At 36.6% G+C, this 72,089-nt stretch overlaps 1 protein-coding gene and 1 long non-coding RNA gene across 3 annotated transcripts; one reads left to right on the plus strand and one right to left on the minus strand.

Moving 5' to 3' along the window:
* Positions 1-18,173: 18,173 nt before the first annotated feature.
* Positions 18,174-19,137, plus strand: rpr (reaper). Its single transcript, XM_017084353.4, has one exon. The coding sequence runs from the start codon at positions 18,419-18,421 to the stop codon at positions 18,614-18,616; it is 198 nt and encodes a 65-aa protein (XP_016939842.3). The 5' UTR covers positions 18,174-18,418; the 3' UTR covers positions 18,617-19,137.
* A 24,343-nt stretch (positions 19,138-43,480) lies between these two features.
* On the minus strand, positions 43,481-45,462 carry LOC118877444 (uncharacterized). 2 transcript variants are annotated; one of them, XR_011604179.1, is made up of 4 exons: positions 45,333-45,462; positions 44,516-44,931; positions 43,882-44,456; positions 43,481-43,675 (listed from the first exon to the last, which is right to left on the minus strand). It is a non-coding gene; the product is annotated as an uncharacterized lncRNA (long non-coding RNA). The 2 variants fall into 2 exon arrangements; XR_010653991.2 differs by lacking the exon at positions 45,333-45,462 and having other exon boundaries at positions 44,516-45,220.
* Positions 45,463-72,089: the final 26,627 nt, after the last annotated feature.

Below are 72,089 nucleotides of genomic sequence, written 5' to 3' on the forward strand. Positions count from 1 at the left end.
TCCTGTCCATATTACAAAATTGTATTTCTTTTAATTGTATTTTCTAACAAGAAAAATTAAGTTTTAAAAACAACCTTATAATCTAAAATTGTCGATTATAATATTATTATTTATTTTAGACAGATTTATTACGTATATGTTCAGACGATTAAAGCCTAAAGGTTTTAAAAATGCGATTAAATATAAAAGTTTTCATCATATTCCCACAAAAATATATTTATATATTATATATTTATATATTGGTTTATAATTGATAACATTCTAAGGACTTTAACAAAATAAATAAATATTTTTTTGATTTATAAAAAGCTTAATTCGCTTAATTTTTTATATTAACATTAGCTGAAACTTAAAATTTATTTATATTATAATTGCTATCTATAAATATAAGAAAAGAGCACATCATATTCCCCTTAAACACATCGCCTTCCACATCTTTATCATTGTTTTTTTTTCATATTTTATATCAGTAACTTTTATGTTGATTCGGTTTCTGCAGCCAACCGGCGAGATTGTGTGAGTTCTGTTCGGTTATTATTGAAAATTGGCCAAATTGTATAAACGCACATATGCGTGAAATTCGATTCGGGAAAGTGTGAGAAAGTCTGGAGTGGTGTGAATGATGGGATGGGTTGGTGGTGGGTGAAAGGGTTGCAAGTTGCAGGCAAACTAATTCAATTTACAAGTGATTTGTCCTGCCACACAAAACCGATTTAGTTTTAGGCCTGGATCCTCAGGTCCTGCGTCCTGTCCTGTTTTGTGTGTGTCCTCCGTTACCCGGCTTGACCAATTGTCGTAAATTTATGCAAATCCCATTTAAATTGTTTGCATTGCAATTTCAATTTAGAAACAAAATAAAACGCAGCCCAATGATTGCTTCGAGGGAGGCAACTACCTACAAATGACAGCAATTTATTTAAATTTTCGCAACAAAACACTTCCATCCCTCACCCAGCGCTTTGAAGTAATTTTGGCATTTTTGCCAGGTCCATTAACAGGAATCCATCAACGAAATTGCCAGTGGAATCAGCGTCGACTCGTCATTTCAGCGACTCCAAAAAATGTTTGACGCCGTTTTCAATTTGCCCCGTGCTTATCAGCAACTGATAGAGAGCTCAGAGTTGTGAAAACTGTGGAATCGGATGGGGGATCCAACTTTATGTCCGTTCCCGTCTGGCTTACCTTCGCTTTCAATGGATGCCCCTGTTCCTGTGCTATCACTGGCCATAAAAACAGCTTTCCGGTCGTTACTCATTCATGGCAATCAAAATGGTGCCAAAATAGAAAAAAGTCCAGCCAAAAAGGGAGCACAAAACACAGGGCTGCAAAAAATGCGAGTGCCAGTGAAAATGCGAGTGAGAGGCGGCAATGCAGAAGCGTATTTGAAAATTTGCATATCAATGCGTTCAACAAAGCCGTACACTGTGAACAAATTTGGGAGCTAAAAACCAAAACTTTCAAATCATTTGAACATAACAAATCATGGAAAATATAAATAAAGAAATTTTGTAAAAAAAATATTTTAATCTTTTCTTGATAAAACTAAATTTTAAATACTTTTGTTCTATAAATTAAAAATGTTAGGTTTAACAAAAACATCATACAATATTCAGTTATTTTAGTTAACACAACAAGTAAAGAAATAAATAAGATACAATATATCTCATTCATCAAAATTATATTATATTAAATTAAGCTGTAAAATACTGGATATATATTCGAAGTCTAATATTTAAAGTCTAATTATTGTTAGATAGTCCAAGTCTAAAACTAAATAAATTTTATTAACCTGGTATTTACAACTTAAATCAATTTGTTATCCACCGGTTCATTAATATATTTTGCTAGCAGTGTCTTTTAACTCAACCCGGTATCGTCTAGGCCCTATTACTTATCAGGTTTTGTTTTGCTGCCATTCAGCAGCACCACAGCAAATTATCAGATAGCATTGCCCACAGAAGCCCCCCAACCATCACCACCACCTGCCGCTGCCAAAAAGACAACCAGCAAAAAACATTCGAGTAAAATATTCAAATGAAATGTGAAACGCAGCAATTTCGCAAGCTCGCAAAGACTGAGTGCGAGGGGAACCCCAAAATAGTCGGTAATCCGTCAACGGAAGTCAAACGTATTAGCATCCTGGCGATTTTTCATACAAATGGCGCCGTCGCACCCAAAGCGAAGGACCCGGCAACAAGGACTCCGGTCGACCTGAGCACCACAAGAACTCGAAGCTCCCACTCCCCTCGTGAGGAACTGCTGGGCATGATTGGTCTATCATGGCTGCCATCTAGTAACGGGCGCAAGGCGAGCCTGATGACATATTGCAACCATTTAACACTGTCGCTTGTAAGGCAGCCCGGGAACAATGCAGCCGTAGTATATATCCTGGCTGGGAGCTGGAACATCGGGGGACTGGCAGACAGGAAGCCTAAGCGAGTGGAGCTGAGCGGAGTCTGGCAAACAAACAAAAAACAATTTCGAAGGAAATTGACTGAAATTTTGCAGTGTTGCTTCATCATTCGCACACTGGGAAAAATTTTGTTCAATTAGAAGTTAAAATAAAACTGTAGTAATTAAAATTTATAAAAAATATGTTCTTTAATATAACACCACCGATTTAAATCTTTAAGTGCAGTTCTTTTTTATCATGCGGACAAAGTAAAAAAAAAAATTCTAACACTTACTCTTATTTTCACCTGAGGTAGGTAATATGGTCCTAAGTATATATTGTATATTTTTAAAAAACTTACGAAAATGTCATAAGGAATACAAACCATATAATAAACAAATGATTTTTTTTAATAAAATATTTTAATTTCTGTATATTGATAAAGAACTTTCTTTATTTATATTTATAGAAAAGTTATTATGATAAGTTTCAGATAAGTCATTTACGTGCTAGCAATATTCTTCATTTACTAAAGCTTTCGCCGTAGTTAAAACTATGTTTCTTCCAGTGCATGGGCCACATGGCTCCTTCCTGGTTGCCCTACAGTTTTCTCTATGGCTCACCCATCCTGATCCCATCCGTCCATCCCCATCGCTTCCTTTCAGGAAGTTTTGCCTTGCTAACCACATGCTGTGCTTTGATAATGAGAGCAGTTCGCCTTGGTTCGCCTGATTTGAAATATTATTCTGCGGCAGAGCGACAGGCATGGAGACGGAGCATCCACCGTGTCCTGTTATCCCGAAATCCCGGAATCCCGGCCATCCTGACCAGCGAGTATCATTCATGCAAATCTGATAATTGAGGGCTTGTCGCTTGGTCGAAACTCGGTTAAAGTGGTCGACCAGGCGGTCCTGTAACTGAGGAGCTCGTCCTGGGACACTTTGGTATACCTAGATTAGGACGGGGCGTTGCTGCTACCATCCAAATTGATGACCAAGGCAGGAAGGATGCTGCTGAAATTTTCCATATTTCTTGATATGAGTTATTGGCCGCTTGTTGAGAGGTTAATGGTGGGGCATAGTCTGCCTTTTCGGGTGTGAATCGACTGTTTTGAGGGATGACTCGATAGGGCTCAAGATTTATGAAACAATTACACAAATGGAAGTTCGGGAGGAAATTTAAGATTGAGTAGGAGCGACTTATGGAAGGGATAAAAGAACTTTCACGAAGCTTACTTAAATCTGAAATAAAATAATTTTGAAAAATATGATAGATAACTTTTATTCGGCACGATGTCTTAAACACTCCAATATTTACTTCTATAAAAATCCCTAAGCCCGCAATTCAACCCCATTTCCCTTAATTTTTTCATCGAAAAAAGTGTGACAATATCATAATTTGTCAACTTGCATTACAAAAATTAAAAAGAAGGACGCCTGGCGAAAAGCGCATTACATCCCGTGAGCTGACAAGCCTCGAAAAGATCAAAAGGATGACGAACAAATGATTGCGGGCGCAAGAAAAAATCCTTATAAAAGGAGCTGAAAATTGTGGAAAAAAACGAGCCAACTTCAGTTTCAATTACAAAATTACAAAAACAGGCGTCAATCAGCCTTAATAATGGGGCGTGGCCCAACCCCCGAAGCGGGAATCTCCGCCTGCTACTTAACCCTTTACGCAGCCGAGGGGTGGATAAATACGCTCTCGCTTGAGGTGAGGCCACAGTTCTTACTTTTCATTACTTTTTATTTTTCAAAAATATTTCCATCACAATGCTTTGGTTATTTATAATGCTCGGCACACACAGGAAGTTGATACTTGAGGATGAAAATGTTTATGCGGGCGCTGGACGACGACAGCCACGTGGCAATCAGTCAGCCTCATCAGAGGAGAGGTTCGGATCCAGCAGGACATGCTGAAGGACAACCCAGTCAAGGGAAATAATCAAGCATATTAATGACCATAAAGGCGGACTGAAAGAGTTAAATGCATTCAATGCAGGCGATTGTCGCTCTGTTGCTCTTGTTCCTGTTGAAAACCCAGACTGCAACTTGGACGTAAATTAGGGATAGGGTGGTCCAGAGTGGACCCTGGCCATGTGCTTAATTACGTGTAGCGGCCAAAGTTTGTTGACTTTTTTCTGTTCTGTTTTATTTTCCCATAATTAAATCTCAACCCCCGTGGAAGGGAGGTGAGTTGAAGTGTTTGATTGCAAAGTGCTCTGGGTACAGCTGTGCGGGGACTAAATAAGTTGTAGATTAATTAGTACTATTGTGAAAGTACAAATATTTCAATTAAAAAGGGCCCTGCTTATTATTAGATCCTCTAAATAAAAGTTAGTTTCAATTATAATAGAACTATACCATACCATAAACGGCCCATACTTTGTTTGATAAGTAAGGTACTCGAACTACATTTTATCGCAGGTACAGTTGTGCTTTTGACCGACTAAGTAACTGAAAACCGCAGAGGTATCGCAAATACCAACGAAAACTCCCCACACACATCAATCAACCATAATGATCTGGCACGAATAAAAGTCTGATATGTGTGCTGGGCGCTGAAAACTTTTGTGCGTGCTCGACTATTATCAACTGTAAAATATCAAATAACCATCAAGGATAACTGACAAAACCATGGCAAATAGCACCGAAATGAAAGCATATTTTTGCGGGCATAATGATTTGGCAAAAAGCTATCGTATCGTCCACATATGGACCTGGGGACACATGGACACAGGCATCAGATTACATTGTTGTGGTGGAAAGCTTCCCTTCCACACACGTGTTTCCCGGACGATATCAATAAAAAGAAGTCCTCGTCGCCGTTGCCTGGCAAAAAATAGAGAAAAGAAATAGCCGCAAAATATATGCGAAATTGACAAATTGACATACGTTTTGGCTTACCGAAAAAAGTACAGAGGCTCAATGGAGTGGGTGGGATAAGGTCCTGCCTTGCCATCATCTGTCCTGTCATTAGAAATAATTGTGTGGATGACGTTTCTGTCAGCGATGGAAAAAGAAAGCGAGGTGAGCAGCTTAGGGCCTTTTTCAATATTTCTATGGTCAGCTTTTGGTGCGTGATTTTAGAACTGATTGGTTGCCAAAACAGTGCGTTTCGAAAATATATTTAGTTTTTGGCACGGGATTTTATGGTATGACTTCCCATTTTATATATATGGCACACAAATCACTAGGGTTTTAAAATGACCTTAATACATATTTTTAGGTGTCTTAAAGTATGCAGTAAATAATGGATTGTCGTCCCTCAGAGTATAAAATATAGTGTTGCATACTTTTAGACACCTACAATTCAAGTTTACAGAGGTATAATAAAAAAAAGAGATAAGATAAATATTTTATATTTATAAAGACGACGTTTAAAAAAATCAGACTTATATTTCTGAAACGCGGTTTATCCACCCGTAAGAACCCCTTTGACCCATGAACTTATTTCAAATCCTAATTGCGTTCGAACTTTTTTTGTAGGTTAAACAGAGAGCAAATCTTTTTGTGTGTTTCCTTAAATTATGTGCGAAAAAGTTTTGATTTCGATTTAAGATAAAACCGTGCGTCATATGAAGGATGATGGGAGTGAGAACTGGCAGATTTATAAGCCAAGATTATGAGTGGAAGCTTCAATGGTCTCTCGCTCAGTTTACGATGCCTAAACATCCTTCAGAGCAAATATTTCCTCGGCAAGTCCCCAGACATTTACATTTACGATCGGCGCCATAAAAACCGAAGCGTTCCTTATAGTTTTGTGCTATCAGAGAGTAATTAAAGGAGGAACAAACACAGCTGCCGAGCAGTCCACTTCCTGTGGATGTTTTTAATCCTTTTCTGCGCTTTTTGCATAATTTTATTGGAGAATTTTTTACGACAACTTTTCCAAAGGGAATATGCCGCATAAATGAAATAAACGTTTTACGACCAGGGCAAAACAAAAGAAAATAAAAAGGAAAATCAACCAAAAAATGAGTGGCAAATGCGCGGAAAAGAAAACAAGACCAGAGGACAGAAAAGAGTACAGAAAGAAATTTTTTATGACATTTTTTGCTGACGATTCTTCTACGCCCTGTCTGCAATTGTTTATCTAAAAGGATAATTGTCGAAGGGGTTGGCGAAAATGAATTACATCTTCATAAGCAATAAAATCATTAAGTTTTCGCTTTTTTATTGTTATTATCAGAGGGCTCAGTGGGGGTTCTAAAAAAGATATAGCAGAGCGTCTCAAAAGCAGCTTAACTCTAGCCGGAGGCCAGCAGACAAACAGTCAACCCTTCAAGTCTATGGCCAGGACCTGTTGTCCTTCGAGTTGAAAATAGCCGTGGATGCTCTTCTAAAGCCAACTGGGTAAATTGAAATTTATCGGGTACATAATCGTTAAAATGTTCAGAATTTTGGAGTAGAAAATATTACACAAACACAATTTAATTCAATTTTAGGTCTCAAGAAGAAGGTATTTTAAATTCTTAAAGAACTAAAAGTCTAAAAAAAATATTTTAATCTTATATTAATTTCTTCAAAGTACCAAAATAAGAGTATTTAAGATTGACCTATAGTTTTAATTTTTGTAGCTGCACTTTTTTATATTTCTATATTTTACCAGCTGAACTGTGGAAATGTTGTTATTTATTTTTATAATGCCCATTTCTATTTGTTTATCAACTTTAGCAATGCCTTAATGCGCTTTTATGTTGAGGCCAAGCAAATTAACGATGGTCCATTAAGTGTCCTAAAAGGGGATGGGAAAAAAGTAAGGTGTACTTTTCGTCCTTCATCCAACACCCTCCGTTTTATTCCCACCCACTATTTGTAACAATTACGAAACAACTTAAATCCAAAGAAGTTATCTTCTCCCTTTTTGTCTTTTCTCATAGCAACTAACAAATTGAGTCGCATCAAGATTTAAAGCGTTGCTATTTTCTCCCCAGGAATTCTCTTTTTTTTCCTCCAAGTTCATCTGTCAAATGTCAAGCATCCTTCGAGACTCTGGATTGTCCTGCGTTTACATTAACTAAATTAAGTACTCGTCTTCTTTTTTTCTTTTTGATACTTAGCCTCCAGTTCCACCAATCTTTTTTCTGTTTCCCGCTTGGTTGATGCATAATTTGTTAATTTAGCAATGGTTCCTTGTCCCATTCCAATTTTTCGATGTCCTCGTTTGGGATGCCCGATTAATGAAATCTGGACAAGGGTGGTGTTTTGCCATGGTGAGTAAATTGGTTAATCGGATTGAACTGTTTTTTTTAGTTCGAGGAGGAGGATTTGGACAGTGGGTTTGATTAGGTGAGGTCTAAATTTGGGTGGAGTTTGTGTAACAGAAGTTTTCCAGGATGAGTGTAGTTAAAAGAAGATAGCAATTGTGGGTTAATTTAAAATATGTGATTACCATTTGTAAGATACTTTACTTGCTTAGGCTCAAAAAATAAAGCTTTCAATTTAAATAGTAGGTATTTATGTTGTATATATTATCTCTCCCCAGTACAACCATTTTGATCTTCCACTTGCCACCCCAAACACTCTCTGAACAAAATGCTAATTGCAAATTAATTGTGCGCTGCATCTAAAAACAACAAACTCGACTGAATGAATTGAAAAGGCTTTTCTAAATAACGAAAACAAAAAATGGTTGGAAAAACAAACAGAGTGGAAAGCCGGGGACAGAAAAGCTTCGCAAGCAAGGCCCAAATAAGCGTTAAATGTTGCAAAAATAACAACCCAAAAAAGGATATTCAGGGGAGGATATGAAGTCCCTGGCAAACACTTGTGGCCAGCAGCACACACACATGTTCCCCACTCAAATGAAATATTGGAAGGAGTTCCGGGGACTCTGGCAAAGCAAACAAATTAGTCATCATTAGCGTTTGGCCAGGATCAAGGCTCGAGGATTCCGGGCTGGCGACTCTTCGCTCAACTCGGCAGATTTGCGTTAAATAAGCGCACTTAATGCGATTACAAAAAAAATACATACACCGCACAACAAGAGCAGCCACAAATGTTGTACTTTGTAGTATGTATATTCCAAAAACTGAAATATCCAAAAAAAACTTTGCATCTAGGCAAATTGAAGTCAAAAGCGTAAAAGCGCATTTCAAACAGTTGTTCAGAACGTGCGGGTGACTATTTAATACTCTTCGAAGATAAAAAGGTTAATATTTTGTAAATAACTTAATCTACGTAATCTAATAAATCATATTTAGTGAGAATATGACTGCTTTAAAATATTTTTAAAATATGTTAAATTTGTTATGTAAAGTACATTTCTACATCTATTTTTATGTATCGGGGTATTGCATTTTACAATATGAAAATACCCTCTTAAAGAGTATTAAAAAAACACACATCCTGATTTGGGCAAAGGACAAACTGACAAATGCAGCCGGGAACGAATTTCACTTTGAACAATTTGTGCATGAATGAACCTGTCCAGCAACATGACCATGGCAATTACATCCGAAGAGAGGCAGGTGGATGTTGATTTTGGATTCCTTTCAAATAATGATGGCTTTTGAAATATACTACGGAAGTAGCACCTGATTGGGAGTCTTTTGAAATACAAACGTGAAAAGCAGTTACCAAAATGAATAAACGAATTAGGGCTATACTGACAATTGATAAAATAAAAGACAGAAAATTAAGGCTGAAGAACATGTAGCAACAGGTTAGAAATAATTTTGGTAAGTGGTAAGGCGATTACATAACTGTGCATATTCATGTATCTAGAAACATATGTTCTAAAAAAACTTAATATTACCTTTCCATTTAGCCAAATTATTATTAAAGTAGGATTATTCTCAACTCAAGCATTTAATAAAAAGGATAATGACACAAGACCCACTCTCCAAGCCCATTTAAATTAATATTTAACTCCACAGAGATTAGCAAATGTAAAAACCTCAAAGCTGGACCAGTGGTGAGGTCTAATCACCATGACGAAGCATCCTCCCACTGCTGAAAATCATGGCAAACAGGAAAGCATCAGCTGCGCTCTGAGCCGCGGCGGTACTTACACATGTCAAATGTCACAAAGCGCATTCATAACGCGAAAAAATTAGCCACAGCCGGGTAAGAAAAATTTACCCAATCAGCGAGCTAAACTCAAACCCATCCTATCCCAACCCATGCAGACCAACCATATTAGCAGGAGCAATGATGACGAAGTCGACCCTTTTGGTCGTTAAGCAGCTGTCATAATGATGGACCAAAGTGCATCATCAGCGGCAAAAGCAGCGACATTTGTTAGTGGGTGGGAATAAGTTGGACAAGTAAAGAGTTATCTGGAACTTTTCGACCACTACATACCCAGTACATACTAATATAATCTGTTTAAAAAAATAATTACATATTTCATTTGATTGATGATATATCTTAATAACATTTTCTTAAATATAATCCAGTCTGGGTCCTGAACTATTTCGGTATATAGCTTATGAAGCATATAGTTATAGATATTTATATATTTTAGTGGTGTATTTAGGTGTTTCTTAACTATTTAATTTTAGAAGCTCAATTAAAACTTAATTTTTAATGTAAGCTAATGTAAACATATATTGGATAAAATATTTAATAACCCAAACTACCTAAGATTTATATTAGAATATTGTTTTTTGACAGTACGTCCCTACAGGATGTACAATAACTATTATAGATCCATTCGTTATTATATTATATTAGTTCTTTTGCAGTAAATTAATTATATGAAACTAGAAAATACTGTTTAGGAACCTTAAGGTCTACATGACCCTCCAAGTAATGGGTACTCAAAAATCTCGCTTTCTCGCGCACATGGTGACCAAAGGCTGACAACTCTGGTGAGGCCATTGGCAGGAGGCCCGAAAGGAACACGGGACTACTGCGATGGCATCGACATCGGAGTAGCGGGCATAAATTACAAAAAGCAATTACAACGCCAAAAACACACACACACCGTACTAATCATGCGAGTGGGCGGAGGGAGGGGCGTGGCAGCTGGCACAGATGCGCGCCACCTAGCGCTCAAAAATTGCACACTAATTGCGCGCAATTTGTGCGGATAGCAGAATATCTGGTCATTAGCCTGGGCGGGCACTTAAATGCCCGTATGAGTTATTATAGTCGGGGCATCTCAAGGGACCTCCGGAGGCAAAAGGTTCTTGGCGCTTTATTAGTCAACACGCTGGACTTTTATCGCCTGGGCGGGACTTAATTACCACGCACAATTTATAGGCCGAAAAGGGCGTTGAGCATTTTTAATGTCGTGCGCACCGAAAAGTCTTAAAACAATCATCAAATTGTGGAGGACAATTAAAATTAATTTGATTGGGGGCTTGGACAAAAATGATGGTCAATATTTACATAAATGAATGTGAATATTTATGGGATAGAAAAAAGTCAAGGTAGGGTAGATAATTTATGAAGGTATTTAATTTATAGAGTGTTAGAATTTATATCGTGTGATGATACCATATAACATTATAACAAGATGGGAAAGATAATAATAATAAGTTGTGTAGCTCACTTCATTGCAAAATATTTAACTTTTTTTTAAATTCTATAAATTAAAAAAACGTACACTTTTTTTCGTGAAAATAAAAAGAGATGCAGGGCTTTTCATAGCTTAAGCAATTTATTGGTAAGAAAATTATATTGATGCTTTTGTCCTATGCATATCGCTTACTTGGCCATGCAAGAAATAATACTTTTATGACCACTTAAGCATTTAAAACGTATTCCATCTTGATTCACTCAGCTGGTTATGGCTATGTTTTAGTTTCTTTCGCTTTTTTTTTGCGAATTTAATGCATTGCGTCAAAACGCCATGAAATATGCAACACATGGCGCCTCAAGTTGTCTTTTATATGGTTTGCCACACCCCCGAACGCCCCTTTCCCACCCAGTTTTCTTTATCTCCTGCATTTACCAGTCGAGTTTTATGATTCGAGCTTCTGTGCCAATGCAAATGGCGCATTAAAAAATTTGCAAATGTCACGTATGGGAAACTCTCTCTTATCAATGTTCTCAGGCTGCCCTCACTTCTCGTTCTACACAGAAAACAAATACTAGAATTACTTAAATTTTTAAATTTAAAATGTTGCGGATAAAAAAATTAAATTCTTAAAAATGAATGCTTACATAATACTCGTATTAGAAATAAAATTATTATAAAATCAAGAAATTGCTAAAGAACTTTTTATATATTTGTCATAATGTAATTTCGTGCACTGTGTTTATCTCTTCCAGTGGCAAGTCGTAAAAGATAGCTATAAAACTAAAAGAGAAAAGCGTCGAAATCAAAGTATATAAACCCTGGATACCCTCCTGCTACCAGTATTTTTGACTATTTCTTCACACACTTGGCCATAAAATAGATAAAAGACGAAATTTGAATAGGATCACGAGGATGAGCATAAGAATTTTGGGGCTTGGGGGTCGCCGGACTGTCTGCCACAGCCTCGAATAATCTATGCAGGAAATGGTTAACGATACTATCCGAAAATGTTTTATTACCCCATGCATGTGAGAAGGAGGACTGCTTCAACTCATAAATATAAATTAAATTATATAATTTATTGTAATTCAACAATTTCACCAGGCCCACGGAAGCAATTATCGTAATTTTCTTTGCTTTTGTGGGTGTCTCTACTTTTATTTAAATCAATATCATAATATGTTGCTCGGCAAAGTGAAATTAAATTTAATTGCTCGGGTTATTGATGATGGTTGGGCTTATTAAGAATGCTTACCCTCGCGTTTGGTCAATAAATTCGGATGGTTAAATTGGGAAGAGGAAAATCGGAAAAACATGTTTAACAAGTTGGATTGATTGTTGAGCTTATCTATTATTGTCACAAACTAGAATGGCTATATATTTTTATTAGTTGTTTTCGCTGTAAAAGTTTAACATTGATAGTGCATTGAAGAAAAGATATTTATATTGTAAAATCCACAAAAAAAATTTTTTGTTTACGTATTTTAGTTTTTAAAATATTATTTCGTTTGAATTCTTAATTTTTGTTTGTTTTTTTTAGAGCAGAATGGTAAACGGAATAATATAGCACAATTCAAATGTGAAATTGTTATCTTAAAATATATCACGTATTGCCAAACATTTTTTTTGTCAATTAATAACATTTTCGTATTCTTAAAGTTCAAATTATTAACGTAACATAATACTTGTACTGCTAAATCTCATATAAACTGTCTAATTATTTGTACGTGACTAATATACATCGCCCATGCACATCCATCAGTTGTCCCGTAAAAAATAAATATCTGCATGATGATTGCACCTCCACAAGATAATCAAGTAGGTGCCTAACCACCGTTTTTATTACCCAACTCTAATTTCCACACATTTACACACACGGACCGAATGAAAACTCGCAGCATGACTCATAGGCGATGTAAAAAATCCTCACTCCACTTCTGCACACTTGACTACTGCCCATGGGGAAAATATTAGTGCAACTAAGACCAAAGGCAAATAATGACATACGGCAAATAGGACCTACATAAAGAAACCCCAAAAAAGAACACCGGGCATGTCGATGCACGCTGAGAAGAAAGAAATCAGAAAACCCATTCTGAAAATGTCTTATCTATCTAACTATAAAAATCTATGGAAAAAGGGGCGAAAATTACTCAAATAAAAGGAAAAAATCAACTGACATGTTTGTACAAGTCGAGCGGACAGACAAATCTTCGGTAGGCAAACAAAAAGAACAATCAAATAAATTAAACAAAGGCCGAAGACGGTGCAAAAGAAGGGTCTCCAAGTGGATCGCGGTTCGAAAGGCAATCTTATCGGCATATCAGTTTTCCGTTCCCCACCACTCCATGTATCGCTTTTTTGCCCCGGGTGTACGAATGGAGAAAGGAGATAAAGCAGGGGCAGGGGTCGAGGACCAGTGTCCGAATCCCGAACACAGTTATGCACATGTTCTACCCAAGCCGCCAGACGGCGAGACGATCATCAAAGCCCCCACCAAGCCTGCCCTCCGAAAACCCCAACCACTCAGATATCAGCAGCGAAAAACAAGTGAGATTTGTGTAGGATTAACAACTCAACGATACCTCTCAATTCCATTTTATTAATTTATAATAAGCGATTATATTAAATAGAATATTTCTCCTATATTATAATTTTAGTCTTAATATGAATTTATGTTAATAAAATGGTATCCGATGATTGAAATGTTATGAACTTTTTCATAAAACGAAAGTAATGAAAAAGAACAGATCGATAGATCTTCAATGATTTAGTACAACTTTTTTTATAATTTACAAATTTGTTTCTCAATCAAGGCTGTAACCATAAGTTTAATGAATATCTTTATACCTATTATACCCCTGATCTCTTCCTTTATTGGGTATCAAAAGCGGAGAGCACACCGGCTACAAACAGTCGTTAAACAACATTAAATGGGTCTCGTTTTGGGCAGTGGAATGAGAGCGTTGCGCGGAACCCCGTCCCCATCCACCGATGTGCTCGAGTGTATGACTCATCCCGGGAATCGGGTCTGGGGTCTTGAGTCTTGGGTCTTGGGTCTGGGAATCGTAGCTCCCTGGCGGTGCGCGCTTTAAGCTTCCGACCCAGACGATCGGATCGCTGTAGATCGGCTGGGATCGTCTGCCTAAGCAGCCCTCAATGACAGGCGTTACAAAATGAGTGAATCAAGGGGATAGGGGCCTCGAGAAAAGGTAGGAGAGTGAGTTAATGACCCGAGTGCTACGGATCACTTGGCAATTGTCTTTGTTTCTTTTTCCCAGTTCGGGTTTTCTAAATGGGAAATCAAATAAAACAAAATATACATTTCTGACAAGATCAAAAAGCGGACCCAACCAGACCACCAGTTGGGATCATAAAAAATTAACACAAATTAACGAAACGAAGCCGCAGCAGAAAAAGATACACAAACACCGATGTGTGAGAAATTGAGAGTTTTCGAGATTGAAAACAGTGCGGGAGCAACAAAGCGATGACAATATTTTGGGGACTTGTGGAGAACGTTGCGCAATTCTTGGAATTAAATTGAACAAAAGAAAGGGGGTGGAGGAGCCAACCTGATTGAGAAAATGAAATTGAGAGGGAACATTAAGTATAAATGATGATGCTGACCTAGTTAGGTGTTTATTAATACGTATCTGTATTAAAAAATATAAAGGTGGTAGTATTTGGATATGGAACGAATTAGGTGGTAATATATTTAACCGAAAACAGCGATCTCATTAGGAAACATAATAATAATGACAGTCCAATTCATCGGCAGAACGGATAATTTAAAACTGCAATTAAATATAAATTGGAAATGGAGAAAGCAGCGTATAACTGCAATAAATGAACTAATGATGGTTGAAGAAAATTATAAAAAATTTAACATGCATGTATATTTTCAAATGATACATTTTCTATGACATTTTTAATAATTTGAACAAGTAATATTTCTCGCCAAAAATTGTTTAGAATCTACCATTAACTTTATTATCTTCAATTTTTTTTATAAAAAAAACATGATAGCATACACAACGGTAAAGAAAAAGCAAAAAAAATCCCAGCAAGTTGCGCAAGTTATCGCATTGTTGATATTACTCATTAGCATTCGTGAATGTTACGAATGTTTTGTATACATATATGGGATGTGTAAGATATAACGTTTTGAGGCAGTCCCAGACAAAGACTGAGACACGTCAGAAGATGGACCGAAAAAAAACTGATGAAATTATCGCTAAAAAATTTGCTTTCATTTGGGAATATCTCGTTACCTGCCTCACGAAACGTAAAGTGAATTTCTGGAATCCCAATCAGAAACGGGATCGGGAAACTTCCGGGTAGATCGAAAATTCGATTGGCACACTTCCCAGGAATGAATATCATGTGGGTCATTTGACATGCAGATTGAAAACTCAATCGAGGGAAATGTAATCCAATTTGACAAACTCAATATGCCACAAGACACAAGTTAAATTAAAAGTTAGACAATTAGATATGCAAATGATATATGGGTTCCTAAACAAGTCGAAATTCGTGTTTACTTGTTGCAACCCAATCGAGCCATGAATAATTTCAATGAAAGAATTAATAATAACCCGCATAAGAGGCAAGGAACCGAAGTCATGTAATCCTTTGAGAAAATCAAAAGTAAACAAAAACCAAGATATATCTTTGAGTTCAAATATTTCGCCTCATTGGGCAATTACCAAATTTAGATGTCTATCTTGGAGAAAGAAAAACAGAAGTAAGATTTTATTGATGGTATTCAAGAGGTTAATCATGGAACTAATTAACATTCGAGAGCCTCAATTATTCTTAATGCGCAAATTACAGCAGGTTAAGGTAAAGGGCACACATTTAAGGGATAATGTTGGCCATATTTCGGTTAACTTGAGACCCTTTCAGGCTCCACCCTCTTTGGCAATGATTCAGCTACATCCAAAAAAAAAAGGTCCCAACCTAAACTCCGCCCCAGAAAACGAAGCAGACCCAAAACATAAATTTCCAACTTGAACCACATTGGTCCCCCAAAACGTGTGAAAGAGAGGGAAATGCCCATTTTTTGGCTTCCTCTTTTTGCCCGCTGGAGCATAAAACGCTGTTAGGAAGTAAGCCACGCCCAACCTTCCCGGATTTATATATGTTGACGCGAACCCGGAAAGAAAAGACCCATGAAAAAAAAACTATGAAGGCAAATGCTGCTGTTGTGCGACTGGAATGGCGTAATGAAAGAAAGAGAGAGAGCACGGCAAAGGAAAGTAGAGTAGTTCCTTCAACAATAGACCTAGACATCGGAGCTGGAGAGGTAGTCGCTATAGATGATGACGCAGAACATCCCCCAAAGTGGTGGCTATTCTCTATCACAGTGGAAACACTTGAGACGCACGCCGTAAGATTCGGCTGTTTGTCTGTGTGGGTACAGTGCCACGGGATTGTGGGTGGAGTTTAAATGGAACTAGCAACTCATCCAGACATCATGGGGTAAAACATTGCCCAGTAATGTCTATAGTTGTGCAGGGATTTTGGGAAAAAATATATTAAAATATGAAATAGATTTTCAATAATAAAACAAAAATTGATCATATCATATAATGCAACTTAGTTATGACTAAGAATAATGAAAAGTTTTTCCTCATAAAAGAGAAAGCTGCAATTGAATTTGATATGCAAGTAACAACCAGACCGAAAAACCATAGAACAAGTTATTAAAATTAGTTTAAAATGTCTTAGAAACCGCGGAACGGAAGATCATAAAAGGACCTCAACGAACATAATATGAACCCGTAATAACGAAAATTGTAAATGATTTATGATAATTAAAAATAAAAACTTCCTATATAATGTTGGAATTCATTGTTTGCATACCAACAGAAGGCTAATTAATAATACTTTAATCCGCAATGAAATTTTCGCGTATTATATTAAATGACTTCCAGGGAAAACATTCACATCATATCATATCATATCCGACACGTTCCGCTCTAATGAAAATAAAATTGCACACGAAAAATAAAAAATGATGGGACGAGCCCATTGTTGTCAATATACTGTATATGGCATATATACCGATAATTTATGAGAGATTGTCATAATTCTTACTCGGAAGCTTCAGATGATTGTGTAAACATTTGTAGACCGCGAGGTGCTGATAAAGAATGATATATCTAGCTGTGGCAGGTGGGCTTGTCGAAGAGAATGAGAGAAAAATAAAAGAAATGGGACTCATCTTTGCCCACTTGCCCATATTTCAATGTGATTCTGCTTCCCACACGCTCCCACACCGCTCTCTTTTAAATACGCTTATAAAGGGTTGATTTATTTTAGCAGTTTTAACATTTTCAATTTATAAATATATATTTTTAATCAACATTAAAACTTATATATTCTTGACATCTCATTTGATTTCTTTTATAAATGTAAAAGATAGCCTAGGTTTTCATAAAAGCATTACGTCCATTTATATTTAATATTTCTCGAGCTGACCTTATGTTGATATATGAATAAAGACTCATTAAATAGGGGTATTTTACTCGTCCGCATGTTAAACTGAACATATGTTAAAATCTTTAAAAATCTTTTAAAATTTTTAATTTATTTTTTAGTAATGGTATTGGTCATTGATAATTCTGAAATTGTAAACTTGAGGTTAATAAATTTCTGTAAATAAGTATAGAAATTTTTTTAATTTTTCAAAAATACATTATTGATAAAATTGTTTTGTGAAGTCGGATATAATATTGCTTAAAAATAGTAGACCCAATCTGTGGTAAAATATTTTATTTTTCAGATATCGACATGAAATCTAGTAGAATGTTGTATTTGGTCCTTAAAAGCCGAACTTTAAAGTTTGGTCAAAATCCATTGAGGTACAGCTCATATAAGACCGATTTATTCTAGAGGCACTTTATACTTCAGTCCCAAAGCCCCTTTCGTATCTCTTTCTCCGTCGAACTCCTTGGTGGAAAGCGTTTGTCATGCCTCGACGATTTAATACAATTAATATGCTAACTGTACTTCTCGCCGCACACAGTTACAACAAAGGCGCTGCCAACAACCTGACAACAACAACACATCCACATAAAAAACACGCTTGGCAACAGGCGCAAGGTGGCCCCGCCTCCCGCCCACATCAAAAAATTAGTACTTTTTTTTGGGAGCTGCGAATAAGACGATGTCAACAAAAATACCAAAACAAAAAAACCCCAACCGGAGAGCAGAAGAGCGAGCGATGGCCAAAAAGAGAGCAGCCACCACCAGAAAAACAGAGAATAAGACGGCTGGAGAGAACCAGGTATAAATAGCCTCGGAGCAGTACTCAATATATTCAGTTGGAAACCAACCAGCGCAGCGAACGCATCTCGAAAGTATCTGAATCTGAATATCTGACAGAGAGAAACCAGAACGAAGTGAACGAACTCGAAAATACGAAAGCAACGTGTGTGTGCCAGCAACAAAGAACTAACCCGATAAATATTCATTGTGCCGAAGAGAAAGTCATTGAGTCACCGGCAATTGTGTAATTCCGAGTCCAGCGATAAAGATAAACCCACAATGGCAGTGGCATTTTTCATACCCGATCAGGCGACTTTGCTGCGGGAGGCGGAGCAGAAGGAGCAGCAGATCCTCCGCCTGCGAGAGTCCCAGTGGAGATTCCTGGCCACCGTCGTACTGGAAACCCTGCGGCAGTACAGCCCATGTCTTCCGAAGACCGGCAGAAAGTCCGGCAAATATCGCAAGCCATCGCAGTGAGAACTACGAGTAACTAACTACTACGGGGGAGATCCAATAGTCCAGTCCAAAATCCAGAGTACAAAGGAAACAAGCATGAGACAGCCCAAAACACAGTCATCACTCTACAGCCGACGGCATTCGATTTCTACAGCAGTCAAGGATACAGGCCCAACACCCACCCACTTTTAGTTTACTCATCAAAGCGATTGTGATAATGGTTTTGTTTCTATACAAAAAAAAGAAGGAAATTTTTTAAACAAAAATACTTAAAAATCTTTTATAAAATCCCCAATTTTGTATGGTCATTTTTTGAAAACAAAAATGTAATTTCTTTAGAAATAATTTACACTTAAAGCCTATTTAAATGAATTACCACTGTAATAGTTCGTAAGTTCTTTTGTAAGCAAAGTTTTTCTAAGTTTTTCTTAAGAGCAAAACCCAGAAAAGAAAGAGAATGAATCGTAGATGGCTAAAAATTGCATCAATTTTTTGTCAAACAAAAAGATCAATAAAACAAAAATTGCGAAAATAAAACAACACTCTGATTTTTCATTTATTGATGGTGTGTAATTTTTCAGCTTATTCACAGGAAAAAGAAGAAAGCTCTAGATAATGACGTAAAAGAGCGATTTCGTGATTTTAAAAATTCATTTCACCGACGGCAAGAAGGAACTTTCTAGAAAATCGCATTTCAATTTTCGGATCAATCAAGTTTCTTCTTCCGATTTCCGACGGGTTTCTTAAACACAAAAAAAAAAAACGACAACAAAAATTTCGTATTTGAAAATTGACGTTTTATAAATGATTTTCCATTCATCTTAGGTGCTTTCCGACGGAATTTGCTCTGTGCTATAAGTTCAAAAATACTTTTTAAAATACCGAATGCCGAGCACTTATGACAAAAATGCTAAGAGCACTGCACTGGAATGTAGACATCAATCTAATAAAATATAAGGACTTCGACTAATTTTAAACTATTTGCATGTTTAAATAAGATATATGCTAGCACTTTAAATATTAATTAACACTAGAAATACCTGACCAATGTGTATCAAGATAACTTTTTCAATTCCCGCAAACTTTTTTTACTTTTTTATAATATTTGGGTGCACCTAAAAGTCTTATAAACAATATATGTTACATAAACTACAGGCTTTGCGGTATTCCTGGAAATAACAAAATTAAGTTTCTAAAAAATTTTGAAATTTGATCTAATATATTTTTATTACTCGATGTGGAAAAAATAATTACTTCCTGACATTAATATATAAATCAGAAAACGATCTTGTTTTTTTTACAAATTTTAAAAAGGCCTAAACAATTTCGGTCGTTTTGGCTATGGATGACAAAAAAGGATCTATGAAGGATCTATCACAGAAGTGTTGCTTAGATCAAAATAAAATTCTTGTTCAACGTCCGCCAATAACTTTGAATGAGTCTATGAGGAACGAAAATATTGAAGGTCGTAGACGGATTTTACTTGTTCTCTTGCATGGAGAGAAATATTAAAACAAATTTTGTTTGAATTGAGATCTTGCGGTTTTAAAAATCATGTAAGTTCATAATTCCAAATGATGCTTTCATTAACAGAAAAAAAGGGAGTAGAATACCAAGATTGTTACTATTTTTAATATTATTTAATAAAATCTAATATTATTATTAGGTTTAAAATGATAGAATACTTTTCGATGCTCACATAAACCTTTTCTTAACTTTAAAGAAATAGATTACCGTTCGATAGGCCTAAAAATAAAAATAAATTAAACTGTTAACTTAAGTTACTACTTTTTCTGTGTCAAATAAGCAACATGTTCAAAAACAACTCAAAAAGTTAAGTTTTTCTTAAATTTTGCTCTTATAAATTTTAAAAACAAAATAATTGCGGAAGTATACTGACAATATCTCAGACGGTTCGCAGACCTCAGTCTCAAACAAAAATTCATTGGCTCGGGACTCCGCCATCTTATGATGAATCTATACTGAATTACAGAATATTTATGGTTCATCTTAGGAACGAGACTTAATAGGAAGGTTTAATGTGAATGTTTAAATAAACCGATATATTTATATTAATCTCACAGGAACATTTTTTAATATTTATAAATGTGGGATAAATTCCCATTGCCTCGCTGCCCAAAAATGCAATGCTCAATTTCTGGGAATGTGAAAACTTAAAGAATGAATGAGAATGAGCTCTTCTAGCATAACTTTTCCACTCTGAGAAAAACTTTTCAGCCACTCCGACAACATTGTTCAACAAGCGGCAGCAGGGAAACACACAAAGAAAATTCAATTATGCAAAAAGGAAATACAAAAATATTTTCCAAGATTTTTCGATGCAGAAACTTGGCACCGAAGACAGGGAGCTCGCCCTCCGGCGGTCTTGACATCCTCTCCCCCTCGATAATGTCAAAAAATTAGGTGCTAACAAAACAATTTGCATCTTTAAGTTAATTTTTGCAAGCGGCAGATTGGACGAAAAAAATCAATGTGCAATCCTTGAGGGTCTCGTCATCAGCTCAGAGGATATGACTGGGTTCCGCGAGCGCGGCCAGGAGTTTTAATTAAACTTTTGCACTTATGCAGCTGCCATATCCTTGCACATCCTGCAGTTCAATTCACTTTGATTGCCCGAAAAAAGTTCATAAAAGTTTGCAAAGCTCGCGCAAAAAGAAATGAGAAATTTCACTTTGGCAAACAAAACTAATTAACGTTAAACAGATAAAAGTTTGGCCCACGGGAAAGGGATTGGCATATGAAAAATAATTAACACAAGTTTATGATTATGTTGAAGCTGCGCCAAATGTCGAGCGATTTGTAAGCGAAAGCTGTAAAAATCACAGACAGAAAGCATTTAATCCCTGGCAGGAAATTCCTCCGAAACTTCTCGCTCAGTTCTCCGCTGTTAATTAGTTCGGAAAGTGTTTCTAATATTGCGAGAAAGAGGGGAAGACCGCTTAGAGTTAAGTGAACTCGAATCAAAACAAAACTTTATCCATAAATTTCCAAGAACTATTTTCGGTCAAGAGGAGTATCCCTTTTTTTGTGTTTTGGGCCCTAACCTTGACTGATCTTTATCGGTTGGTTCGGTTGGTTGGATACCTTCCACATAATTGTCTGGCCTGTTGGCCAATTTTTGTTCTATTCTTTTTTCCAAAAAGGAATTGGTTTGTATAGAATAGCCAGACAACAGGTAAAAAGACAATAAGAGCGATCTGCGAACGCTCGTGCAGAAATAAATGAAGACTCAAAAAAGGTCCAAAGGCAAATCCCTAAAATAAAACACGAAAATTAAACTGTCTGAATTCGGGTTGCCTTTTCGGAAATCGTCTTGAAGTGGTAAGAGGGGGAATTAATAGTTCAGGGTTGCCAAGTGTTTTAAAATCTGCAAATCATATAGTTTGGATACGTATCCAATATGGAATGTAAAAAAATGTTTTAAAATGGGGTTTAGAAAATTTTTTTTTAATACAAAAAAAATAATAGAAATTTAATAATAAAATATTTTTTAAAATATATTATCAGTTCCTTAAACTTATTTTAGCAACAATTTAAAGACTATAAATTAGTGTACTGGGTAATTTATATAAATGGAAAATAGTATCTTAGATTTAGAACACAAAAACCGTTCAAAAAAAACTGAATGTTTTAAAAATTAAACATTTTTTCTTGTCATTTTTGTGGTTCTTTCTTTTAGCTCCCCTCTCATCTTTTTTGTCAGGCAAGTGCTGAAATAATATAAAATCAGTTCAAATCGAATCAGTCAGAAACTAATGGCAGGCAGCCTAATGTCATTAGCTGGGACTTTATGTGCAGCAAAGTAGAAATGCTCCTGCAATGGAATTATGAGAGCCTGGGTCCTGGCCCGAGGATTAGCCAAAGGCGTGTGCGTGTGGGTGTCGTGTAATCAATTGGAAAACTCCACCGAAATTTCACCTCGACTATTATGACAGTTGTGCAAATGGAGGAAAATTGTACGAAAAGGAAATTGGATTAAATGCTCGAAATTATCAAAATGTAACCTCTGGAAAAATATCAACGCAAAGAAGCGCCCCCAAAAATGTAATCAAAAGAGGAAAAAGTGCTCAACAAAAACATCATTTATAAGCCGCGACAGCAGGAGCTCCCCGAAAAAAACGAAACATTTAAAAATATACTTTGATTGATGATACGTATCTAGTCAGATAGTCGGAGTCGAAAAGTCCAGGCGAAAGGACACGCACACGAGCCAGGAAACGAGTCGGGCGGCGAAAAAAGAAAGCAGGGAAAGTTCATTAATTATTGAAATGTCATTAAGAGGAAGGCCCGAGCTGACATCCTCCAGATTCGCTTGAATATTTAATAGGATATTTGACCGAAAAGCGAAATAAGAAAAATTATGACAAGAAGACGATGCGTGACCGCCTTTTGCCGTCAGGATATGCCGTGAACGGTGGTGAAGCAAATCACGCAAGATGATGTTGATGATGATGATGGAACACATTCACTCAAATCGTATTAATTACAGGGTGGATTCCCTATCAGGATATCTGACTGCTATAGGAAGTCCCAGGCCATTCATCAAGCCGGGCGAACATTTTAATTAGTTTTTTTTTTGTTTGCAGCTTGAACCCGAGATTACGAGCTAATAGTTCTCGAAAGGCAAATTATCCCGATGCCAAGTGAGTTATGGTAATGCCCGGCCACACCCTCTATCAAAATATACCCCGTCTCCACAACCAGAATGCATTCAAATTTGCCCGAAAGAATCTTAGACACATAACTGTCAAAAAGGACAACCCGTCGTGCCGCAAATTGTTTGCTAAAATTCTAAAGGCTTTAAAAGATCGAATAACGAAATACCCTAAAAGGTAACTATTTTGTACTATTTAATATATTTGGAATAAAAAAAAAATAATATATACATATAGGCAAATATTTAACCAAAAACCGGACCACCTCTTCAAGTTTTATTTCAAAGAAGTGTCTTGGACTCTAAATCCTTCCGAATATTTTAAATAAAATTAAGAAAATAATGAAATTTGTATATATTTTTATAAAATGTTGTACCACGTGGTAAGTTTTTCTCAAAATGAAAATACCCGCATGCGAGGTAACGGGAAGGACAAATTTTCGCGCCTTCAGGAGGCAAACGACGGGCGTCAGAAACTATAAAATAAACAAACTTCCGCTCTGTGGCAGACGCAGATCAGCTCGGAAAATGACTGCGATGATGACTCCGATGCAAACTGACGAGTTTGATGGGCTCGACATACGCTCGGCAGCTCCAGCTCCATTGATTGCACCATAAATAATGAATTTATGCTGACAGGCAGTCGTCAGAGGTTTGGTGGTGGCTCCGAATTCAGCCTCTGGCTCTTCGTCAACTAATAAAATATGTTTTTATTGCAATGCAACACACACGCACCGCGTATAAAAATTAATGAGCCACGGAGGCGCGCACCCTTGGAAATTCGCATTCGCATTCGGGATCGGGATCCGGTATCCAGAATCCAGAATCCGGATCCTGGCCAATCCAAAAGCATTTTCATTTTTGCGCATTTTCCTGTTTGCATTTACTCGCTGTTAATGTTTACCAAACGAAATGTTAATAATATTCATAAATATGTCAGCTAATAAAATCTGCGGTTTGATTGTCACCTTTATGAGTCTGTCTAGGCTCAACCAACAACCCCCAAAAACCTTTCCCTCATTTCGCATGCATTTTCTTGAGAAATTCACTTAACTTCTTGGGTTCTGAAAATAAAAGTTGAAGTTAAGTAAGCGTAGATAATTGGATTTTATGTAAGTGCTAATTGAGACTCATTGTTTTGATGGATATTACTTAAAATGTTCTTACACTAAGAGTCGTTTGCTCGTTTGTAAGTCAAAATTTCCGTACCTTTTCTACTTTGCGAACAAGAAAATGGATCCTTAAAAAAATATTTAAGATACTATTTACTAACCAAGCAAGACTTGCTCTCCCAAGATATAACATATATAATTCTGAGTAGTTTCCAAGGATACACTTGTTCCTTAAAGACTATATTTATGTTCTAATGATTTTTTTAACTTTTCCCACTTTGTTTTCTTAAACTTTAGACCTGCGACAATGTTGCAACATCGCCAGCTGTTGTCTTCGCGATAGAGCAACTAAAACCAAAACCAGAAAAATGAAGAAACTTTATTTCCTCCACATCCTTCTCTCTCCTCCAAGGACCTCAGGGATGATATTTTTACGATATTAAATGCTGAGATTTTTATAGATTTATATCCACAATTCGACGGCGTTTCTTGCTTTTTATTGAAATAGGAAACTTTCTGCATATTGCATGCATCAAATGCTTCGGCGACATTTCTGGGTAATGTTGACCATTTTTATGACAAAGAATGAAATGAGATGAAATTATTGGCGGGTGAGGAGAAGAGCGAAAAAACGGAAATCGCTGGCAATACTCGAAGGAAATAAAAAAGCGAAATCACTCTTGATAACAGTAATAGCCAGGACTACAGGAAAGCCAAGGATACTCGAGGAGTAGCAACAAAAAACTACACATAACCAGCAGGAAGTCAGCTACAAGAGGGCGTTGATTTGTCACAAGTAGAATTATGAGCCAAGGACAAAGGACATCAAGGAGAGCAGCTGCCGGAGACAACAACAACAGCTAAGGGAAAACAGGAACGGGAACAACAACAAACACTTCAATTACCGGAAAACGTGTCTCGGATAATACCTTCCAAGATTTCGGCCCAGCGCCGAAAGTAAATAAAAAGTAATTTTATTATTTTGGATTTTTATGGCCCAAAGCTCAGAGGGAAGTCATTTGGCCGGGAAACATACCCCCTAGATTCCAGGGTATGGAGTTCAGACAAATAATTTATTAAATTATATTTCAAAATATTTATTTATTTATTTAATACTCAATCGGAAAACGTGTCTCTAATAATACCATCCAAGGTTTTGGGCGGGAACCATACCAATAAATTTATAGGGTATTAACAATATAATGAATTTATTGTATTATATTTTAAAGTAAGTATATACCTCTCGAATAACTTCCCTTATATTATTTGCATGGTGTTATGGAACCATTTCATAATAAACGAAATATTTTTCTTATTTTTTTAAAAGGGTTATTTAAATATTTAACCCTAAGGAATTGTAACCATTATTATTTTTAATCCCAAAAAAACTATATAAACTTTATAATTATAATTTCAGATAGAGAATTTCAAAATTATTAGCACACTTTATAGGGCACATCCTATTCGCATGCCTTAACTTGGAGTTTATTCATTGGTTTTCAGCCATTTTCCTTTTTATTTATTTTGTAGCCTTTCCCGTTAGCTACATTAATATTAATAACGCCAGTCAAACTTTGTTGCCTTGCTGACGTGTGGAGCGAAGGATAAAGGATCTGCATATGTCTCAGCAGGAGTTTTCAGGAAAGGTGTGTTTACGAATAGTTTTAATGGGTTATCATTGTTACTGTTTTTTCATTTCTCTGTTTCATTTTTCCTTGCTGTATCTTTCTTTTTTTGCGCGAAGGGAAACTGTCATAAATGTCATTGCTCGTAAAAGGCAAAATGCAATTTCCACGCCCCTTCAGCACTGTCCTAAAAACCCCGTCAGCCCTGCGATTATTTTTTATGTGTGCAACCGAAACCGAAACAGATACCGAACCCATCCCATGCCAATCCATTCTCCTCCTTGGTATCCTTGGCTGCGTGTGAAATTATGATAAATGTGCATAAAATCGCGCCAAGGAGAATGCTGCTTCTCGTCACCGTCTCCGTTGCACTTTTGCCTGCAGTTCAACTCGGTTCAGTTCGGAGTGTCATAAAAAATCGGCCAAATTGCCAGGCAGCACGCACAGGACAATGCAGTCCTTTGCCCACACTCCCTCCTGTCTGAATGGCATTTTTCATTGCATTTTCTTTTAATTAAATTAGCTTTTTTAATGCTTCCTCCTCTGTTGTTTTGCTCTGTTTTGACTCTGGTTTGTGGTCATAAAAAATTCAGGGGAGGAGTAGAAAGGGCTACTTAGGATCGCCTTCCCGAATGGGCGCATCAAAATTTTTGCAATAAAATTCCACAAAAATTAGGTATTACTCAATGGAAAATTGCATGTTAGTCGTAAAATATTTTCAAACTGGCCAGAAGCTGGGAAAATTAAAGGAATTTTCCTAGAGTAATTTTTCAACAAAGAATTGAGGCGCAATATAATAATTTATATGGCATTTAATGACACATTAAAAATGTCCATACAAAAAATTGAGACAAATTAAGGAGAATAAATACAAATTGGGAAGCTATTAAACATTTTCGGACACTATTGTATTCTTACTTGCGATTATTATAAGATTTTCTTTGATTTTTTCTTCAAGAAAGTAAAAACATATTTAATTGATAGCTTAAAATAATGAACATTTAGTTTTAAAGAAATGTTTGTATTTCCCATCTCAACATAATTTTGTGGTCCAACAGACGTAATTGCAAGGTTGGACATCCCGATAAACTAATAAACCAAAGTCATTGCCACACAAATTTTCCATTTCCGTTGCAAGACATTGATGGCAAAAGGGCAATGGGGCTGGGGCCGAGACGCAATTGACCAGGCTTACGAGTGGACCTTGCGGAAATTGCAAAATTTCTGCATCGTAATAAGATGAAATTAAGTTTTGGCCAACCTCACACATTCCCACACCGCCTCACAGCGCAAATAGAGGGGCGAAGGAGCTTTGAGCAAACAGATTCGAAGGATCTTCCAAGGAGGCTCAGTCAGGCAGCAAATGAACCACTAATTGCGTGACGAAATGCAATTTAGTGAACTTTGCCCCAACCCGAATCCTTATTAGAAGCACTGAGAAAAATATTTGATTACTTGGTGCGTTGCTAAGGTAACTTATGATTAAACAAGTCCACTTAAAAAAGACTGCCTCAGAATCTTAAATTGAAGAGCATTTTATGACTGAACATTTTTTAATCGGGTGCAATTTACATAAAATGTATACATGTTTTAATGATTTTTTAACTATAATCAATGATACCATGAGCTATGTATTTTGTTTAAATTGTTAAAGTTAGTGACAATAATTTTTTTCTCTTTTCCAGCAATCCCCATACCATTTCCTAAACTATGTAAATACAAAAGCTTTGTGCTTCGCCTGTGTCCAGTTTGGATTTCGGCAATTAAATGGAAAATGTGGGGAGTCTTCGGCAGCAAAGCAAACATTGCCAGAGAACATCGGGTATTAAGCAGCCTGGACATTATCCTTTTGTTTAACTAGGCAATTTAAAGTGTTAATCCTTTCGATCTCTGTCCTGCACCCGATTCTGTCACCCTTTGAGTCCTGGAACGTCCTGATGACAATGATAAATTACTCGGGCACTTTCTGTTCTGTTTTAGCGTGATTTATCGCGCCTGCCGGCCAGGACACGTGACTCGGCGCTTTACTTTTGGGTTGATTTTTAATTAAATGCAAACAGAAATGACCATTTGATAAGGTCGTATACCGATTCTCCTGCTTTTTATTTGTAGTTCGGATGGGAGGCATTTTCCAGGCTTTTTAACTCATATTTAAAATGCAGTCGGCGCCTGAAGAGCGGCCAAACAGCGACTGCAGCCAACTGCAATGCATTAATTTTTATAGACTTGACTGCATTCATGAAAATTCATTGGCATCGTCCATTCATCGAGGGCAATGCGTTGGGGATAAGGGCCAACTCTTCATAGGCCGTTGCACTCCGCACAACAATTTTCGGCTTAATGATGTTTCCAAAATGCATCGGCAAATATGTGTTTCGCAATTCCAGCGAAATAAAATCAACTGAGTGGGAATTAAATCTAGGATTGGCTATGAGAAGTGTGAATACTCTATGTTTTTAAAGATAAGTCTCAATAAAGTTTAAACTTCTAGAAAGCATTCCTAAACAGGTGTCATTTAATGACCGACTTCTAGGTATGATTATCAAAACTTTAATTAATTTATTGATAAAAAAATTGAATTCGTGTTAAAGTTAGTTGCAAAGCCTATAAAAAAATATAATTTAATATGGAAATTATGTTAATGGAATGGATAAATGGACAATAATATAGTTAAGATCAAACAAAAATACATTTTAATTTATAGTCAGGTTTTGGTTTAAACATTTTAAATTGAGTTATGTTACAATTTCGTCAGTCCCCACTTTATTTTTAAAGTAAGGTCACATCTCGCAGTTGGACCCGGAATTCTATACTCTTATTTCCCGAATCCCACATCCTTTACATCATCAGTGGCCTTTCCAATATGTTTATGTGTAATTTTCAAATAAAGGCCTAAATGTTTTTGGCAAACAATTGTTGCCAGCAGCGGGACATTTGAACCAACCACTCAAAGGAAAAATGTGCGGGGAAAATGTGTTACATTGCGGTTGTTTGCTGGTCAGTGATATTGATATTGGGGTAACGATTGGATTTTTGTGTTCGCAACGCGTTGAAGGTTTGTAATCAACATGGTTGCGGCTTTTCATTGCTTTTTGCTTGATTATTTTCGAAATATTTTATAGATTTATTTGCCGGGAGGTTGGCTGGGTGGTAATTATCAATAAGGTTTTTTCGACTGCCCATCAGCAATGTCATTATAATTAAATTAATGTTTTGCTTTTATGTTTTTTGAAAAATCCTTATTATTGTCCCTGGAAAGGTTATACACATATATTAATTGATTGAACGGGTTCCAAAAACAATCATTATTTTGATCTTCATAGCCTACTACGATTTTTTAAATATTTCCTTTTCCAATTTGTCTGATCTTTTTATACGTTGTGAATTTTTCAAAATGGCCTAAAGCTGCATTTCTCAAAGCTTCTGCGAACTGAAGTCAATTAACATGTTGTGAATTTATACACAGAGAGAAATATTCAAGAACATTGTTCTTGAATTGAGAACATTTGTTCTCAAAGGCCGTGTAAGTACAATTTGGTATTAATGTTCTCAATATTAGAACGAAACGGTGAGAAGAGAAAAGATAAATTGAGTTTATTTAACAATTAAATACCGCAAATTTAACTTGTTTCGAGAAAAAATATAATCATTTTTAACCTCAAAAATGTCGTTCTATTTTTAAGAACATTTTCAACTCAGATGAGAACGTCAGAATTTTCTCTGTGCTAGTTAATACGCTACCTTGAAGTTGAAGTTTCTGTGAACTTTTTATAACTTTTTTAAACGAAGTAAAATTTTTGTCTTTAAAGTCTGAAGGAAATTGTATTATTTCTTTAATTAAACAACATATGTTTATATACTGTGTATAAAGTAGGCTTTAAAGATGAACCTATAGATTTCGGGGCCTTAGCTAACCAGATAAAGCCTATGACCAAATGTTTTTTGCCATCGGATTATTCCGTTCGGTATTTCCCAATTACAGACCTGGGATAATCCCACTCTCCAATTTCGAGGCAAGCTCGATTGCCCCAAGGAGGACAAACAAGCCGCACAGAGATCTCGGCAAAATTACGTGCCAATCAACCACTTGGAAAACGACAATGGGCCCGAGACGATAAGACGGCGACGGGACAAACTTATTTGTTTAGCAACACGCAGACGGCAGGACGAGGATAAGGAATCCTGTTTGCTAATTAGCACATGTATTCCTCGAGCCCGGAACAAAACTCCGGCGGCAGTGTCAACATTTCACTTCACGTGGAGACAACTCTCGACTTCGTCCCGGTGGATTAAATTGTTTAATTTTAAATATGCTCTGTCACTTCATTTGTAAGGAGACAGAAACGAACACGAAAAACTTTTCCTCCAAGGATGCCAGATTTTCCGAGGAGGGGGAGAAAAATCATTAACACGCCCGCAAGCGCCAGCCAAACGAAAGGATAACAGATTTTTCTGCTAATTTGCAGGCAGACTCCTTTTGTGCGTGATAACTCGGAGTTGGGGCCGTCTTGTCCTTATAAGCCAGACACTATCTTCCTCTGTAGATCAACTTCTTGGCAGCTCGTTTCACTTGAGTGACGAAGCTCCAGGAGATAAGCTCCTTGGCGAAGTGGGGAATCCTTTTTCTCTTGTTCTAGAGGAAGAGGGCGGTAACTTGCGAAACTTTCCCAATAAATTGCGTTTCTCGGGTGGCACGGTGACAGTTTTGCTTAACGCTTCATAATCAGCAAGAAACAAATACGTTGCCATCTAATTGTGTGCCCTAACAATTAAAAGCCGAAAGGACTTAAGTCAACTAAAAAGTTTGAAACCAACTGGGGGATTCGTTTACCCTGAGCTATCCTTTTAAAGTCCTGAGCCAAACACAGCTTGTGATACCCCCAAGAAAAGAAGACACTGAAAAAGGAATTTACCTCCAAAATTAATATATGTCGATCAAGTTAAATAATATATGTAAATTACAAAAATCGTAAAAATAAAATAGAAAAAGTTATGTTTAAAATGTGTCATAAATTTATGAAGTTAAAAGGATATTCCGATTCTTCTGATCTTAAAATCTTTAACAACGAAATATCGAATCTTAAAACGTTTTTTTTTCACATATTAAAAATGTAATATTTTTCATTAAGTTATAGTACTTGCTCCTTTTTAATTCAAAATATTCTTTTAAATATTTCCGATTCTCAGTTATTTTAAGCAGCAATAAGAAATTTGACAAGTGTACGGGAAACTTTTTCAAATATTTTCCAAATGCTCCAACTTACGCCTGAGTAGTTCCCAAGGAAGTCAGACAGGATGTCCTTCCTCAAATCCTTGCCCTTCGTCCTGTTGTCTGCGTGGCCTTTTAACGCTCCGCCGATTGCACACAAGACAAAATTAATTGTTGAGTAATTGAAATTTTATTTATATTAGTTTCCTTTGCTGGAGGTCCTTCCATTCGCGGGTTGGGTGACCACTGCAGGCGGTATTTGCTGCCTTTTGTGGACTGAAGTGTGTAATTCTTGTTTTTCGTTGTAATTTAGTACTCAGCTTTGGCTTCACTGCATTTATCCCGAGTCCGCCACGGGGCTCATTTTTTATTCAAATCCACTTTCGGTGTTGTCTTTTTTATACCCATTTTGTTGGTTTTTCGAGAGTGGAAAATCAATTTTTCGCTTAGCTGATGATGTCACTTTCAAGTTGTAAATCATTTGTAAATAAAAATCTGGGGCTGGTTTTAGATTTTTGATAAGGAGCTAGATTACGTGACTAAAGTTTTGTACAGTAAAGTTTGACTCTTGGCCTTAATTTTCCTTTTTTATTCAGTTCAAATTAATTCATTTAATTTATTTCAGGTAAGATATTAATCAATAAAGTATTATAGTTGAATTTTTGAACAGTGGCTCATCCATAACTCGAATTTTCATCTGTCAAGTTACAAAATCGAAAAATTTAAAGTAAAAGAAAGGATACATTTATAAGACTTTTTGAAGCCAAACATTTTGTTCGAGCTATAGAAAAATGGTATAAAGTTATATAATGGCATCAAACAGCTCCAATTAAGTAGTGTTAGCCACATACTCCTCCGAAGCTCAAACGATTTTCTTCATATTTTCCTAAGCTTACAAAACACCCATCGACTGCTTTTTCTGTTAATGCGTTTTAATTTAATTTTGCATGCCCAACCGCACCGAACACAACACAAATGGCCAAATGCTGGAAATAAAAAGCCAGTACCGAACAATGTTGCCCTCCACCCAATTCGAAGTCCCCAGATATAGGGGCTGTTCTGGGAGGATTGGAGGGCATTACTGGATGGCAAATGCAGCCAAAGTGGCACTGGGAGTCAATAAGAATGCGATGTGGATGACGATGGCTGTCAGGGACATAACAAGCTGGACAGGACACACTGCACAAGGACATGAGAGTGGACCTGGAGTGAAGTTAAGGTGGAATGGGCTTGCAGTGGAAACGGTTTGGGAACTCAACGGCTATCAGCAGGGAAACACACACTGGGAACTCAGGGCTTGAACAGGAAGAATTTCAAACACTCTTTTATAAAATATTTTATAAGGTATAGTAATAATTATAAGGAAAATGATATTATTTAAGCAATCCATTTCTTATACTGTTTAAATTAAAATATGTTTGGAAGGGCTTTTACTCTGCTTTTTGTAACCTATTAGCAAACAAAGCGAAAACAGGAAAGTTTATATACCGTTGATCTTGTATTTTACAATAAAGTAAAACAATATCTATTTTAATTTAAATTTTAAAACTTATTTTATTGATTGCAGCATATCAACTATTGTTAGAAAATGTATATAACCTTTTTAAGGGTAAGGCAGAACAATATAATTGCCGGTCATTTGCAGCAGCATCCAAATGAGCAGTACTTCCACTCCCACTTTATTCCATCCTCCCTGTTTCCACCAAAATCCCCTAACCATTTCTTTTTATCATATGCAAATCAAACAAAAAGCTTTGTGAGGTTTTCCCGGCAACATTGTTGCTGCAACATGTGGGAGGAAAAATATTTGCAGGCGATGAAAAACACGAACCCCTTTCGAACCCAGGGAACCAAGATAAACGAACTGCTTTTTTGAGCACATAAAGAGCATGGAGCTACTTGTAAGGGAGCCGGGAATCATTTGGTTTTATTGACTGCCCACCGCCGGACAGACAATTACGTTTACTGCGGTCAAAAATGCAACACACTCAAGTTATACGCAAAATTACTAGGAACTACAGGGTGACTAGGGGTATTTGAGAACCTAAGATGGTATCTTTAAAAGGGGAAAATTAAAACAAAAGCTTCTAACCAAAAGAGTGGTAAGAAGTACTTAAATGAAAAGATATTTTATCCTAATGATTCGATAAATACTAAAAATTCTAATAAATGTGTTATATGTATAAAACCATGACTTCTTGGTTATAAATCAATGAAACAGTATAACCTCTTCGAACCCATATCCCAAAGATAAAAACTTTTCCTTGTTAGCCATGTCGTATGCGTAATAACCCCGTTAAGGACAATCGTTCTCCGTATTTTATCTGTCTCATGTCTCGCCATTTAATACGAAAAGTTGTTATCAAAATAATTGCAGCGATTGCAACAACGTTGAGGTTTTCCAGGGTCCGGTTTCCGTGCCCCCCGTGGACCATAAAAAACTGCCGCCAGCAAAATCTCATTAGAATAATGCATCGCAAAGTGGTTGCGATGAAGGCAGGTGGCTGCGACTGCAGACAGACAAACAATTGTTGATTAAATTCATTTTAGTCATTTGCATATGAAATTGTCTGGGAGGATTTGGGTTTCGGTTCGGTTTCATTACGCCAGCGCCATTGAAAAGTCATTTTTGCGGATCGGGCGAGAGGATTCTGGCCACAAGAATAATGAAGTTGCCGAGTCTTAAGTCTTAGCCGAAAAACAATGCCATCGCCTGACAATGCCATGACTTAGGTGTTTTGGCCCGGCTCCTCGAACAGGATGCAGAACGCACTTAGGTGTTTGGGCTTTGGCTTTCGCCATTGTTCTTTTATGGATGCCTTCCTTGTTTTGATAATTTAATTGAAATGGCAGCCTGGCAGGGAAAATCGCAGTTGCAAATGGCAAATGGAATTGCAGTGTTTATTTCGGTTTTGATTTTCGCACAGATAAAGGTGGGAGAGGTGATAAAATATTCGCAGAATGTAGTCTCAACATAATAACCAGTCTGGAAATTAAGATACATATATATATAATACATCTTATACAAATGTTTGTAATTGGTATTATGTATAAATAGGTCTAAGTTAACAATAAGGAATATCGATAATCTTTTTTACAAATTCTGAATTTATTTTATTCGATATTCTGGACTTAAAATATTTTATATACAGTATTTAAAAAAAAACAAAAAACTATAGTTCTTTAAAATTTTATTTTTATTTAAACTTTTGTTAAATAATTTATTACTTTATATATACATATATTCCGTTTGCATTCCACTTGAAATGTAAATATTCCTAATTTAAAAAAATATTTATGACTTTTTTTTTATAAAGTAAAGCTAGATTTATTGTGTGTCTCAACTGCCTTAAATGCTTTTGTTATCATTCAATCAACCCCCGAACTTTCCATTAACTCCTTACGAAATCCGACACTTCGAAAACCCTTTTGACAAGTTTCCAGTTACACTGCACCCAAAATTTTCGAAAGTGTGGGCGGTTGAAAAGCCGAACTTTGGGCACCCACGCACATGTCCATTGATTGCATTAGTTCCGTCCAAAGGAGGAAAATTGCGCTTCCACATGAGCCGCATTCAAGTCCAAAGTTTCGACAGATGAAGACAAGACTTTCCTTGGTGGCTCATCAATTTTAATTGACTTTAAGTAAAACAGACCGCAAATGGGGGGAGTGTGGGAAAACTTTCGGGAAACGCCTCGTTTGACTGTTATTGAATTAAAATTTCCGCGTTCACTTAGTCCCGGCCTTAATTGCAACTGTAAGTGACGACGTGATTACCTGAAAAAAAGGAAAATAAAGCCACTTGTGCTTCAAGTTGCAAGCCACTTCCTGCCGCAGGACTTGGTTTTAAAAGTTTTCACGTAGTTTTTCCAGCTCCTTCTGCTTCTTTTCCCCTTTTTTGTCGTGTGAGTGTGCATTTTTGATGAACTCCTGCCAGGATCCTCAGCCTGTGGAAAGGAGTTCGCCTGCTTCCTTGTCAGTTCATTCCATTTGCATATCGTTTACGTTTTAATGTGATTATGGCGTGTGCATATTGAATGCCTTTGGCCCGTTATCCTTTCGTACACTTCCTGAGTTTCCTACTCCCAATTTTTCCTTTGGGCTGCAAAACTTTTTAAAAGCACATTTTTGGAAAATCTTCTGCACATTTTCTTTGGCCCTGGGCTCTAGCAGTTTTCTTGGTTGCGGTTAGTTGGCCTTTAATGGCTAATTTAACTTCGTGACTCCCTAAAAGGGATTCTGAAAAAGAGGAGATAATGAAGAAACGTTATTGAAACATAGAACTATGAGAAATTATTAGGCTAGGATTTTTCCTATGCGATCATATAATCTTAAACTTTTTTTTTGTTTCACATATTGAACAAGTTAACACATATTTTATACAAAATTCAATGTATTTATTATAAGTCATATAAGGTTCGTATACCCTCCCACTTTTTCTTATCAAATTGATTTATTTAACAGCAGGTAAATAAGTTGCTAAGGCAGTAATCAGCAGTAAAGCATTTTATTTAAGCTCTGACCTTAATTTCCCCCCATCAGGTCACACCTTTTGGGCAGGACATTTTATTGCGCAATTTACAGTAAAATTTATTTACGACAATGTTTTCGTACTACTTATGGGATCCTTGAAGTGCCCTACTCCCCCGCCCACCCAACTCGATTCCCAGTCCATATTTCAGTGTTTTAATGCCTCTTTTATTGGTCGGAACACGAGTTCAATAGACGATGACAGGCGACCCCATGGGGCGATTTTTAGATTCGGTTTGAGAGGAGCTTAGCTGACCATCGGCACACGTTTCGCTCCTCCGTCGCTTTTTTATGGCCAACTATCGACTGTCGTCGCTGTATTTCGGTCTAGATGTCAGCAAACATAATTCACAATTCGCTAGTTTTACGAGTCGCTTCCGTTCATTTGCCGTAAAAAGGCAGCAAATAAAACGGACAGTCAGTGGACAGCGCGCCCGCATCATCAAGTGACCATTGTCCGGCAGTCGGTTCGGTTCGCTCTTTTTTACGGCATCAAGGGTCATCCTTTTGTCCTTAATGGCCGGGGCGGTTCAGGAGGGCTGAGCTGCGACTGGGACCAAGTGGGTTGCGTGGGGTCGGGGTCCGAGTCGGACTTATGTGTTACGTCACTTTTGGCAACGAATTTCCCCCACCCCTCGAAGGGGATTTTCTTCTGCACTTGGGAAAAAATATTTAGTTGCTATTGCTATTAGTTAATATAATAAATAACAAAATAATTTGAACTAAAAACAAAAGTTAACTGCAGTTTATTAAATTAAAAATAGTTTAAACAGAATATTTATTTAGTCGGTTTTAAATGTTTTTGTATAAAATATTTGAAATACATTAAATCCACTTAAAATCGAATATTTAAGATGTAAATAGATATGTAATATCTATTTTTACTTCTGCTTTTAAAAATCATAGCTTAAGATCACAGTTTTACAGACTCTTTTGGAGTTCAGCGATAGATTTATCTAAAATCAAGCCCTAACAATGATGTTTTATATAGATAACTTAATTTTCTAAATCTTAATACAAACTAAATATTGATGTATTGATATATCTTTTAAACTTTAACCCTCATTTAAAATACAATTTCAAAAAATATTTATTTCCTAGTAATTTTTTTTCTGTGTATGGATAATTTTTTTGTGTACCCTGGCAACCATAAGTTATTTATGATCCATCATTGTGCAATATTTGGTAAATCTTGCCGAGTTTTTACTGTTGCTCTCGGTCCCCAAACGCCCCCACCATTGACATCCTAAATAGAGGTACAGTTTGTTATTCTTTGACTATTCTTTTCCGAGCATTTCCAACTGGCTGACAAGCTGTCACCGCTGTACACATGTACGTGTGACTCGGTGCCACATTCGGAGATTTATTTCGCTTATCGTTTGGGTAAATAAAGTTATAAAAGCGAAGGAACCTTTTACCAATGTCCTGTGGAGGGGGTTTGATTTGATTTGTTGGATCAGGATTTAAGTGAATTCTTGCTAAATTTAATTGCCAGAACTAAGGGTGATAAGGTCGAAGGGATTTATGGCGGTCTTAGTTGGCAGGATTTAGTAATCCAAAGAAAGACTTCCTTATCAAGGATTTATATTATTAAAAATACTCATTAGTACTCAGGAATTATTCTGATTTTTCTTTCCAATTTTATCATCAATACTCTTCTAAATTTCTTCCAATTTTCTGATATCGTCTTTTATTACCCATATATTATCTGATTTCATGCAACGTTAATTCCACGCACATCGCACCGGTAACAAGTAATTTTACTAATGCTTAACCCTCTCCTGCCCAACGGGGTGCTGGGACCCATAAATATGTCAAACGTCTGTCAATGTTGGAGGGAAAATTAATGTTGCCAAAAAAGTAACATAAAAATGCAACGCAAAAATAATATAAAAAAGCCACCAAAAAGAGGAAAAATAAGGAAGGCAATAAATTAGATGCCCAAAACAACTGCACCAAAATATCGGCGTCGATATGTGTGCGGCAATATTTTTCAGACCCCGAGATCCCAACCCCCTTTCGATTAACAACATAATTTCGAGTGTCATTAATGTGCACATTATGCCAAAATAATGCAAAAATCATATAATTTATAGGCCCAGAAAGGGTTCATTCCGAAAGGGGTCAGTGCAAAAAATAAAAAAGGAGAAATGACCACTAACGGGTCGACATAAAAGTGGCCACAGCAAAAAAAAGGGTAAAAGGCGTGCTGCTGGGCAAAGGAAGTGGGTGGCTCGAAGGTCGGGTGGGAGGCAGTGGGTTGCCCTTTGTGCCTCGAATTCGACCATGTGGTCAGCAACAGTGTAGAACCACTTGAACATCGGACAAAAGAAAGTTGGGCAAGTGGAGGAAAAGACTGTGGAGTGGAGGTGTCGAGTGGGCAGTCAAAGGAAAATCGTTTTTTCGGCTTTCCCAGCTGCGATGAGCCTTTTAAAGGCTTAAGCAGATAAATGCGGGCTTAACAGAGAAATTAGTATTATGGGGACAAGGGCGCGAACAATGTTTCAGATTTATTCGTGCGGAAAATAATATGGATATATAGCTTCACTATAAAAGATACTGTTTATAAAATATAAATAACAGCAAAGAAATTAGAGATACAAAATTAAAAATAATGGTCGCTGATATGTATGGTAACATTTATTTAAGGATTTTTTTAAAGAACGTTTTTAGAAGGTTTTCCTTCTCAGGAAAATTGTAATTGATCTTTAACAACTTGAATCGCGGTTTTACATACCCTTTTCAATGTAGACGTTTTTGACTCTTCCCGCAGAAATATTCATAATAAAAAAACGCTAACGAACCGCGAAACTGTCAAAATATTTCCACACGTGAACACCGGATATCTCTACCCCGAACTCCTTCCTTTTTTTCCATACACATATGGCAAACCTGAAACGCACGTTTCCTCTGTGAAATTCATTCTAGCGCAACGGCAAAGCAAATGCAAAAAAGCACAAACTAAAACGGAAGGATACGCAAAATAGCAGTACGACTCAAAAAAAAAAGCACTACGGAAGTTGTATAGAAAAAGTCTACACACGGTACACAGTAAAACCTTTTGAGTTTAATAGAATAAGATACATTCAAAACAACTTAAATAAAATTTTTTAAACAATTTTTACCGACTGTTTTTTAAAACTTGTTAAGCTCATATACTTTATTTTGAAAAGAAAGGCCACTTTGACTTATTAAACTAAAGAACTAGGAATATAGACATTCATAAGTTAAACAATTATATTACTATTTCTTTTAACAGAAAGCTCATTTTAAAAAACAACCAAGTTTATTTACAGTGCAGACTTTAACCCCTTACTGGCGCTTGCATTTCCTCCACACATGATTTTGATTTAGTGGCACTTTTAAGGCTGAAAAGCACTCACCAGCCTATAAATTCAATTTGCGTATTTATTGAGGCAGAAATGCGTCAACGGCAGCAGCAAAATAAAGCGAAGGAGCAGAAGGAGCAGCCAGGATGACTTAATGCACTACCAATTATAACTCAATTTTCATAAATAAGAGAAAGAAATGGCAAGAAAAAAGCGCCACAAAGCACGCAACACACAAGTGCCGTGGTGAGGGTTAAAGGATCGGGCGGTGGAGGGTTAAGAGTTCGCTACGCCTTGACAACTTTATGCTTTGATTTTTGTGCCTTTTCATTTTTTGGGAGGTTTTCCTATATGAAATATGAAACAACCGCATGTGTGCAAACATTTTTTCGGGTTAACCAGGAAAAACAAAACATAAAGGGATTGCGAACACAGAACAACACCTTCACCCTCTTTTTTTGGCCTGCTCCCGACACATGAACCCTTTATTTTTATTTATTTATCCCTTTTTCCTGCGAAAACATTCGATTTTTATCACCAAAATCAATTGCATTATTGTGTTTGACTTTTTCGACAGGCGAACATGTTAAGCGAAACGTATATATAATATATTTAGCAACCATGGATAATTCAATTTGGTGGGTAAGGGTTGCAAGTCCTTATAATAAATGGTATAGCGGTTCTGGAAAACTTGGGATGCTTAAGTATTGAATGCTGTACATTTTCTCTTTGTCGGTTGGTTACTACAAGAAAAAATTTTTTTTTTAATATTATTTGTACTAAAACAGTAAATTTAATCGATCTTATTTTTAACAAGCTTAATGTATATTTTATCAAATAAAACTTGGTTTTTTATCTTTTATTGTAATTATTCAAATCGTAGTTCCACAATCAACTGAAAAATAAAATCATAAAATGTACTACGACATTTTCCTGATTAAGGCTGATTGTGGCAAGTTTTTTACCACTCCGGTTCCTCCATTGATCCCCAACAACCTCCTGAACTTTTTCCAGTTGTCAGTGGTCTAAAACGGAACATAAATCATAGACCGAGGCTTGACAGGATGCGCTTGGGTCCTGATGAGAGTCGAGCATTCTCCACACATGAATCACTTGATGGCGCAGCGAGTGCAACAAACTGTGATTAATAGCAGACGAAACCCCAATCCGAAACCCCGAAAAACAGGAACCCACACAAAAGCTTGAGCTGACAAATTTTCATGAATTTTTTATTAAACATTGAAATCAATTCCACTTTGTACTCTTCGTTTCCGTTGCTTCTGCATATGTTTGATGGGTGGGGGGAAATTTTTTAAAAACATTTTTTGCCTGGCTTTTAGAGTCTGCAGCACACGTTTGACTTAACTTGTTGATTTATGGCTCGCAAGCTGTCAGCGAGGGAAAGCCAAGAGGCAACTGCCGTGTTTGGTAACATTTTTGGGGAACTGGGGGACTGAAAAGTGGGTGGTACAAGCACACATTGTGTAAAACGCCTTGTTAACATTGCTTATTCAAGGTCTCATTTGTTGCGAGCCCAGTTTCTGGAGAAGAAAGCAGAGTTGACAGTTTTTGGGGAACCCCCGCATTGAGGAATTTAAATTAGTTCAGCCACAGAAATGCGCAGCAGGAAACGCTTTTTGACATAGTTTTCAGCGCACGGCTATAAATCAAGGCATTTTCCAGTTGGATTGGGATTTTGGAAGAATTAAGTGGCGATCTTGGTTCATGGACTTTTTTCAATGTATGATGGTAATTCCATGATCATCTCATCACTTAAAATCAAACATTTTTTAATAATCTTATTAAACAATTTTATAAAGACAGATGCTGATATGTTAAGCTAACATAACTGAACAAATTGTGACGCAGCGAATTTTCTTTATCTTCTTTATCTCCACACAATCTCATCTGCTCAACCTCAGCCTTAAATATCCGGCCAAATTTTGTGTGCATCCTCCGACCCCCGACTTTAAAGGGTTAACTGTTTGGGCTCAGGACTACCCCGTTATATTTCATCAAATTTTCAATATTTACAATTACTTAGCATTTTAAGTCGCCGCGTCACATCAAAATGACAATTATTTGTCAAGTCATAATCAAATTGAATCCAACAGACACGCACAGGAGCGCAGGATCACAGTTGTGCCTAATCCTGCGGCTTTGCATGTGCGCCATATTACCAAAAATATAAAAAAGAAAGGGAAAATATCGGTAGGGGTAGGTGGAAATGGGAAAGGATTGCACTCGTCAAAGTGACGAGACAGGAGGAAGGGGAGTAATAGCAAGGATATGTCCTGAGGGGGGTTTGTCATTTGGGCCTCAACGAACGCGCGTCGGCTATAAATGTTTATGATTATGGTTTAGGCAGCGGAAGATTTACTTTACACATGTGCTGCATTTTGCATATGATACCAGCTACTGGTAGAGATGGCAACGTGAATGGGGAAAATGGGGAGGGAAGGATGTATATACCAGATAGTACCAACACAAAGCCTTACTATGCTGAAACAAACTTGCACTACGCAGGAATCTCTAGAATCTGCATGCTTAATTGCAACAGAAGGAAGGATGGGTAGATCGACACGGCTAGTAGTCCTGATCAAGAATATATCCATACACAAAGACGCATTTAGTATATCCTTTAACTCTACCAGTAAGAAATAAAACGTAATGGGAATATATTACAGATTATCTCTTCTGCATTTTAAATGAAATCGATGTTTTTTAGCTCTAATTTTCAAACGTTTTCGAATTATATAGCCTACTTTTAGTTACACATGCAGAGGAAAAATAACCTTTAATACTTTTTTAATTTAAAAGATCACCTTAACTATACTCTAAATAATATTGTAGTCTTTTATTTTTTAGGTATTTATTTTCTTTACTATTGATATGTCTAAGCAAATTTAAATTTAGACTTCATACAAAAATTACTTTTATTTTATTTAAAAAAATTTTGTTTAATGGTACGCTCCCATCTCTAATAGCAAACTCAAAACCGAAACCACCACCCGCGTTTCAAAAATTACCAAACGCATAAAAACTTATGTTTATTTGACTTGGCCTTCAGTCGGTTGTCGGGTGCCACGCCCCTCCCTGGAACTCTACCACCCACCGCCCATGGTTAATTGAGAGTTTTGCAAGCCCGCGAATATCGCACATGTGGAGCCTTCTGCGGCTTAAGTTATGGCCAAAGATATTTAGCGCAATTTTCAGCTTTATTTTAATCTTTTCAATGATAAAATTTTACGATTTTTGGCCGCCACTCCTCCACAGGCTTTTCAGCTGAAAAAATGCGGACATATGCCATGTTTGGAATTATTTTTAATTGGTGCTACTCACCCCATTGTTTCCTTAACTTTGCTGCAAGGTACAGTCAGCCCCGAAGGCTTTTCGCGCAAAAAGCTTTCAAATCAAAGCAATTTTCGCTTTGATTTGTGCGAAATCCGGCGAAAAAATAAAATACGAGCCCAAACAGAAGCGGCTCAAATTCGGCGCGTGAGATTTATGTAGTTGAAAGATTTATCCGCGCTAAATTTATTGCAGGTCCTGACCGTGTCCACGGGGAAGTCGGACTTGGGGCTAGGACTTCATAGACCTGCTCGCCGTTAAGTGCTTTAAAAGCGCATAAATCACGCGGTTGTTTGGCACTTTGGCGAAAACCGCGTTGACAAACTTGCCCGAACACAGGCTCGCGTAATTTACGCAAAACTGGCTCTTTTTACACAGGGAAAAATAAGATCTAATGAATTTATGTTGTCGTATAAAGTACATATCATACAAATTATTGACCCCGAGTTTCAGAAAAATCTTTTAAGCTTCTCTTGATGTTTCATATTCCGTTTATTGTAAGTAAAGTTAATGTCTTTTCAACTCAATTCTTAAAAATTTGAACGAATAAAAACCTGTGCTTAAGAAAAGGCCTTGTCTTACAATAAATGATATTTTGTTTAAAAAAGCTATCGTATTAATGGAAAAGTATAACATTCCATAAATATTATTTTACATTTCAGGATTTGATTTTTTCCAAGTGTCCTGTTTTTTCAGCCTTTCAGGGCCGTCAAATTACGCGTAAATGGCAGTTCCAACTGGCACCACCTCCCACATCGTACTGACACTCCCCCAGAAATCTCTGTGGTTTCCAGGCCCGCGGCGCCTCAATCCAAATCTCCCTTAGTACTCCCCTCACCACCTCGTTTAACCCACTGCCACATACGAGCCGCGTTGATGGCATTTTAATTAGTTTTAGGAACTTGTAGCAACCGTTTGATTGAATTGTTTTTTCGAGCGGTGGCAGAATCTGTGGGTGCTGTTTGGACATGAGTTCGATGTTGACACTGAGTGCAAATTTCGGTTCTAACATTTTTACAGATTTCTTATACTAATTATACACTTTAAATTTTGTTCTGGTTTTATTCAATTATTTATTTGAGACTGTGTAAAAATGGCGGGTATAGCAAAAAGCTAACAAATATATGTGCAAAGTATTAGATACAGAAATTAAAACCATCGTCTCTAATAATTTTTCTCATTAGAATAAGGTGACATCAGTCATGTAACTCGTGCAACGTAACAGCTCTGAGGTTGGCTCTTCCTCAAACTGAAAAGAAAAAGTTTATTTTAAGATTAAGAATAGAAAGTCACATTAATTGTTTGTGTACTTTTTTTGATTTGCAAAACATGAGTTTTAATTAATAAGTTTAAATACATTTAAATTGTTTTTCTATTAGTAAAGCAAAAATCGGAAAAGCTTTGATTACGTAATATATGGACAGACACTAAACAGAGCTTAGTTTAAAATCTTACCACTTTTGCCGATTCAAGTAAATCTTGGTCGTCGTCCCAACAGAGTGCATTTCCTATTATTGTCAGTTTAAATGGGTTGTCTGGAGTGAAGCCTCTCTCTTTTAAAATGTCAACAAACAAGGACATGCCTGTTTTTGAAATAGTGTAAAAGACTTTTGGTTGCACATAAAGATATCTCAACTTCCTGCAGCTTCTTAGCAATGAAAGCATTTTGGGTTCGCAAAACTTATTAACCTGCAATACTACTTCTTGCAATGTGTTTCCGTGCTTAAGTAACCAAGCTTCATGATCGTGGTTATACCATTCGTGGCAGTTTTCTATCTTCACACTATTTAGCATTGGAAAGAAGGGAAACTTTTGAATTATATTGCATTTATCGACTCTAAGCTTTTCCAAAAGTGGAAATGACAAACCATCATTCTGAAATGGTTTAGTGATGTTGCAGCTAGATACTCGGAGAGAACGTAGTTTTTTTAATGGCGCACACATTTGAAAAATATTTATATTTAAATTTCGGTTACAACTCCCGGAAATATCCAATTCTTCCAGGTTGACATACCGTTTAATGAGATGAACTGAAAGTAAACAATGTTATTACTGGAAGTGCATTCTAGTAATGTTTGTATTCACTAACATTTTGTGTCGGGTACCACCTCCATCTTTAATTTTCTCAAAGGTCGCAATTGACCCAAAACATGCATTATATACTCTATACGAGGTATATCAACTAATTTATGATCCAGAAATGATAAGTGGATGGATTTCAACCACTCGGATTTTTGCATCAGAAAAGCAATTGCATTTACATTATTTCGATCAACATGTGCTTGAAGGGATTGCAGGTTGGTGCAATGTCGTTGTATTAATTCGAAAGTTTGAATCTCGATATGGAAATAGCACCAAGTATCAATTTCTAGAACACTAGGTCCGCACAGACGAAAAATAAGTGACCAATCTTCCGGTGGTACTGCATCGAGCTCCACTCTTTTGAATAAATCTCCGACGTGGTAAACGAATGCATCCGCCAAAATCGGGTGAGAATCGGCCAACCTAAGTTTATGTGACGGGGAAAGTTGCTTGAAAATGAGGTCCAGAACTTCAAGCGGCATATCCAGAAGAGTTTTAAAGTCACACATTTTGCTTAGCAGAAAAAAAATGTTCTTCTAAATGGAACAAAAAAAGCCTGGTCACCAGTGGTGCACCTAACTGTTATCGAAAACTCTTGATACACGGCATAGAACTGAGATGACACAAAAAAAATATCGTCTCATATATACGATCCACCTTATAGACTGTTCATAGGGGTAATCTACTTTATCAACTAACAACATCTACATCAATGTCTTTTCCTCTGTACAGTACCATGTAGAAAAGTTAGGAACGTTTGTATTTAATCTTATTGTGATGGACCTTCCTCCATCCTGGACATCCTCCATCCGATAACGACTTACGTAAAATGCAGTTGCTCATCAAAACATTTCCAATGGGGGATACAGCTCGACAAAACTGTCTCATATCATAAAAATTACAGGGCCTAAACTCTTCTAAAATTTTCCCGGCATTGTTACTTATCCGTTTTCGTTTTAATTTCCACTGTCAAGAAAAATCGCTTACTATCGCATAAAAAGAGTCAGTCAAATTCGGATAGCGGACCAACTGGAACTGGAACGACATAACTTATGGAACATCTATTGAAGGAATTTCGGATATATATCTATAGAAAAAGCCATTAAACTACGGTTGAACAAGATTAAAAGTACAAGTAATCAGTACATTGTTAATATGTATATTAATTCTTATTATACTGTACCATGTTTACACATAAGTTTTAAAAAGTTTATGGAAAATAGCACTTGGTCAAAAATGCTATATCTTATAAAAATCATATATTTATACACATTAATGGTTAGCACAATATACACACAAGCTTTTGAGAAAGTCTTTGGTGGAATTTACTCGCTGATTCAGAATCGCAGTCAGTCTGAACGGACTATAGTCTTTTCACTGGTCACTTGAAATTGGATTTCGTGACAATTCCATTACCTCCCCAAATATCGATATTTATTCGATACCCGTAAGCTTGCACCCCTGGTAGTCACGCTTTATTTTTGTTTTATTTCAATTGGGAAGCACCATTTTGAGGTTTATTTTATTGCTGCACATAATGGAAGATTGGAAAACTTTGTTGCATCTTCCACTTGAAGTTCTGGACTTACTATTCAAGCAACTTTCTCCGTCAAATAAACTTATGTTGGCCGACTCACATCCGATCTTGACCAAGGCCTTTCTCTACCATGTCGGCGATGTATTCAAGAAACTTTCTCTCAGAAAAATACCAGCTAAGGATCTAATAGCCTTGCGTTTGTTCGGATCTTAGAATTTATACTGGAATACATCGCGTGGACCACATGATTCTGTCTTCGGGGGATTTTTTAATCCTTCTTCAATTGCTCGGGTCCAGTCTGCTTGAAATTGACACTGGAGAATATTGTGTGGAGAATATCTTATTTTCGAATTAATCCAAAGGCACTGCAACAATCTAGAGTCCATCAAAACGCTTCTTAACAAGAAAAACGTCAACGCCTTTTGCTCTTTGCTGTTAAAATCGGAAAAACTTCAGACCGATGGACTATCATTTTACCACAAGCTTGATGAGTTTGACCCAGAGTATACCATCCATGTTTTGCATCAATTATCAAATTTGAGAAAACTAAAGATTGGAAGGATACCAGACCTAAAAAGTCAGTGAGTTAAATTGTCATGAGAAGGACGATCTTATTCAACAACTGGTCGATTTGGAAGACTTGGATCTATGTGGGCGAAAGAAACTACGTTCCCTCAGATTATGCGAATGCAATGTGAATGGACCATTCCACAATGATGGTCTGTCATATCAAGTTTTAGAAAAGCTCGGAGTCGCTTCATGCGAAATTGATCATCAATTTCCGTTCTTTCCAAAGTTAAAATATATTGACATAAGAAACTCTTGCAGCCCGCTCATTCAAGATCTGGAAAGAACATTGCTTAAACATGTAAACACGTTGGAAAAAGTTGTATTGATAGTCGAATACTTCTGTGAATACTCTATGCTTCGATTGGTAAAAAACTGCAGGAACTTGAGATACCTTTATGTGCACCCTATGGCTTCTGATACAATTTCGAAAGCAAGCATTATCATTCATCAATATTTTGAAGGAGAACCCCGCAAAATCCATTTAAACTGATGGTGCTGGGAAACACAAGATATATGGGGCCCGAAAAAGTGGTAAGTTAGGCTCTATATAAAAATATTAACCAAAAGAAACTATCTAATAAATTATTTAAATATGACATTTCTTTTATTTTAGTTTGAGGAAGAACCAATCTCGGATCTCTTACAATGTTGGAGTGATATGCAGTGGTTTTGTAGCTCTTATTTTCCTTTATTCTTTGGGAGTGCGTTAGAGACGCCTTTTGAAGACCAACTTTGGGAGTGAGTATCAGATGGGCCAGCCTATGTTTTTATATCCTCTCAACTACAACAAAGATGTATGCTTTAAAAAGTTTCCTAAAAAAAATCGGTATTTCGGATCAGTTTCAAAAGTTTTTCAGTTTCAGTAAAAAGTCTATCACTTTGGTAAAAAAAAGGATACGTAAATTAAAGACTCAAATATATAAAAAGTATAAAGGAGTACTTTGTTATCTTATGGAATTTTAGTGTATTCCTTAGAAACCGCAAAAGCCAATCCTTTATACCTCTGCAAAATACAAGCCAAGAGGTAGCGAACAAGAAGTTTTAGGCGTATAACTTTTTTGATAAAAGATCGGTAACCCGAATATTTGCTACAAGTGTAAAGTTCTCTGGTCAATTTAAAAAACGTCCTAGTAAACTCTTCCCCATACGTCCTTAGCTTTGCACCCTTAAAATCTTTTTATGAAACATTTATAAATTCTCCCAAAATTAATATAAATTTCTTTTTACAAAATGTTGTTCAAATCCTAGGCATCAGTCAAGCATCAAATTATCTTCTTACATTTTACGACATTTGTTTCAAATTAAGCTGCGTAAGACGCTTTTCTCACTCTAGAATTTTTGTGAATATTTGAAAAGATTTTCTAAAGGGAAAACTCGACCTTGTAATTATCTACTCGACCGCCGTTGAACGTCTCAGCCCCATTTCCAATTAAAATTAATGAAATATTTTACGGGAGCTGAAAAATTTGGCCGGGTCAAGTCGTAAAATCATTTTACAAAATCTTGTCAAAGCCGTTTCATAATCATAAACTTGGCAGCAACTTGGGTACTTCACCGCTTTTTTTGGGGGCGTAATTATTAGCACCCTAGGAAAATTGCTTGGGATAATTCCCATTGAGGCAGACGACTTTGAAGTGTTGAGGGTTTTCGGTCCCCAAGGGATGAGGGGCCAGCATTTCTTTTCCAACGTTTACGGTTTGACATTTTACCATGGCTTATAATTGAAATTGTTTCGCATCTCGAGGAACTTTCCAGGTTGATTTTTTTTTGCCCGGTTCTTTCTGTTCCGGTGGCTACTTTTTAATTTGCAAGTCTCGGCGTTATAAATGACCAAAACACATACGTAAAATTAATGACAATGCCCAGGACTTTCTGTCAGTCTGATGGACAGACGTGGGACGAAGAAATGTTTGCAAAAAGCATTTCTGCTTAATGTTGATTAAAATGCCAGCGCGCTTTCATTTTGTGGCGTGAAAAAATGCCCGCCAATCTCTAGCCATTTTCCGGCTCCACTTACTGGCTTTCCCTCCGTTTTCCGTGTTGGCCATATTGACAGCCGTAGAAGTTTTTGGCCAGCTTCACAGCAGGCAGCTGTCTGCACTCGGCCATCGAACAATGGTGAATGGATAAATGGCGGAACGCTCCGATGGACGAGTTTGAAATGTTTTTCGGTTCGTGCTTTTCTTTTTTCCCCACTTTTTCAGGAGGCATTGCGTAGACAAATGAATGAAAATGTCAAACTGAACTGCAAGTGGTTAGGGTTCGGTGGTTTGTCAGTCAGTGGATTTGGATTTGGAATGGGTTAAAGTGGCATTGAAATGAGTGGAGAGTGCTTGGCGTAAGCCCCAACCAAATATATTAATGTACCACAAATATTACATATGTAAATAAATATAAACCATGAACATTTTTTAAAAATTGAAAAATTCTACAATGTATAATATTGCTTTCATAACCATAGTTTTATAATTAAGATTTTCTAATCCCACTTTAAAATTCTATTGAGTTCCCAATACCATTCTGAATATCCTTGATTTCTGAAAACAATGCTTTTCCTTTGCCTTCCGGTTTGACTTTCCCGTTCAGTGGCAACTGTACCCTCGTCTCAAGTGCATTTTCAGTGCACTCAGATGGCAATCCTCGAGTGTCCATGTACAAGTAGCCATAACTTGCAAATATAATGACAAAGCAATTAAACATTATGGCAATCCTAGAGGGGCACATCTCTACCAAAATTCTCCGCCCTCGAAGCCAAACAGAAAACAATCAAAAACGGTGTCGAGTCTTCGTTTTACACTTCTTGGGCAGGGGTAATAGCTTTCAAACAATAAATGTCCGCAAAACCATTGACATGGCTAGCTGAAAAGTGGGGTTGGCCACCCCAAAAAAGGCAGGGGGAACCGGGGAAATGGTCAGAGTGACCAAGTCATTATAAAAGTGGAAGTCGGCGAACCTGGACTGCAAAGCAATTCATCTAATTTGCATGAGCCTTGATGGGGTTCCCATATGTGCACTTGAAAAAAGATTTCCCAGTTTATTTTAAATAATAAGTATTATCTTTATAACAAATTCTTCTTACTTCATAATATTATTTTTAAAGACCAAAGCTTTGCATGGGTTATATCATAATCTTAATATATTATGAAGCTCAATTTCAGTTCAGAATTTAAATGATAGATGTTGGAAATCCATATAAAGGTTATATAACAAATTCCATTAACTTCATAATACTAATGCTTTGTTACTAGATTTTGCATTCATTTTATCAGAATCTTAATATATTATGGCGTGCAATTTAAGTTCTTCTGATTTAAAATGTTATATGTTGAAAATCCATAAGGCTAACATTTCTTTTTAGTGTTTTGCATTGGGGTTGGCCGGCAGGCGCACAATAAATAAAATTAAAATGATGGCAAACAATGGACTGGACTGGACCACGGAAAAGTGGAACCGGAGACCGGCGGACCGGACTTATTTGACTATTCCGTAATGCGACACACACATACGAGCGTAATGACCTACGAAACACAAAATACCAAATGGCTGAAAAAAAGACGATGACCAACAACGGGAGCGAGCAAAATTGAAAAAGGAAATTGTTTGTAACTGCGAAACGAGTTTATTATTTTGGCACCCTTTTCGCAATGGCCACGCCCCCACCTCCCGACCCAAAAGTCTGACCCCCCCAAAGAAATCGCGAATTTTACATATGGCTTTTTGGCCAGGACCGTTTGTCTGAACGGAACTGAACTGCCAGTCGTCATGGGTCCGTAACCTTTTTTAATTAAAATGTTGACAGGCGCATGGAAAAATGCAAGGCTTTTGTGGGTGGGAGAACAGAAGAAAGCACAGTTGGAAAATGGGAAAAGCAGCCGAGCATCTCAATGGGCCTCAAAAAACCCAGACCAGAGCATTGGATCTGGCCCATTGGGCAGACATCACCTCAGGCTCAAAAAGGAGACAAAAGGAGCTCCAAAACGAGGTGACGTGGAAGAGCTGTTGCTGAAAAGAAAAGTGATATTAAAATTATTGAATTAAAATTTTAAATTACGAGTATTGTTTTTATTTTAAAAAGTAGCTGAAATTACATACATGCTTTTTGGAACTTAAAAAATATGGTAAATGTCTTCCAAAAGGGAAATAAAAATTGGTATGCAACTTTTTAAGATTCATAAGTTAAAAATGTAATGGCAAAAAGATACTTTTTTATTTATTTATTTATTATGAAATCAGTTTTAAAATTATTTTTTATTTACATTGGTTCATTGGTTCATTACCATACTTAATACATTTTTAAAAACCTTATGACAGTCAAAGCTAATTTTGATTCTTTATCTAAAATTCCGAAACAAGGTCTTTTGACATAAGAATTTCTTTCGATATGAAAAGCTCTGTTGGTCTTGGATTCAAGGACAGAAGAATTGCCTACGAAAATTGTATGCTACACAAAGTATTTCTTGAGATAAGTTCACATAGATCTATTGATTACCATTAACCATTAACTTACTTAACCCTATATAAGACGAGTTTTTTACAACACCAATTATTGTATAACCTAATCTTATGTTAAATTTCCTCGATGCGGGTCCGTTCTCTTTGATTTCTGCATAATTTTAAAGTACAATATTGGCAAATCCACCTCGGGCGGTTTCCCATCATCGGCAGTCGCGGGCTCGGCACTTTCCCACTTTCCATATGGGGGTTGCTTAGGGAAATTTTTTGAATCGCCAAAGATTTTTTATTTATAGCGACACTTATGACACTTAAGTGGTTTTTGCACTTTTCACTAGGCACGCGGCAAAAGAAATGTTGCCCAAATGATTTAACGTTTTTTAATTGAATTTTAAAATAGCTTGCAATTTTCGAAGAAATGTCTTATGTTGGCAGGGCAGATTATCTCATGTGTGTAAGGGGGAAGGGGCTTCTTCCTTTTTCTAAAATGTTCGCATATGTTGCTGGTTTTTGGTGAAAGCTGTAGAAATAGATATGACGACTTCCCATCCCCATTTTTTGGGTTTGCCTTCGAGGCGTATCAGTTTACAATTACAAATGTCAGGTTTGACATGATAAATGGGCATATGTGGGCGAGGCTTTTCGTTTTTCAGTTTTAAGGATTTTTCCCCTCCATTTTACGAATGTTTCTGGCATTTCTTGGGGTCCCCAGGCGGTTGAAAGGTTAAATGAGATGGAATAAAACGCATAAGCATTAGCATTAGCAGGTTATTAATTTGAAGATGGAGTGATATTTTATGGGAAAGTTTAAAGTTTTAATAAAAATAGGCTTTAAAATATGATTATTCTATAGCAACAAATTAAATTAATACATTTAATTAAAATAAAAATATGGTTTATTGTAACAGACCAATTTATATAGCACAGAATGATAGATTAATGCCTTTTAAATCAAATGAGAATACAAAGAATAGTTAAACAATTAGTTAAAAAAGTAGGTCTCTAGCTTATAGTTCGGGAATCTTAAAAACTGTCTGTGACAATGAACAATGTATCTTTTAAATATTTGCGAAGAAAGTGTAATTTCTTTACTACTACCAACAGTTACATAAAATGCCAAGAACAAATGCCACCTTATTTGCCGTCCCCAAAAACAGCAATGTAACCCCTGGTGATATTTGATCCGAATGCTAATTAAGTCAATTCGCATTATCCAAAACAAGAAAATGAACAAGGACAAAAAAGGCCAGCAATTGGGGTGTTTATATCACAATTTAATGTGAAGGTAATAGGAGATCTAAAAAAGAGGGAGGGACGGAGAGAAATTTGAAAGTTGAGACTATTTATTGTGCCAATTGTCATTGTAAATATTCCAGGGGACCGAGGGGACTCACCTCAATTGGTTATACAACACCAAAATGTGGGCAAAGATCATAAGCAATTAGCATTGGGCATAAATGTTTTCGGTAACCCGAGGAAGCCTGACAGTTGGTTGAATGGTTGAATTGAGGAGACGACCCGCACACACCTCCGATCAATCAAAGTTGAAAGAGGGAACTTCCCGGTGACATTTGCCTAATTGAAACCCATCAGAATCACACTCTATTAACTCGGCCACCTTATGGCCGATTACACTTGTCAGCGGAACTGGAACTGCAGCAAACTGGTTGACAGTTAAATTGTCATTTCGGGTTCGACCCGTCCCCGGAAATCGGACTCATCCGAGAACCAATCCATCCACTGTCTCTCACATATGTTCAACTTTTTGTGCATTTCGCTGGGTGGAATCGGAGTTAAGTGCTTTAGTTTTGATTTTCAATTATGTCACATTAACCACCGACTTTTTCCCTCTAACCTCCGGCTATTAACAAGCTTAGCTACTGCCCCTTGTCTCCAGATATTTGTGAATCATTACCACCCCTTGCCGATAAAATAGTTCCAGATTCAAAGCGGCGCTCATGTGGAAAATGTGGAAAAATTCCCGTCTAAAAGCCTGTCGGGAAAATTGCATTTATAAGCGGATTATCAATATCTGGCTGTGTAAAACCCCCACCCGATAAATTAGCTTTAAAAATTGTAACAAGTGTCGAGCTGAATTTTCAAATTATTAATGCATATTGACTTTTCGATTTAAAGGGTATATGTATTGGAAGTGGAGGTAGCAGAAGGGTTATATTTAAGCCCTTTTAATTTATTAACTGAAGTTGTTATTACATTTCATTAAGAGGATTGACATTTGTTTACTAAAGGGTTTTGAGCTCTCCATATATTTAATATACAAATCAATTTGATTAAAACATAAAAAGTAGATTGAAGGTAAAAAAAATACTGTAAAATACTATTCTTTTAGTTTCAATACTATATATTCATACTAATTGTTTAGTGATGCAACATCTTTTAGCACTCTGATAGGAATTTATAAACATTTATTATAACAAAATAAAGACTAAGTCCTAACGAATAATTTTGCCCTTTAAGTTTAATGTAAATTATGCATTGCAAAGGTTAAACAATCCCCGAAGAGTCGGCAGACTCCGATTCCAAAGTTTTCAGCTAATTAATATACAATTTTGAAAGCGAACGAAATGAGCAACGAAATTTGCATAACCGAAACACAAACGCTCAACTAATTAATATTAAATTCAAGCAAAATTCCAAATTTAATTTCGCGCATCAAACTTTGTGGGGACCTTAACCCCCGTCCGCGGTAACTATTGACTTTTGGCTTTGACTATGGCTGCCTGTTCTGCGGCTTTTGTTAACCCCTGGTGGATATTGCGGCCGGAGAGCAATTCATAATCATGTCATAATGCCGCGACCCCCAAAATCCCCGCCTCTTGGCCGCCAAGGCTGCTTAATTACAACGGCTTTAAAAGCGATTTCGAACGGCTCATTGCCAAAACGCAAAATTTTCAATTGACTACACATCGGGTGAAGGGTTGGGATTTTATTATTAATTAAGAATTTTACGCGAACTCCCTTGGAAAGCGGCTTAAATTGCTGAAATATTTCGTGGCTCATCGCGAGATGATTGGAAAAAATTACTTTTTACGCGTGAATTAAATTTTCGCGGTCTGCTGTCAGTCACCAAAAAGGGTTGATTTACCACCCACCCCACCCCTCTGCCTTTAACCCTTGACAGCCGGCCTTTCCCAACCCCGTTGACCAGTGACGAGCTTATTAGAATTTTCCGCTTAAATTTGCTTTGGCACTTCTGCATTTCGGATTAAAAAAAGTTGTCTTAGCCGCAGCTCACTTTTGGCCGTGTTTGTTTAGGGTAAGACCACCTTACCCATCTTAACCCATTCTTACTACTTATTTTTCCTACCTTTGATCCTTTGACGCGCTTTTGTTATCCTTCCTTTTCGATTTTTTTTTTCGCTCTAGTATTCCCTTTAATTTTGGCTTAATAATTTCGCTGGCTTTCGCTCCTCATTTTGCCCTTTGTTTGTTTTCCTTTTAGCCAAATGCCGCGCTAAGCTGCCAAAGTGCCGCATTTGTCTGAATGTTTTTGTTGATTTTTTTCTGTTCTTGTTTTGATTAAAAATTTGTTGTTTTTTTCGCGCAGACAATATTTGAGTTTATCTTTGGTAGCGGATTAGTAATGAACTTGTTTCAGGGGAGTGTGGGAGTGGCTCGGCTTGTTTACTTAGGTCATAATGCGTATTTCAATTATAAAATATTTTCTCCTTCTCTTTAAGGCAATGATGTGGAGAATGGATCGGTATAATGAAGAAAGTGCAAGTGAACTTACCATAAACGCATCAAAATGTAATACAACATTTTTTAATATATCTACCCTAAAAAAAACAATAAAACAACAGTATTGTAAGTATCTGTAAGCTTTTGTTATACAACAGCACTTTAAAATTGTTGGACCAAATATATGTTTTATATGTAGTCATACCAAAATACTTAAATAATCTTTTTTAGATTTTTTCAATTATCAAATATAGATTTGCCATAAAAAGAAGAAAATAAAGTGAGTTGAACTTAAATTCTCGATTTAAGCAACTTGAATTGAACAGCCCGGGTCGACCCATCCTTCGTAGTTTTCAGCCATCCCAGGGCTTTGATTCAGATCGCTAAGCATCAAGTTTCGAAACCCCGGGGAAGAAGGTGGCAAAGCGGGGGCTGACTGTACGGGCGAACCACTTGAGTACGCATTCGTTTGCGTCTAATGAGTTGTATCAACAGCAAGTACCGGCGAAAGGCGGCTCCCCTGCCAAGACCGTTCATTAAGCCTCGACTGAATGAATTCGCGCAAAAGAAGTTACTTGTTGTCCTCAGAATTTTACCCCTCCACCTTGTTTTTTAGCACAGCTTTCACTTGCAGAAGCGGAAAAATAAGAGAGAAAGGAAAAAAAAGCCAAACACTTGATCAAATATTTTGCAACTTCATCGTGCCCATCAGGCGCAGGATTTCAAGTACTCCGCTCATTTGCCAGCCAGCAAATTTGGTTTGTAATTAAAATGAATCCGTGCTAGAGAACCAGTAAAATGGAAAAATACTTCTTTCCCGATTAATCGCTGAACCCGTTCACTGGGGTGTGACAAATGAAAATCAAGCTGAATAGATTTTGGGTTCACGATCCTGATTAAAAGTTGCCAACTTAAAGTTCTTTTGTGGGTTTTTGGGTTTCCTCCCAGCCTCGAGACCCATCAATTGTCACTTGAATCTGCTTTCCATGCCATCAGGCTAATTAAACGATTCAATTTAGAGGACTTTATCAAAACGCCAAGTGTTTGTTGTCTTTTGCCACCTTCAAGTCGAAAGTGTTTTCGTGTTGCAAAAGTTCTCCATCTCCAAATTCGAGGGTGGAACGCATTAATAAACATTAAGGAAGGAAACAAAACAGGACACACATGTGCTTCTAAACAGAGGAAAAAAGAATGTGTTGTTTTGTCAAACAATTTTAGATTGGGAATGAAATAAGAATTTTTAATTTTGCTAATATACAAATTATTATTTAAGCAATATACATTTCATTTAAATAACTTAGCCTTATATTTGTTTTATTAATATTAAATAAAGTAAAACATATAAAATATGTTCCTTATCAAATTAAAGCCTAAGTTATTTGACGAAGTAACTATATTATTTATTTTATTTTTAAATAAATTTATAAAAAAAGTCCTCTGTTTTAGTTTTTATTAAAAATTTCAAACTAAACATACTTACATTACGGGAAGAATACGTGCTAATAGTACGTTTATAATTTTTTCCTACCCCAATTTTCTTGTCCGCATATTAAATTAAAAGTAGATTTTAAATAAATAAAGTTTATGGAACTTTGGATTTTAAAACTTACTTTTAAAAATATTAATACTTTTTAAAATATTTTAGGAATTTTAAATCACTCAACGTTTTTTTGGCTAAGGCTCTAGAATTTTTTCTCAGTGCTAATAAAATATAGGTCAGAGGCCCAACCGGATAAGAGGAGGGTTGCCGCCAAAAAGTCTCACTTAACTCGGCACCAGGCTCACATGCGACAGATTGGCGGAGAGATCACACGACCCCGGCAGAGACAACTCATTTGACTGATGAACCCGTGTTGACATTTCCCCTGCCCCGGAACCACCTCCCCCAACCCCCTCCATTTCTCCGGCAATTCTTTTGACACTGACACATGACATTTGCCCAGGCTGACTTACTTTTGCTCGTATTTTCACTGTGTGTATATCTCCGTTCAGCCATTTGGCGAAATTGTTTTTCAGCACAGTTGAGTAAACATTTGGCAGGCCCTCTGTGGGGTAACCCAGCACCCCTAAGCACTCCCCCTGAAAACATAAAAAATGAACTTAAAAAATTACAGAAAATTTCCACAAATATACGATATGTGAAAAATAATATTTTTTCTATGCCACCTTTTATGAGATATTTGTGGAAACATTTGTGTGATTTTACGGAAAATATTTTTCATTTGTTGGTCAGGCTATTATAACATTTATATTTGGTTCGCTAAGGAATGAAACCCATATTGAAAAATTTAAATTACTTTTTTACACGTTATAGAAATTCTTTTGTTTACTAATGTTGATATAGAAATACATTATATGAAAAATATTACAGTGTAAATTTAAATTTCTGAGTTTGAGACTGGATAAAAATATTTTTGGTTAAGGAACTGTCGTTATTTAAATGTAAATTTAAAAGTAAATTGTATTTAATGGGATCTGTTGGATAAAGATTTATATTTAATATTAAAAAAACATATATATACCTGTTACTTTCACTCGCATCGTAGTTCATAGAGAGAATATTTAGATTCCAAACGGTTTAATTTCAATGCTTTCTATAGAACAAAATATAATAAATATTGGTTAATGCCATTTGAAGGTATTTTCAGGAATATTTTCTCCACTTACTGGAGTTCGATCAACTGTTGAATGGGGCACATTAAAACGATACTTCCCAGGCCATTGTTCGGAGTTCCAAGCCACCGATACTCAACTTCTGCCAACTACTATTCAAACCGAAAAATAAAGAAAAAATAAAAAGAAGCCAGGAAACTCTGCACGCCATGCACGAAAGCGCACATTAAATATTTACACTTCATTTTATGGCGGCGGGGAGCTCCAAGGAGCTGTGCCAGGACCTCGGCCACAGTTCCATCAGCTCGAAAGCCGAAACGAGTGCAATCACATCGTCTCATATTATGGCTTTAATGGCAATGACAACTGTTAGCCAAGTTCGGGAAAGGAAAAGGCTGCGCGGAGACAAAGGATGGAGGCACTCGCAAGGGAACCGCAGGATATGGCTCAGGTCAACGGAAGCCATAAAATTCTCGTTTGTCACGCGAAATTTTTCGACGCTTCCCGCAGCAAAATGCCAACACATGCAAAAGACAAAGTTCCAGCGAGCCAGTCACAAAAAATAAAGGAAAACAAAAAAGAGACAAAAATAATAATATTAATGGGGAAAAAATGCGCAAAAACAACGGAGAAAAGTGCAGGAAAATCCAGTTTGGCTTGCAACCTCGAGATAGAATTATTTACGTTTAGTTTCTATAGTTTTTTATGGCTCGAATAGGGGGAGGAGCTAGGGTGTTGGTCATAAAATATGGGCGCAGGTTTATTTATGCCCTGCTGTGGCGACATTTCCGAACCACCCACTAACTGCTTGGCTTTGCCTTTGTTTTTATGGCTTGACGGATTGCAGAAGGTCCTGCCACGGTCGAATTTTTCCTTTTTTCCGTTGCATATTGTCCAAATGCTTCCGCTAATGTCAATTAAATTTGAACAGACTACGAAAGCCAAATGAAAATTTAATTACCGCAAATGAGCCGAAGGACTAAAGTGACAGGGAGGATAGAGTTACGGCTTTATGGTAAAACCGGACTAATGACCAAAGAAATTGGCCACTTCAAACTGTAATGGCTGACTTGAATTTAATACGGCCACCGCTGTAAGTTGATAAATCTGTACGTAATGACAGGAAATCAAGGGGAAAATAATGCACTTGTAAACTGAAGATGAGTTTTAAATATCTTTTTGAGAAAATATATTTCTTGAAATTACCACGTACCGAAATAACAGCTACTTTATTATTTTTGATAGAAAAAATGAAAATCTTGTTCTATGGAACAGCGATTTAAAAAAAAATAGTGCTGACCATTTTATACCTACCATGAATTACTAAATATATGAAGCCGCGAATTCTTCAGAACAAGAGAAACCAACCGAATTCCAACAGGCAAGTTTTCCGTATTATTTCCGTTGGTAACAAATGTTTAAGACTTATACATTTTTGATCATTAAACAACAATAATTATAGACATATACATTACAAGTCTTCAAATAACAATAATTTTATTCTTTTTTTTCGGTCATAAAATCACAGTAATATTTGGACTTTGATATAATCGGATATTTTCTGAATTTTATATAAAAGTTGAAATATTATCGATATTTCATGACCTTTAAAAGGTTATAAATATCGAATTCAAATATAAAATTTTTAAAAATAAAAGTTATAACATTTACGGTCCGTGGAAATATCATTTTTATTATTATATCGAGTTATGTTTATATTTGTCACCCTAACTTGGTGATTCACAAACCAAAAATCCCTGCTAATGCGAAAAACCTAACCAACCTTAATTTGCTTTAATTGGCTTAAACACCGCTGGTTTCGTTGGAAATAAAAAACGACAAATTCCCCAGCTAACCGGGACACGTAATCTTTTCTATAATTTGTTAAATTTGTCGCGGCAAAAGTTTATTACCCCGGACGACATTGTCGCCAATGCAGACACAATGGGCAAAGTGCATAAATTGGACTGGCTGCCTACGAGAACAGGATAGGATGAAATGCGAGTGGAATAAAGGACAGGACGAATTACGTACAACAAATTGTAGTAGTTTTGGGTTGCCCCGGCTGTGTTGCATGCATTTCGGTCATATTTCCCCCACACACAACAACAAATCGGCGATAAGAGGAATTTATAAGCATTGCGCCCTGGTCAACTCTGGAGAAATATGTGTGTGTTTATATAGAAAGGATTCAAGTTCTCCCTGTGATTTCATTAATTTACGATCCCTGGCGCCGCAAAGGCTGCGAATTAAATTGGCTTAGGCATCGCCGGGCATACGGAATGAGATGTAGATAGTGCCATGGACCCCCAGAAATATTCCTGGACAGTTGTCACCCCCTCCAGGACGACAATTCTTTAGCCTCTCCCACACATCAAAGCATTTGCCTGGCACTTTTTTTCGCCTTTCTGTTTAATAATAATAGAGAATCGCCTGGGTGTGTAAGTAAGTAAAAGTAGAAACATTTTTCTGCTTAGCTCAGCTGAAACGGAAATTCTCTGTTCATCTTGTGTTGCGGCAGGCGGAGGACGGAATTCCTTTTTTTTGCGGAAAATACTTAGACGGATTTAAGCGCGACAAACAAGGCGGCTCGGAATCGCTGTTTTTGACACAACAAATTCGGAGTGCTCTATATGGGGGTTGATATAAATATTAATTTAGGGTTTTAAAATATAAATATTTAATTATTTTTTATTTTTAATATACCAATAAAATTGGGGCTCTTAAATTTATATTTTATTTTTAAAGTTACTCTTTCATTGGACTATTTATTTTCCAAAACAAAATGGGTGTTTTTAAAATTATATTTTAATTCTAAAGTTCGTTTTTTTGTTGATTATTGTGCTCGGGATAAAACCATTAGCAAAAGTATAATACAAATTTATTTATTTTAAAACATTAGGGATATTAAATGCACATATTTTTCTAACTCTTAAATTTATTTATATTTCTTAATATTGTTGAAATATATTTATTATATATTTATTTTTAAGAGAACTAAAAGTTTATATTAAATCTTGGTAACATGGTTGTATTAAATATATTAAATAGCCTTAAATCCTGGAATACTAACCATACCCGTTGGGCAGAAGTATATCGCAACCTTGGTAAAACCCCTAGTCTTATTTTTTCCAGACGCTTTGCGGGATCGGCTTCAAAGTGAAAGAGGCGCGCTCGGCACAATGGAAAAGACCACCCGCTGGGAAAATTGCAGGGACAGGCGGCGACATCCTAGCAAGGACCTCGTCCTGCCACCCACATCGCGATCCCGGATGGGTGGGCTTAGGTAATACGCATTAGTGCCGCGACTGCATATTACGATGTGATTATTATGATATGCTTATTTTGTGGTTCAATGAGCCGTCTGCGTTTGGGTGGCAACTTTGACGGCTTAGCGAAATCTGCCTCGATTTTCCACCGCCCACGTTCGATGAATATTTTGTGCAAATAGCTGTGAAGAGCCAAAGTCGCCGCTAATTGAAACAAACGCAGGACTCTTTGTGGTCTTAGCTGTCATGGCAACAATCGCGGCCACAGGACTCCAAATTTCAAACTCTGAACCTAATCTCATAAGTGTACGTTAGTCATGCGCGGCATTCCCTCGTTGGCCAAAATGCTTGGCCATAAATTTAGCTGCTTCTATGGCATTGTTTAGCTGCCTTCGGTGCAATTTTTCAAGCGCGTCCTGGCCATGTGTGTCCTTTTGCCGAGTCCTTAGTGCTGCGTGTGCTGTAAATTCTCCTCCTGACTTCTGACTTCTGGCAACCATCCAGTGGGCAGGAGGTCAGTGATGGTAGGTTTATTAATTGCCCTTGTTTATCGTCCTGTTAAAGTGTTTTTTCTTCCTCCATTCTTTATATATCCTTTCAAGGGTAATTTGATTTTTACCAGAAGGTTGTGGCGAACATTACATAATATTATTTTAACCATTAACATTTTAGCTAAAGTTATGAATATTATTCTATCTATTTAGTAACTTTTTTAACTTTGTATAACCTTTAAGAAGAACTAGGGTATTTATGGATTTTGTGTGCCAATTTTAGTTCTTCTTCCAAGTTCTCAGATAATTTAAAACAAATTGCGTGACTTGCTGGCATTTTTTCATTCCAAGATTTATGATGGGGCTAGAAATATTTGACTTAATTACTGGATTAGCACTCTAATTTTGACTTCATTCTCAGACCCTTTTCAATTTAGTAAAAATCCTTTAATCAGTTTTGAGCAAATTGCATACCTAATTTGCTTGCCCAACAATTTTGGTCAGAAGTTTTTCAATTGGCCATAATTTCAGCTTGAATCGCATGTCTAGCCCCACCGCAATTTAAATATTTGAGGAATCGCTTCCTCAGTCCTGAGTGTTATTGCCCTTTTCGACAAGGAGTGTCCTATTTCTCGATGAAAAAGTTTAGTTATAGGTTTCTATTTGTAGAACAGTTTGTAATAAATATTTAATTATCGCTGGTACTTATATGCAGGTTGGTGGAAAATGTGTTTTTAGTTTCAAAACACGGAAAATAAAACGCAAATAATTATGGTGATATTAAAACACCACAATCGTTCTTTAACTATTTTAGTTTTTAAGTATGTTGATATACTGAATAGTTTGCTATTATCTTCAATGAGTCATTTGACACATGATTGCATTTTACCAGGTAAATAAAAATCAGTAATATTACGTTGTTCAATGAGTCATTTAAAATACGTTTTGTATAATTTCTGAAAATAAAAATCGATAGAGGAGCGTAATATATTAATAAGAATTATTCGTTTAGAAGAAACCCAAGAACCTTCCTGCCAACATTTAAACACAGATCACGATATCGATAAGTTAATGCGCCATCTGTTCCATCCAAGCCACAAAAGAGCAGCCGAATAGTAAACAAAGGACATGGAAACTTGCTGACATTTAAATAAATTGTTGAACATTAGCCAAGTCTAGCTGACAAACTAAACAGATGAGGATGATTTGGTGGGGAAAACTCGATGGAGGGGGAGAGCAAACAATGAGGGCGGCACACACATGGAAAATGGCAAAGAAATTGCTGCAAATCAAATTTGATAAACACAAAAAACGGGCACAGGGCGATGGAAAAAATAAACACAAAGGAAATGAGGGGAAAACTGACAAGAAAAAATGGCGAAGTGTGCCGGCAATGACAGGATGGGTAAAAGGACGAAAGCGAAATCGAGGACGACGGCGGATGGGATGGCCAGCCGGAAAAATGTTTTATTGCTGCCATAATTTTGAGTGATAAGTGACGAAAAACAGCCGCGTGGAAAATCAATCGATGAGAGCCCGTAAAAAAATCATCCGTGGGATTATTTATGCATCATTTTTTCCCATCCGCTGATAGATTTCAGCCGTTGTATCGGCTACAAGTTAATGGGCTAACGTTTAATAAAGATTGATCGATATTACGATAAGGTTAAGCTATACTTTTGGTTAGTTTTTTTGGCAAAAAATTGTAAGGGGAGAAATTGTTCAAGCGTTGAGGAAGCATGATTAAGATGTATATTTTCGATACTGGGAAGTGATTGTCATTTATTTGAATCACGAATGAGTTGAGACACATTTGTTGTTACGGAGCATATATGGTTCCAAAATTGTATTAAAACGTAAGAAACTTTAGGGATATTCATAGCTGATTTATTAAGAAAAAAATTACATTTATGTCTAGCTTTTACGGGATATCATTTTATTTTCCAATAATATTATTAAACGGGATAAAACAACTTTTAAGGCTAATCTAACCGAGTTTTGTAAATGCGTTTTATAATTATCCTTTTTTAAATAAATATTTTTAATTAGTTCACGTTCCCCTAAATTTAATACAGTGGTCAGATCCGTTCTCATACTTACGTATCCCTATTTTTCCGTCTTTTGTTCCGATACATGTTTTCTTTCCCCCAAAAAGAGACAATATTGCTGCGTCACAGCGTATCAATAAAAATTTTTCTCATGCCCGCCCTAAAAAGTCAACCAAATTTGGTATCCTTTAACCCTAATTTATGCGCGCGAAGGTGACAATTGACGAACTGCTGAGGAAGAACTGCCTGCTTCCTCCCTTTTTTGGTGTGGTAATAAAAATATCCAAGTAAAGTCTCTTTATTAGCTCACCGTAAGCCCTTTTCCCTTGGTCCTTTGTTCGCCAAAAAATGGGAGTACAAATACCAGGCGATGGGCAACAACTTGTTACATTTGTCATGCGATAATGTCAATTTTGACAGCTGCGCAAAAGGATTCTCATTCTTCGCTGCGCCTGCGCAAGGATCTTCCGCCTTTTTGGCTTCTTTTTATGATCGCTCAAGGCAACTTTGTTGATAATTTGACGCGCTCTGCGACAATTTGAGTGCCTGACTCTGGCTGTGTTTCCTTTTTGGCTATTATGGAAATAATTTTGTTTTAGTTTTTATTGGCAGTTTAGCGGAACAAAAGACGGCTGTTGACTCTTTTTATTAGGCGGACCCAAGGACTGGCAATTATTTACACTAATCAGGCAGTCGACTTCCAAGGTGGTTCCTCGAAAATATATCCGCACATGCAACCCTCAGCTACCTTCAAATACATTTTGTATCCTTTGTCTCGTATGTTGCGTATTTTGACAATGTGCCTACAGTTTGCTTTGTGTGTCCATTGTTCTTCCAAAGGTTTTCTCCTGGGCCCATAAAATTCGCAACAAAGTCAATTTTTAAAGATTTTGGTATACCTCTTCTTGTGAGTCTAGGAAGCAAAAATGGTGTTTTGGAAAATGATTCGTTATGGTTACCCTATTTCGTCTTCCTCGGAAGCTGCACCACAGATTTTCTATGGTTTCTTGATATCCCGTTTTAGAATGAAATTGTTGGTTGACTTTATGAGCGCAACGAATTTGGATTTTCAAAAAGGATGGGCACAGAGAGAAATCAGAAATGTCCTAAAATGCTTATTCCGAGAAAGAAATATGAGAAAAGGGACCAATCCAGAACGATATACTTCGGTTTCTATAAACAACTTTTTTGAAAAGTGGTATTAAATGTGGCTTAAAATGTTGATCCGATGCATTTAAATGTCTTAAGATCCAAAAAAAGATTACATGGGTTTTTGTTTATTACGTAAATGCAAACCATCTTTGAGGTAAAGTTAGTGTAGTAGTGTTAAACGCAGAACTGTAGCCCTACTTATTTTCGAAAGAAAAGAACAAAAAGCAAACTCTTATTTATGATGATTACAAAGATTACGTTCATTACGTTCCGAGACATTTTACCCGGTAGGAGCCCAGTTTTCTCCTTCCTCCTGTGCACACACAATATTTAATTAAAAGCAAATGTTTTGGTTGATTTTATGTCCGAAATAAACTTGAGCGCAACCTAAGCAAATAACATTGCAACGGCCATTTATCACTTGCGGCATGGGGCTAATCCTTTTTGGCCAACTAACTTGCACCGTATATCATGTTTTATGGGCCGGCTAAGCAACTGACGCTAAGCTTTTACATGGAATTCAGGGGTAACTCGGGGTCCTGGGTAAATAACTCATCGATGCGTGTTGGGCAACTGTTACCGAGTACTTTACACCCAGACCCCGGATCCCAAGCTCCAAGGAACCCCAAGTCGACGTTATGTCTACAGACAAATTGCCATAACCATAATGGCAAACGGCCTGCTGAGGGTATATTTCAGCTGCTGTGACCCCATACAAAGATGATTTCATAGACATTTGCCCCACTACAGATATATGAAAAAATAATAATAATACAAGATAATAATCATAACCATAATTGTTATATTGATGGAATGTTACGATGACACCGTCTACGCACTATTTCCGTTTTACGTTCTCGCTAATGCACATGGATGCTATATTTTGATGGACCTTCCAATATATTCCCAGAGAGTTCCCATGTCTGGCTCACATCGTAAAGAAAACAAACGTAATAATTATGCTAAAAATTATATGGCACTTCTCACCCCAAAACAAACGCAGTCGCCTCATCTCCGTTGCGTCTCTTTGTTTGCCAGCCGCTAATCTGCAGATTTATATGCAGGGAAGTTGTTCAATAAAATCGTCTAAACCAGATCATAAACAAGGATATTTTATGTCCAGATCCCTGCTCATTTTCAGAGTCCAGGAGATTAACTCCGTGGATGACGAGCTGACCAGTGGACCTTAGTAGTGGACAGTGGAAATTGAATTCTTTTGTTTCTTTTCAGTTTTGCGTCTCGAAGAAGTTTGCACGTTTATTACTAGGGAAATTGCGTGGAAAAAATTTAACAAAATTTGTCTGAGCTCAAATTGCATTTCCAGAAAGGAATTTGCCGCCTTTGTTTTACAAAATAAATATCCAAAGCAGAAAGCTAATAATAATTAAATAATTCTCTTAAAGGAATGGAAAATAGACATAAATTATTTAAAAAAGTAAAACAAAATTGTGATAGCCAAATATGACAAAATACCAAGGTAACTTTATTTGTTTATTTTCTTAATATTTTTTATAATTAGTAGATTAACAACCAAAAAGTTAAAATTTCCCATACTTTAATTAGGTCTATTAATATTTTAAAATGTTCATTTAAGTTAGTAAAATGTAAGCAAATAATGTATAGGGCCTTTAAAAGATTTTCCTTACCTTAATATCTCAATTCCTAATATATTCCCACCTCCTCAAAGTTTTACTCTCTTTCGATGATTACCCCCGACTCATTAACTTTTCGTGCTGCTACATTCAATCGTGCGGGTATCAGAGATCTGGCAAAGTGCTCTGGCCATAACCGTATGGCAAAAATATTCCGAGGACTCGTCAGGACACATCATCGTCATCAGCATCGAGACAACCTCTTGCAAGATGCCAATCGAAAATAAACATATACAGGGAGGCCAGGCCCTCATCTTATAAACATGTCAAAAAGGACACTTAAGGCAAATGCGTTCAAATGATAATTACGAAAGACAAAAGGATGATGTGGAACTGAGGCCAGGGATAAAGCAGATGAAGTGGCAACAACTATTACAACGCACTTGGAACGGATCCGATTCCGAATCCGAATCCGCCTCGCTAGTTGTCCATGGGGGCAATAACACTAAAAACTTACGACCCAACTCCGGGTAAGAGCGAAAAAGAAATTTGGCCAAAAACAAAAGCGCAAAACTTTCGCCCCCAGTTAACATAAAGCCAACTGTAAGCATTCATGAGGATTTAAACGTTTATTTATAAGTTGAGCTTGGGGTTTCTGGGGTTGGGCATGGGATGGCCTTTGTCTTTGGGGTAGGTACTTAGGATCCTGGACAGAGTTCAACACTTCATTGAATTGAATCGAGCTGGGGATTCCGCTCACTTGACGTTGATAAAATCAATGGATGCGTTGTTAGCCGATGATTACAACACTCTTCTGCAGCTCACAGTCTGCCCAGACACTTAATTAATAATATTTATCTGGAGTCCCTCCGCCTCCCATTTTTTTTGTATCTCTGAAGTACTGTCTATTGCTTAACCTCTGTAGTCGAGAGGCTTTCATGTCCATATCCCATGCATGAACACATTTGTTTGTCTTTCATTACTATTTGCTTACTGGATGCTTATGCCCATGGAAACCGAAAAGGATTAAGGGTATGATAGGTAACAGAAATTTTAAAAATTGTATTCAATTAATATTTAACTATAATAAAGTTTTACCATGTCTTGATCCATGCTTTTTAAAATGTATATTAAGAAGCCTAGTCTTAAAATAATATTTTCTTAGCTTTTATATATTTTTGTTACTTTGCTTGATCCTTCCCAGGAACATCCTGCAATTTTGGGGTCACTTCACTCAAAAAAAAAATCACCATAAATATTAGAAAATCGCCCGTGATTTCAAAACGCCATTGAATTAAGAAATATTTTCTTGATTATAGAAAAAATTCCTACAATTTAAGGAATTCGCCATAATTTTTTTTTTTTTTTGTAATGAAGAAGAGGAAGAATCCCATTTTTTTCTTCAATTAATGGCGAATTTTTCTTGTTTTTTTTTCTTGAAATAATGGTAAATTCTTACTTAAATTTAGGAAAGAAATACCCATATTTTAAGAGAAAGTGACTTTTTTTTATACATTTTGATGGCGGTCTAGCTGGTAAAGACGTCCGGTCAATAAACAATCGAACAAAAGAACCTGGTTCGAGCCCACGCCACGGCAAGTGTACTCTTTGTTTATTTATTTTTCTTTTTTTTTTAATTTATGTAATTTTTATTCTTATTAGTTTCACTCTTCTATTTACCAAATTGTATAAACGGTTGTTAAAAAGGTTTAGATTAGAATAACCGTTATTGGTATGCGTAAAGCTGGACCAAAAACACCTTAGCCCTCTTTAGTCATTGTGTGACAAGAAGCACGCGTGGCCGAATGGTTAAGACGTCTGGCTATGGTGTGAGCAGTTGCGGGTTCGAGTTCACGCCGGGGTTGTCTGAGGTAAGGATTTTTCCATTTGTTATATTTACTTATATGTTTATAAAAAGTATTTATATAAAATAAATCTTTAATAAATTCAGGTAAATATAAAAATTTTCAGACTGTAGTATGTAGTATTCCCATGTAATAATTGCCATTAAAATTAGAAACGGTTTTATCCATTTAAAATTCAACATTGGTATACAAAACCAACCAAATTCCTCAAATGAAAGGTGTAAAATGTAAAATGATGTAATCTTACATCATAAATATTTTTTTTCTTATTTTAATAAATTTTTCCTTAATTTTAAGGTTTTTTACCATACATTTAAGAAAAATGTGTCATTATTTCCAGAAATGGCAAACCATAAATTCAAGAAAATTATTTATTTAAAATAAAGGTGAGTCGCCGTTGGATGAAAATCATAGGCGATTTTCTTGATTTAAAGGCGAATTTCTTGATTTAAGGGCGATTTTTTTTTTGGGTGTTGGTATTAACTCATCAAGGAAATTACTAAGTATCTCAATGAGCATGCCCTTTTAGCTTATGAACTTGTCCATTGGCCCGAGCCCTCAATAAGCTAAACTGTGGCCCAAAAAGGATTCATCTCCCCTAATGTCTAACTTTCCTGCCTTAACGCCCCTTTTCCGTATCTTTTTCCTTCGTGCAGTCAATTAACCCGAGGCCAAAAAGAGGTTGCCGAGTCCAATCTGTTGACTTGTTGTCTGCCGCTCCCTTCCTTTTTTTGGTTTTTGGGTAGAAAAATTGCAATTTCCTGTAACTTTTGCATAGAAACAAAAGTAAACATTAATCCATTTACAAGACATGCTGTTTCTGTTGGCCTGGCTTTCACTTAAGTGACGTGGTTTTAAAATTTACCAATTAAATTAAGTGCAACCGCAGGCGGCATGCGAATGAGCCAGAGCTCAGCTAAATTCTCAGTTCTCATCTCAGAGCCCTCTTCAACTATTCATGAACCAAGTTGAGTTGATAGTTCGATGGTTGCCTGTATGTCTCTCAAAACATACACTCGAAATAGGAACTGGAAAAGATACAAATGAAACTTCGATGGTTTTGCAAATTTTTTTTAACATTATAGCTTTAATCGGTTACCTAAATTTCATAAATTTTTAAATATTTTTACCTTTTTAAATATTTTACCATTGCAAATATTATATTTTTTTTATTAAAACAAATATATTTTTATGTGAACAATTTTGCGTTTAAGTTGATAAATGAATGATTACAATGATTTAGAAGGTACATTTTTCTTATAAAGTAGAATATATTTTCTCGTTGAAACTGTTTATTTATTTTCTCCAGTGTATTAACTCGAGTCGTATGTGCCCGCGCAAGTTATGTGCCGCTTAATTTGATTTGCCTTTTGGAATTTTAGTCTGTATGGGGAGTGGGCTGGCATGGGTTAAGTGGGGAGTCCTTTTCTGTCAGCCAGGAGTCATTGAGTCCCGGCTGTTGACTGCTGCTTTGTCACTTTGTGTGATTTATGAAATGTTTCGTAATTAACTATTTATGACTCGCTTTGCCCTTTACAAAGTAAGTGTTTCCATGATCTGAGCTCCTGAGCCATTCCCTGTGGGCGTGTTGGCTGAGTAGTGAAAGGTATCTTAGTAGAAGGGTTGGGATTGGGGATCAGTCAGCTAGTTAGTTTTATGGTAGGTTTATACTTTTAATACCATTTGCTACAACTTAGTTACTTTGGTTATAAAAAGAGTTACTGAGGGTAACATAAAGAAGGTATTGAATTAAAAATGTATAGACTTTTCAAAAATATTTGGGGATGAAACGGGTATGGGAAAAATTAAACTATTTATTGTAAAATGTTATTTGATAGTTTGTGTTATAAATACCATTTTTAATGAACCAAAATTTCCAGACATCTTTTTAAATTTGGTTTCCATTTTGTTTAATACCGCTGTAAAAAACTGTCATTTCTTTTTGTTTTAATTTGACATGCAGACCTGTCATCGTCTCGCCGTGTGTTCTCGTCAAACTGCCACCAAAACGAGAGCTCTACTTAATTATTTACGGCAAACATTTTATTACATTTTTAGTAATTTAACCCGCCACCGTTTCCATTTCTTTTTATTTTTTACCATATTACAATTTCGGTTTCCTTGCCATTTTGTGTGTGGCATTTTTTTTCGGTTTCGTTCGTTTGTCACATTTAATTGAATTTATGTAGTTTTAATGTCGCCTGGCCTGTGCGTACAACATTTTCGCATTAATTTTTATGTTTTCAAATAAACGAATACTTTTTCCAGACTGCTGTTTGTGGTTTTTTCCGCCGCAGGCCAATCAAAAGATGAACTGTCAAATTATGCAAATAATTTCCCGCAGTCACGCATGGGGCTCTTATCGTATCCCACAATCGCGGACTCTCACTTTAATTGTCTCTAATTTGGTTAGTGGATAAAAAGGGAATCCAGGACCACCACCTGTGAGTTTCTCAAGGCGTGCTGCTAATTGGCCCGGAAAATCGAAGGCCGTGGCCCGAAAACCCCTGGACATCAAAGGCAGGACTCTTCCTTCATTTTGTCACCCTGTGTGCGTTCGTCTGTCTCTGTCAAAATATTTTCATTGCATTTTTGGGTGTGTCTCTGTTATTGTTACCCTGTGTTTTGTTAGCAAAGTGCAGTTCGCGTCCCTGGTCAGGAGGATTAGTTGATATATTCCATCGTTTGTTGTTATGGCCGCAGTTTATGATGCGTATAGGGTGCTCTGCTCTACACTTGCCAGTTCATATTTTGCGGCTGACATTTATGGTGGGAAGTGCTGCCAGCCCCGGGCTTACTGGGTTCTTGGGTTGAGGCGAGTTTTGCATTTGGTCAGGTGTCTAATGAGTTCCCTAAAAGTGTGGAATGTGCCGATGGCATGCCAGCGGGCCTACTAATGAGCTTAGGTTGGGACACCATGCCCATAGAGAGTCCTAATCCTAAAAAGTAAGGCTGAAAAGGGGTACACAACAGTTCAAGATATATGGTTAAAAAAGGGTTTCGTTTGAAAATATTTCATAATATTATTATCTATTATAAATACGTACGGACATTATCATGTATGTAAATTTTTTTTTGTTTAGTTATGGTTTTATTTATTTTTAAGTATGTTGAATATTAACTTACATGTTTCTTTAATATTCAATTTTTTTAATATAATTACCTTTAATAATTCATTAAAAGTGGATGAAATAAATGAATGAAATAAAACCAGAAGCGATCGAAAATATACTTTTTTAAATAAAATTTTTTATTTCTGGTTCTTGCCACCTACTGTACATATGTATCCTTAACCCTATTGTGTATAATAGCCTACAGCACAATAAAAGTGTTGCCAAAAAATCGTGACTCAGCACAGATAAAATGAAAGTGCAGCAGTGAAAAAATCCTAAATAACATATGACGAGTAAGCAAATACAATAGAGGAAAAAATGTTCGGACAGGACACGGCTAAAAAACTATGAATATTCATAAAATTATTGAACAATAGAAACTGATGATGTGGTGTCAAATCGCATACAAAAAAATTCCATTTTGATTGATGATATCTAATGACATGGAGAAAAATTCCGGCGAAATTCGCCTTTTCGTGAAAGTCACAAAAAAATATAAATATTATTTGAAGCGAAACTAAAGAGGAAAATGTGAACGAGTCCAGACAGTCATACATCATAATCAGCGGGATTGGAGTGCAGAAAAACACCCTCAATATGTGGAATGCCCCCGACCGAAAGAAAGAATAATCTAAAATAACCCCTTCCTCCACGAGTGACTTCAACCCACGCAAAAATAGATAAAAAAGCAGAGGAGGATGTTACCCTGCTGGCAATCAAAGGCAGTCATAGGAAAGGACATGAAATATGATCGATGGGCGGCTACTGTGGCCCAGGGTCTGGGGTTTTCAATCCTCCCGCTGTGACTGTCCACAAAATGGCACAATTAACGTGGCACATCCTTTCAGCCAAACTCAGCCCTGGAAAACAATTGTTGAACACGGTAAATAAATGTCAGAGCTGCCTGGTCCCGCACCCTCACTTCGTCGGTAACATAATGACATTTTCGTATCATTTTTCAAATTGTAAAAAAAAGGAGAGTTCGATTTTTTTTGTTGGAAACCAAAATTGAAATTGTTTTGTCAGTTCAGTGGTTGGGGTGGGTCGTGTGTGTATGTCCTTTCGCAGCTGGATACCGTCAAACATATTGGAGTTTTAATTATGATTTTTTATTGGTTTTTCCCGTTTTGTTGCTGTTCGCGCTTAGTGTTGGTCAAACAATTGTAAAATGATATTT

The sequence above is a fragment of the Drosophila suzukii genome, chromosome 3 (assembly GCF_043229965.1).
Source record: "Drosophila suzukii chromosome 3, CBGP_Dsuzu_IsoJpt1.0, whole genome shotgun sequence".
Lineage (NCBI taxonomy): Eukaryota > Metazoa > Arthropoda > Insecta > Diptera > Drosophilidae > Drosophila > Drosophila suzukii.

Coding starts and splice junctions, on each gene's coding strand:
- rpr (XM_017084353.4), top strand. CDS start 18,419: ATGGCAGTGGCATTTTTCATACCCGATCAGGCGACTTTGCTGCGGGAG.